This window comes from Phaethon aethereus, assembly GCF_964289735.1.
Source record: "Phaethon aethereus genome assembly, chromosome: 8".
NCBI classification, from domain to species: Eukaryota; Metazoa; Chordata; class Aves; order Phaethontiformes; family Phaethontidae; genus Phaethon; species Phaethon aethereus.
The window spans coordinates 7,023,517-7,094,220 of record NC_138584.1 but is presented as its reverse complement, the minus strand read 5'-3'; the positions used below and the strand labels follow the sequence as shown (position 1 = coordinate 7,094,220).

At 47.1% G+C, this 70,704-nt stretch overlaps 2 protein-coding genes across 3 annotated transcripts; both read left to right on the top strand.

Moving 5' to 3' along the window:
* Positions 1-9,935: 9,935 nt before the first annotated feature.
* Positions 9,936-16,384, top strand: SELE (selectin E; the record flags this gene model as incomplete). The annotated part of the gene is made up of 12 exons (XM_082002924.1): positions 9,936-9,972; positions 10,394-10,780; positions 11,548-11,655; positions 11,786-11,971; positions 12,634-12,819; positions 12,927-13,112; positions 13,666-13,851; positions 13,959-14,144; positions 14,427-14,612; positions 15,618-15,725; positions 16,195-16,216; positions 16,327-16,384. The coding sequence occupies 12 exons, from the start codon at positions 9,936-9,938 to the stop codon at positions 16,382-16,384; spliced, it is 1,836 nt and encodes a 611-aa protein (XP_081859050.1).
* Positions 16,385-29,662: 13,278 nt separating this feature from the next.
* RXRG (retinoid X receptor gamma) lies at positions 29,663-70,239 on the top strand (the record flags this gene model as incomplete). Of its 2 annotated transcripts, none has more annotated exons than XM_082002611.1 (10): positions 29,663-29,759; positions 58,304-58,563; positions 61,342-61,486; positions 62,201-62,380; positions 65,711-65,871; positions 66,565-66,694; positions 67,315-67,447; positions 68,738-68,829; positions 69,056-69,161; positions 70,008-70,239. In XM_082002611.1, the coding sequence occupies 10 exons, from the start codon at positions 29,663-29,665 to the stop codon at positions 70,153-70,155; spliced, it is 1,452 nt and encodes a 483-aa protein (XP_081858737.1). In that variant the 3' UTR covers positions 70,156-70,239. The 2 variants fall into 2 exon arrangements, with proteins under 2 accessions (XP_081858737.1, XP_081858738.1); XM_082002612.1 differs by lacking the exon at positions 29,663-29,759 and adding an exon at positions 48,442-48,490.
* Positions 70,240-70,704: the final 465 nt, after the last annotated feature.

Sequence of the window (70,704 nt, the reverse complement as noted above, 5' to 3'; positions counted from 1 at the left end):
TGTGAATGAGTTGTTTAACTGATCAGAGTTAATTTATGTGGGATATATGACATCCTGAATATAAGGGCCTTTCAGCTGCAGCTGCTGTTCTTCAAGATGCATTTACATTCATGGAGCAGAGATATGAGGGAACTGTGTGTCCCTTCTTAGTCACGGTGTTGGGAGTGCAGTTCCCTAGGTAAAAATCAGAATGAAAAAGAAAAGATAGATGGGGAATATAATTGTATGAAGTCTTGCAGAAATCTGGATATAGATTGAAGGAAAAAAGTATATTATTTTTATTTCTTATGGTAATCTACTAATATTTGTGTCTGTGGGCTGGTTTAGCTATAGCAATAATTCTGCCCTGGGAGAAGGACCATTGTATGCAGAGCAAAAGAATGAAGAGCTGCTTTCCCAAATGCTGGCATTCAGTGAGTGCCAAGGTCGGGGAGTACTGTTTGGTATACATAGGAAAGTATTCTTCTTACTCCATATTACTAAATTACATACCCTAGTAAGTGAGGGAAATGCCTTTAAAATGGCATGTACATAGTTTATTTCAGGGGAAAAAAAATTGAATCCTTCCTTAAAGCATAGAAGCAAACCCATCGAGTTGGTGGTTTAACTCTTATTTTGTTTATTTAGTAGCTAATTGCACAACCTGAATAAGAGATGACAAATTAAAATACTGTCAATTTTGTTCTGAATTCTTTTCCCATTGCTTTAAGCAAATCTAAGCAAATGTATTTGCTCTCTTTTTTTGTTAATACATAAAGAATGGATCTCCTTTGACTTAACCTTTAGATAAACTTTTGTCTGTCTTTGACTCTAGACGGTACAGAGCAACTGCACTTCGAACTTACTTATCTTCAAGTAGGCATAAATCTGGATCTTTCATTCTGCTTTGACAGTAGGGTGGCTTCTCCTCTGTAGTTTATGTACCCAATCTAACATCATGGGGATTTTGTTGCTTAGAAGAAGTAAAAATAAACTGAACTCTTAACTGCTTCAAATAAGAATGTTGCATGGTAGCCCAGTACTATTTTATAGATTATAAATGACAATCCTTTTACTTCCTGCTGATGCAATACCTATTACGAAAGTAATCCTAGATGACTATTACTTCTGTGGTCTAAATAACCAGACTCTGCTACTGATTGCAATTGTGTGTAACTACAAAAGATGAGTAAATGCCTATTGATAAATGAGAGGAAAAAACCCAGCTCGTATGCCCCAGGAAGGATAAATATAGAATCACAGAATCAATCATTTAGATTGGAAGAGACCCTTAAGATCACCAAGTCCAACTATAAACCAAACCAAACCATGTCCCTAAGTGCCATGTCTGCATATCTTTTAAATACCCCCAGAGATGGTGACTCTGCCACTTCCCTGGGCAGCCTGTCCCAGTGCTTGATAACCTTTTTGGTGAAGTATTATCAACGGGGGGGTGGTACAAGCTTAACATTTGGGAAAAATTACTTTTTTGATTGCTTTTTAGGCTCAAATATGAAAGTGCAGCAATTTCAGGGTAGGTGACAGACTCTCCTTTCCTGATGAGTCAAGAAATCTAGAAGTGGTGGAAGAGCAAAATCTTCACTGGAAAGTTAAAAGTATTGTTTTCAGGTCCAGCGGATAAGGAAAGTCCTAATGATCTTGACATCAGGTAACTGGAATTTTAAAAAGCCTTCTGGTGCTGTTTTTTGTCCAGGAGACGATAAAATTGAGCAATTTGATGCCATTGCTTTCAATGTTAATGATTAATTTCTTTGTTCTTGTATATGCATCAGTTGAAGTACTCTCCACTAATGATCTTATGTTAAACATGCCTATCCTAGAAAGCAATTTCTTATCCAGCTGATAGGAATAAACTTCTTTCTTGGAGTAATTAATGGATGTTATGGTTGTTGCAAACTCATGGTGGAGTGGCTAGAATATTCCTGAAAGAGTACTTCATTCAAGAGCTTCTGTTCTCTTATGGTTTACTGACTGAGAAGAGCCATGAGAAGTATGAATGATATGCTTTTGGCTGTTAGTGGATCAGGTTTTACTGCTCAGTGCTGTGCATTTGTTCCTTGTACTTTGGTTTTCTGCTTTGAAGATTGCAAGTACCAGGTGATGAGATCTCATTCCACAGAATGCCGGTAGCTTTGGTGATGAACCTTTCTGCTGCTTGGTTTTAGAAATGACATCAGACAGTGATGACAGTCTCTGGGGCTTGGCCTTAAATGCAGAGTTCAATATCACCCAAAGCACCTTTTAAATACAGGAAACAAAACTAATAGATCCTTCAAAAATGTGGTGCTCTAGTTTATGATCTGCTGCGGATAACACCTGGAGAGTTTGTGTACTGCTTGTTTCCCAGTAAAAAAAAAAAAAAAAGACTAAAATAGCTGTACTGGCCTTCTCTGAAACCTGCCTCGTGGACATTCCTTCCTAAAGCAGTATGGCTCCTGGTTTGGGCAATTTGGGCTGAAAACATGTGGAGAAACCTGAGAAATTACAATATTGAAGTTATAAGGTGCTGTATTTAATGATTAAAAATTTGTGGTTGAATATTGCTTGAGTTATGCACTCAAACACATTTAATACTGTGTCCATTGAGGTATAAAAATTATTTACCTTACACTGACTTAAGCACTGAAAAGAACAGACCTGAAGCTTGGAGTTCATAAACTAGTGGTGAGATCTACTAGTAAGGAAGTGAAGCTACTGCCCTCTTCATCCTTTTTTGTAGTCTCTCCCTCATAATACTGCAAATGGAGAATGGAAGGTCATGTCAGCACTCTAGTGCTACTGATAATTGACATGCTATCTGATAAGTCAAAACTGTTTTCTGGGAACAGAGATAGGCAGAAGCTATGCAAAGGATTTGCAAACAAAAAACCATTTCTCAGTGACCACTTTTGCAGAACAAACCATCTATTTGAACTCCCAGTCCTGAAACTTCCTCTCACTCTCATTTGCAAAAGCTGTAACTGTTCTCTTCCTCAGAAGAGCCAGCATCCCCATCTGTGTCACATCTGGGACATCTCACCTGCTGAGAGTATGTATGGGACTATGGAACAGACGTGGTCACTAAAATCAACACTGCTGGGTCTATACATGGGTGTTATAGTTATTCTTTCTTACATGTGCATGAAGGGTGGCAAGGCGCTAAGAGCTTCTCTGCCATAATTTTCCAACACTAGAATTGGAAATAATCAAGTTCTGCATGGGATCAGTTCCACCTGCAACTGCAGGCAACCAAGTATGCAATGTTAAGACCAGCCCTTTTTGTCTTAACTCAAGGTGTGAGTTGTTTCCTCTGCTGCTTTTTTCTGTTTCATGTTTCAATGCACTGAATCACACCTTGCCAGTGCAAGTGATCCCTGGCCTCAGGTTAGATTCTTGAATGTGTATTTTGGCCTGCTTGGAGGACATTGAGCAGTATGAGTCACATCAGAGTTCCCGAAATGAGAAGTAGAGATAAGATTTTCTGGCTCCTGGGATTTCGCTCCAGACAGAGTGGAGACTGTCTTAGGCAGCCTGAGAAATTCCAGTGTCTTTGTAGCAGTTGTATTGCCTACCTTATTCACACTTAATGAGAAAAAGAAGCTGAGTGATGAGTATGTTATTGGAAATTATCTTTTCTTCCCATCTAGACCTTGGGGGGGGGGGGTGGGACTTGAGCCTTAGACCTTTTGTCTCTGAATTTTTAAAGAATTAGTTTTTCAAGCTCGTCTCCAAACAGGAAACACCTTCACTACTGGCACCAGAACTCTTCTTCCCCTCAAGGCTAGCTAAAACTCTTCCTCTTCTACTGAGTGTTACTGTGGGTAAAGCTGGAATTTTTTCCATGACTTCAAAATTTGAAGTAGTTTTACAACTCTTTGCCATGGGATAAATATCTGTTATACAAACTATTTTGACATAAATACGTATGAAGTGTTTTAATTTAGGAATGACAAATACAGCTCCTAGAAGAGAAATGGAACTGGGGTACTCAGATTCTTCTATCTGTTCTTGTCGGTTGGTATAAAAGAATTGTTAAAATGTTTACAAAGGAATACTTAGAAATATGTAAATGCAGATGTAATCTTATAATGTAGGTAAAAAACCATTCTTTAAAAAAGACATGGAAAATGAATCTGTCTCTCTATACATATGTATGTTCTGGTTACCTAGGATCCCACCATATCCTGTATTTGTCTTATTTTTGTGATTTCAGCAAGTTCAACACAGATTTTTAGATAATCTAAAATAATTTCCCACCGCATCCCATTTTCATAAGCTACTGATAAAGATATTGACAAATGTTGCTCAAACCAAGACTTTTAAATCTCCAGCAGGAAGCTAGAATCTACAAAACTCCTGTTCTAGCATTTCATGGCCTCCTTATTTAGAAAAAAATCCTTTAAAACTTGGTCACTGCAAATCAATCCAACCACTACTTGTTATGCACCAAGTGGACATAAAGAATTGTTCATCACATGCCTCTTACGTATTCTAAAATACTTTTAGGTTTTAGAAGACTGAATAGATTTCTTTCCTCTGTTATCCTTTTCTACAGTGGGGTGGGAATAAAACAGTTAAATGTCTTGTGTGTTTGCACATATGCCATATTTTCTGAGCATGTGTTACTTGAACTGTGATCTATGGTGAGCTGATAGTTTGGAAGATTAGGTCACTTACAATCTCCTTGCAAGTCAGACAAGTGTTCATGTACGTTTTCAGGGAAGGAAACAAAATGAGGTTGTTCATAAGAAATAAAATCAGTAAATCTTAAAAATTTTGGTTTTGTTATGAAAATAGTGCAGGGTATGAAGATTGTATGAGATGGTCCTAGTTTCTTTTCCGAAAGAGAATAAAACTTTGATCTCATTCTAAATAATGTATTGACTGTGTTGCTCAGGATTTGATTGTCTTTTGTCAGCCTGTAGCTTTCTAAAAGTGTGATACTTAAGATTCGGTGCAGTACACCAGATGAGATTTGGCAATGGCAGACTGGATGGAGTAATTGCAAATTTTGTCTTAAATCAAACATTCCTTTTAATACATATCAGAACATCACCTCCTATTTTTAAAAATGACAAATCATGAACCCATATTGGATTTGTGATCTGCTATGACTCCTAGATCCTTTTCTACAGTGCTTCTGCCTAGCCAGCAGTTTCCCAGTTTGTTTCTGTGTTTTGTGGGTTTTTTTAGATGAAGACCATTGTGCTTGTTTCTATTGATTTGTCCTCATCTCTTTTTGAGCACATTTCTAACTTACTAAAATCTGAGAGTCCTACATTGGTCCTCTGGAATTCTTGCAATTGCTCAAAGCCTGGTGTCATTGCAAATTTTCTAAGCATTTTAGATGTAATTTGCCATCCAACTTACATTAGTTCAAGTTAGTTCAGGATAAGCCCTTGCAGGGCTCATTTGTATAGTCCTCTCAGACTGATGGAGATCTTTGAAAACCTGCCCTTTGAGTAGTGGTTATATCTCTTGCATGCTCATTTGATGGTGATTTCAGCTAAGTGCTATTTCACTTGTTTGCTTATAGGAATGTCTCATGCGACACTGTTAGAAGTCTTAATTATAGCAAACTATAGTGCACTATTGTTTCTTTGTTACTCACTTGGCCTTGAAGTACAAACTAGATTGATCTGCCAAGAACAAATCAATCATATCAATGTCAGCTGTTCTTGACAGCTTAGTAGCCTTCTGCTGATTTTTTCAATTGTTTTCTTTAAAAATTTTTCAGTATGGTTCTAGTATCTTTTCTAGGTGCTCATGTGGAAGGCCTGGCTTCTAATCACCTTGATCTTCCTTATTGAGGTACAGAGAGGCAATATTTCTTTTCATCAGCCTTCTGACACCTTTTCCCATACTCTCAAAGGTAATTACTGAGGGTTTGGATCCTTAAACAGTAACTTCATTGGCTGTAACTAACCAAAACAGTGTTCACTCCAGTCTTTCCATAGTCTGACCTGTCCTCTTTTCCCAATGCACAATGCTATTGCAGTGAGTATCTGTTAACTTCTCTGTGTATAGAAAGAAATTACATTTGACATGTCCTCAATTGCTGTCCTCCTTTAAATAGCAAACCTAACTGGTTTTTGGTATTCTGACTCCTAAAGAGTTTATATAGCCTTTTCTTACCTTTTGTGTCCCATACTGGGCTATCAAACCTTCTAACTGGAATAGTTTCTGTTAGCTAATCCTAAAGTGATCTGGAGTATTCGCATTCACTGGTAAAAAGCTGGGCTTTCACTTGTGGGAGTGAAGGTCTGGAGTGTGTAGGAACAAGAAGTGTTCAGCATTTCTCAAAATTGGACTCTATGTAGATTCAGTCTCCTGTTTTTCTGTCAGAGAATTGGATTAATTTTTAAGGAACTATGTCTATTCTTGTAGCACATGTTGCATTTATATTCATCTTCCATTATATTAATAAGAGATAAAAATATAATTGGTGGATGGCAGAATTCCCTGGGAAAAACCGAAGAGAGCCCCATGTCAGTGATGCATAAGGGAATGCTGCCAATAAAAAGAGGCAGTCTTTTTTTTTTTTTTTTTTAGGCTGGAGTTTTTAACAGGCATGTTGCTCTTAGGCTTTGGTGTTTTGGTTTTTTTGTGTGGTTTTTTTTTATCTGCTGCAGACAAGAGGTCTCAGACGGCCCTTGTGAAGGAAGACTATTGTAAACTGTGAAATGCTCTCTTCCTTCCTCCGGAGATTCCAGTGGCAAAGCGATTCTGATGAAGTTTCCCCCACAGCTTAAGAACTTCTGCCAGGAGAAGGATGAGCACTTACCAGTAGGAAGCTCATAAAACAACTTGAAAAAGTGAATCTCCAGGAAAAGGTGTAGGATTTTCTGCCTCCTGGCTCCAGAGAGGATACAAACTGTCCTGGAGTTGTCTCATTCTTCTGTGTATGCAATTATAACAGCTGATCAATGTTTTAAGGGGGGGAAAAAAAAGGCTGTCCTATCAATGCTCATTATTATTAGTTTGTATTAGGATAACATTTACAGAACCCTTGTGAAATTAGGCCCTGCTGCATGGTGTACTGTACAGGTGCATTAAAAATACCAGCCTTTGTAGGAGGGCTTACAATCTGAAGATGATGGACAGAGAAAGTTTGGCAGTCAGGAAATGTTTTCACTCCCAATTTACAGATGAGCAGCTGAGGCTAAAGAAATAGCAGTCCTGATCTGATGCTACCTGGAAGTCTCTGGGAGTCTGGTTGTTCTGAGCAACGCTGGCTCAGGCCTGGGCTTGCAAAAGGAGTCTGTGGCATAGCCAAGAGTTAACCTCAACTTTCCAGAGTTTCTTGACGGTTTGTGTTTCTATTTTTGCTAGTTCACACCTGCTAGAAAGCGTTCCCTCAACATATTCAGTATGTTGTTTTTAATCCTCACTCTATTCAGTAACTGACTTTGACTTGCTTCCTAGGACTTTGTTGCAATTTCTAGGAAACTCACAGAATCACTAAGGTTGGAAAGGACCTTCAAGATCATGAAGTCCAACCATTAATCCAGCACCACCGTGACCCCTAAACCATGTCCTGAAGCGCCACATCCACATGTTTTTTGAACACTTCCAGAGATGGTGACTCCACCACCTTCCTGGGCAGCCAGTTCCAATGCTTGACCACCCTCTCGGTGAAGAAATTTTTCCTAATATCCAATCTAAACCTTCCCTGGTGCAACTTGAGGCCATTTCCTCTTGTCCTATCACTAGTTAGTTGGGAGAAGAGACCCAACACCCTCGTCACCACAACCCCCTTTCAGGTAGTTGTAGAGAGCGATGAGGTCTCCCCTCAGCCTCCTTTTCTCCAGACTAAACAACCCCAGTTCCCTCAGCTGCTCCTCTCATAGTTTGATAGTAATTGTGGCTGTTTTAGAATATACTCTTTATTTTCTTTTCTGCGATGGATTCCTTTGATGGGTAGAGACTTACTAAGGTTCTTGACAAGTATTGTGAAAAAAATGGTAATTGATACCAGCCGAGATCTTAGCTTTGAGTTCAGGAGCCACTGATTTTTGTTCTATAAGGACAGGCTAAGGCTCTTAAAAATAAGATCTCCAACATGGACTGTATAGACTATAACTATGCTTTATAGGTATGAAGTAGATGCTACCCTATGTCCTCCTATCACTGAAAACCCTTGTTGACTCCTTTGAATGTCAAGCCTCGAAACCTCAGCCATAATGGTGAATCTTTGTCTGGAATATCAATTTGGCAACTGGACTGCCTGGTGGAGCCTCCATAGTAAGTGCCTGAGCGGACATGGAACAAGGGATGGGATGACACGGCTGATCAGGGCACAAGGGAATAATACCACTTTGTATGGAGCAGGGTTGGGAGTGCTGGGGAATGTGGACTTTGTAACAAACTTCTAGTGTCATGTCGTCGCACAGGGTTGAAAACTGAGCTAATGTGTCTATTACTCATGATGCCCATTCCCTACTTATAGCACTCAATAGTACTTGTGTACTGTTACTCCTGTAACAGAGGCTAGAAGGATACTTAAATGTGACTGTCCAAAACTACTTCTGTACATAGCGTGGCAAGTTACTCACTGAAGTGGCATATGTGTGAAGGTGTGCATGAGGATCATGGAGTGGAGTGGTGCAGCCAGATGACTGCTGTGTAAGGAGTCAGTGATCCTCATGTGTACTGCCTTCTTATGTACCCAGGTGCACTCTGAATAGCCTATGACTGCTTACCAACCCACCAGAGCAAAGAGGTTACTCAGGCGTGGGTCTCCATATGATGGACTCCATGTGACTGCTCTATGCAGTAGTATAATTTATCAGTGTATACACAATAAACATGCATGAATTCAGTACGAGAGTAGTGTATTGTCTTGTCCACCTGAAATATTATATGCACCTGTCCAAGAATTGTAACTCTGTTGAGGTAAGGATATTGGAGCATATTGTCCAAGGGAGTCTTCAAAGCCAAGTCCACGTTCCAAGCCTGACTGCTACGAGTGACTGATGAATCTGTATTGTGAGCAAGACTCTAGAAGAGTACTATCAATCCTGGGGCTGGCAAACCTTGTTGCAAATGAGAACTCTGCACAGTGCGCTGTGATCCACAAGGAAGGGCTTGTCCAGTGCTGCAGTTTCCATCTTTTACTCAAACTTAGTTAACCAGCTTTGAGTGTCGGTGCCTTTCTTACTGAGATCCCAAAAGAACCGGCACCTCCTTGATACAAAACATTATGCTAGGGCTAAGTTGGAATCTGCTTATTCATACAACTAACTCAAATTAACCGTCCTGCTCCTTCCTGATATCCTGGAATTGTGTGTTTCTGTCAGTAAAACTATGTAATGCAGCACTTGGCAGTTTGTCAGCACAGTGTGTCTTTGTGGGAGGGTTGATTTGGCAGGGGGAAGCATCAGGCTTAATGTGTGGGAGGGCCAGACCCTGGGATTTTCCTAGAAATTTTTTTCCACACGGAATTTCCCTTCTTGTGGAGGACAGGCCAGTTGAGAGAATAAAAGGGTGTAGTAAAGGCAGGGGATTACACAGTCCAGACACTTGGAGCTGAACTTAATCTTGAAGTCTGTATTCAGCAACTTAGCAACGGAAGGCAGTCACTGAGAAATATCACAGAGGATTTTTGCTGCCTGGCCGCCACAACTGCAACCCGTGAGTATAAATGGAGTGTGTTATTCTGTTTCATTGCTCAGCTAAAGGAAAACTGGACGGATGGAATTCTGTGTTGGTGTTCTTTAAAAGCTGTTTACATTTAAAACTATCTTGATATTAAGAACTGTTTTAAAATGAGTAATTTCCTAAAAATGGAAATCTTACTTAAGTCCGTAGAATAATTGTTAAAAAGTATGTATAAAAGATTGCATAGACAGTATTTTATATTGAATTGTAAAAAGTCAGTATTTGTTCTTTACAGATGTGTTCCTTTGATCTTTCATAGCCATCTGCTTACAAGATACAGAAGAACTCTCAAAAACATGATTTGCTTGTGGTTCCTATCTCTTCTTGCTTATGGTAAGTGTGTATGTCTCTGTGTAGAAAACTAGTTGCAGGCTAATACTAGTGTGGCTGTTCTGTTTGACCTCAGAATTAAACAGAATTTTTCAGGCTGGGTTCACATAGAAAAATCTCTAGCTGCAATGGCATGTTCCCCTGCTTGCCTATCAAATACATAATTGGATCCTATAGTTTGCTGTGAAGTCTGCAGAGCTTTCTGTGATCAAACATAATTTCACAGGCTGAAGTCCCTGTTCTTGATGCTGACATGCCTGTTTTGAAGCTTGCCAGTTAATTGTTTATAAAATAATTGCCGCCACTTTTAATGCAGTTTCAGATATTGATAATTTGCAATATTTATAGAGCTTTATATATTCTGTTCTAGAGAGAGGGGAGGGAAGAAGTGAGACACCGACTTTTTGACATCTTTTCATTCTAGGACTTACAATACTGCAGGGAGTGAATTGTTGGACATATCATTACTCAGACACAAACATGACCTACAGGGAAGCAGAGCTGTGGTGCAAAAAGAGGTATACTAACATGGTTGCCATTCAGAATAAGGAGGAAATAAACTATCTCAATAACTTCTTACCCTTCAATCCGGGTTACTACTGGATTGGAATCAGAAAAATTAATGAGGTATGGACCTGGATTGGAACTAACAAAGAACTGACAGAAGAGGCAAAAAACTGGGCTTCAGGTGAACCAAATGGCAAAGGAAACAACGAGGACTGTGTTGAAATCTACATCAAAAGAGGGAAGGATGATGGCAAATGGAACGACGAGCAGTGTGAGAAAAAGAAGGTTGCCTTGTGCTACACAGGTATGGTATGATAAAGGCCATTCTAGTGTGCCCCTGTGTAGATGAAATGTGGGTGGGATGATTTGTCTAACCTAGTCTTACATACTAACTTCCTGATCCTGTAAGCACTTGCACACTTACCCTTACACGGCTGAGGTTGTTCTTGTTCTGAGTGAGATTGATCTCACTTACCTTTTAGCTCCCAGAATATTATACATCTTTTACAAGCAAATCACCAGACCTTCTCTATAATCAGCAGAGAGAAACAGGCTCTTCCAGATGGTGACTTTCATCCTGCTCTCAAGTGGGTGTCTCAGCTAAATAAGAATGGCCCTTTTGGAGGCATCTGTCTGCTGACTATAGACCACTGGGTTAGGCTAGACACTTTGTGTAGAGGTAGCTAAGGCTAGGTCAAAAAAAAAAATCCAAGTCAAATACTGGCCAAATTAGAGCTGTGGTGAGTTAATGAAGAATGTACCTGTTGAAGATTTCTACCTACCCCAAACTATATTGTTCCTTTTGCATTTTAAATATTGGTAATATCTACCTGATAACAAGTAGTCATGGAATTTCCATCCAGTAGAATCCTTTCACTGTGAGCTAGTCTGCTGAAGGTGTTGACTTCTGAAATGCTTCTGTGAAATGTAATCTTATGTACCAGCCCCCTTGCTTTTCTTTTGCTATACAAAGTGCTTGTTTAGTGCCAGAAAGATAACGAAAGTCCCAGCCAGGTTTCATTAGTGGCCGTTGCTGTTTCTTTTATAATGTGCTATATTATTTTTTTTCAGCTTCTTGCAACCCATCACTCTGCAGTGGCCGTGGAGAATGCATAGAGACTATTAACAATCACACCTGCCATTGTAACCCTGGATTCTATGGGCCTGAATGCGAATTTGGTAAGATTACTCCATCCTGCTTTTCAACGAGGGCAATGTTCATGCTAGCTGGTGTTCAGTTTGTCTGGCTTGTTGATTTACCTGCTCAGACAATGAGACTGACTGTGTGCCTTCTTGTGTTTCTTTGAAGTTGAGAGTTGCGATCCACTAAAGCAACCTGATCATGGGAGCCTCGAGTGCAACCATCCACTGGAGAACTTTGGCTACAACTCGTCCTGCACAGTTCAGTGTGAGGAAGGCTATGAATGGACTGCATTGGAATCTGTATACTGCACCTCTTCTGGTGTCTGGTCTGCCCCCCTTGCAGCATGCAAAGGTGAGCTTCTCAAGCAGTGATAGATGAGCTTTCTGCATTGTGCAGAGCTCTGTAAACTTCAGTGATGCTCTGTTAGTAGGTACAAATTGAAGTTCTGGCTTATTCCTTTGTAATTATGTGGTGAAGGTGCTATTTTATTGCAGCACACAGGTCTCTGTTCCTGAAGAGATGAAATAAGGCAGGATGAATGTTGTGGCCCTGGTCTAGATTTTCTTATAGGGAAAGACTTTTCCACCTCTTAGTGGGGAACAGGGAATGGAGATGATCTAGCTGTGAGACTGCTCACAACAGGTCAGTCACTCCTGACTGTAGAAATTATTTTTTGAGGTGTTCAGCTCAGAATAAGCTACTGTTTGAAGCAAATAAAAGCATCAAACATCACCAAGCAGCAGTCAAAATGGGAAAATTTGTGATTGTAACTAGTTGCTGTCGTGAGCTGCAGATGAATTTACAGCATTGCCTTAAAGAGTCAGTCTTATATTTTAAGATCTTTCCACTCCACCACTATGCTTTCTGAAATGACAGCATAGTAGATCTCCTTTCTAAAGCTGCTTCCATTTAGTGTATATGTTGCTAAGTTTCAGGAAAGAAAAAAAAAAAACCCACCAACTTTTTATGGTTTGTTCCAAGCTAAGCTCTGTGCTGTCTCTTATGCTTTTCAGCTGTGACCTGTCCTGCCTTAGAAATTCCTGCTCATGGTGCTGTGAACTGCTCCCATCTCTCTCTGGAGCTCACCTGGGGTACCACCTGCGAGTTCACCTGTGAGGAAGGATTTGCCCTGGCAGGACCAGCCACACTGCAGTGTGGCTCTTCTGGGGCCTGGGACAGACAGCAGCCATCCTGTGCAGGTACCATTCCTGATCCCTGCTCACCTGAGCACTTGGGGTTGTCAGCATTGGCATGTTGAATTCCTGAGGCACCTGTGCTGATTGCTGTTGTGATCTGCGTGTTGCAGCTGTGAGGTGCGAGGCTGTAACCTGGCCAGAAGAAGGTTTTGTGACCTGTGACCAAGCTCCTGCAGATCTCGCCTATCGCTCGCATTGTGCTTTCAACTGCAGTGAGGGCTATGTTCTGGATGGCCCATCCAGCATTGAGTGCACGGCACAGGGACGGTGGTCAGAGCCAGTACCAAAATGCAAAGGTAAAACTTACTGGGTTGGAAATCGTTAATTAAAGCTAAAGTAGCTCAAATAGTCTGAAGAGACTTCCTCATTCAAGCGTAGTCAAGGAGTAACAGTCATCCCCAGCTGGTTTATAGCACTTTTATAAGCAGATCTCAAGATGGGGATCACTTAGCCTGTTGTACTAAAGAGGAAATAGCAGTGCAGGGTGACAAGCAACACTCAGGAACTGCATCCCCAACATGTATGATAACAGGCTTTTCAAGTGGAGTGTTCTGACAGGAACTCTTTATTCCCTACACTCAAAATAGCAGCCAGTGTCTGTTTACACAGTTCACTTGTGGAGTATAATATGGAGCCAGCCTCAGGGTAGCTTGCATGTTTAAGGGTTCTGGCTACGCTGTGCAACATGCTGAAATCTCCGTTTCCTGAGACACTGCTAGATCTGAAAGGAAGTACTGTAGCTCTGTAGGGGACACCTCCGGGCACTGTGTGTCTTCTTGTCAGCTAAAAGAGTATTTATCTTGACCTGCTCCAAGCTAAGATCTGTGCTGTGTCACTTATGCTTTTCAGCTGTGACCTGTCCTGCCTTAGAAATTCCTGCTCATGGTGCTGTGAACTGCTCCCATCTCTCTCTGGAGCTCACCTGGGGTACCACCTGCGAGTTCACCTGTGAGGAAGGATTTGCCCTGGCAGGACCAGCCACACTGCAGTGTGGCTCTTCTGGGGCCTGGGACAGACAGCAGCCATCCTGTGCAGGTACCATTCCTGATCCCTGCTCACCTGAGCACTTGGGGTTGTCAGCATTGGCATGTTGAATTCCTGAGGCACCTGTGCTGATTGCTGTTGTGATCTGCGTGTTGCAGCTGTGAGGTGCGAGGCTGTAACCTGGCCAGAAGAAGGTTTTGTGACCTGTGACCAAGCTCCTGCAGATCTCGCCTATCGCTCGCATTGTGCTTTCAACTGCAGTGAGGGCTATGTTCTGGATGGCCCATCCAGCATTGAGTGCACGGCACAGGGACGGTGGTCAGAGCCAGTACCAAAATGCAAAGGTAAAACTTACTGGGTTGGCAAATACAGTTTTCCTGTCACTGGCCAACACACTGAAATCCATATTCGTATAGGGTTCTGGCTCCAAACTAAACTCTGTGCTGTCTGATGTTTTCAGCTGTGACATGCCCTGCTTTAGAAATGCCTGCTCATGGCCCTGTGAACTGCTCCCATCCCAAAGTCAAATTAATTTGAAAATACAGTGTACATCTACTAGTGCAAAAAATAGGGCTAAAGACAGGAAAGTCCTTAATGACTCTTAACTATTTCTTTCTGTATTTCAGTTGTACAGTGTGAAGCACTGAGCTCTCCTGAGAAAGGCTCTATGGATTGCTCACATGGTGCTGGGAACTTCACGTACAACACAGCCTGCCACTTCAGCTGTCTGGAAGGATGGAGGCTCAGTGGTTCTCATGTTCTTGAGTGCAGTAATTCAGGAAACTGGAGTTCCAGTCTGCCCACATGTGAAGGTATTTTACCTGTGACTAGCCACAGAGAGATGGCACGGTGTTTCTAGTCAAGTGAGGTATGGAAGGGTGGAGGAGGTAACAACAACCAGTGAGCTAGAACTTCTAGTGAAGTCCATGAATTAAAAAGTCCAACAAAATCTCTTGGCATGTTTTTTGAAAATAGAAGAGGGGAAAATTCCTAAAAAGTCTTGATGAAAAATGCTGATTTCTTATCCAAAAACAAAAGCTGCAACCTGATTTCAGATTGTTTTATTTATTTTTAATTAAAATATTTCTCATGTTGAGCTTTTTCCATATGAATAAAGAAAAAAGCTTTTCTAGAGAAACAGAACCTTGTGGGGAAATCTGCATTCATAAGCCTGTTTCTCAGTGGAAAAGTTTATAGATTTGTTAATTTGGCGTGGTAGTTTTAGGTGAACTCCTCAGCCAAAAGACCTCACAGATGTTTTCTGTCAAAGGCTGTAATTTTACAGGACAGAAGTCTCAGCCTTGCCTTTCCATTCAAGGCTGTAAGAGCTCTATCGCTGTCCTCAGTGGGAGCACACTTGGCCTGCCTGAAATGCTTTTGCTTGAGGCCCTAAAAGCTCCTCCACTTTATTTGAGGAGAATTTAGATCCTTCTAGAATTATCTAGAATTTAGATAATTTAATTGATCTCAAAGGGATTGCTCAAAGAGGAATACAGCACAGTGGGAATTAAAATATGAATTGAAACACGAAAAATAAAAGATGAGCACAAATTGTCACATGAGGCTGGAGGTTAGGCAGACCCTGGTATAGCTATCTTGTTGCCTTGCCATTGCTTTGGCAATGGGTGGTATAATTTTTATTATGCAGCTTTTTACCTTGTGTACAGGATGTGTCCTGTCTCAGCAAGAGAAAACTTATGGGTTACAAACTGAAATTCTGGTTACTCTTAAAGAGCACAAGGAAAAGGAAGAAATAGAGAGGGCTTCAGAAGCCTCACATGCGTCTTGATCTCACTGAAACTTTGTCATTCTTTCAGCTTCTGAACAAGTCAGCTATGTGTCTGTGGGCATAGCAGCCACAAGTGCCTCTCTGTTGTCCACAGCATCATTCCTCCTTTGGCTTGCAAGACATTTCCGAAGAAAAGGTGAGCAATTGGACTGGATCCACTGGTTTTATTTACCTTACTGAAAACTTTTCAGTGGAGAATCCCTCCTGCCCCCCAAGCCCCAATACCTTGCTTTTTGAAGAAGTAAAAATCCCCACACTGAAACAAATGCCAAAATTATTTTCAAGAAGCCTGCACACATGCCATGGTTGGATTTTGAATGAACATTTAAAAATAAAAAATAGAAAAACCTCAAATGTTTAGAAAACAAGAATTGAAGAAAAAAAGCAGCATTTTATTTACCAGTAATTACTGCCAGGGATGGTGAATGGGAATTTGAGATGGGGCTAATGACAACACAGTAATAACTGTCTGAAAGATTTGTTGCTAGATATAATGGCTTTTTATCAGATACTCAGAAATGAGAGGGGTTTTTAGTAGAAGCAAAAGTTTGCGTGAAGGGGCTTTCATCTTGAAACGCTAATACCTTTTCTTATTCTTCTTGCAGCAAAGAAATTTACTCCTTCCAGGTAAGTTGTGTCTCAGACTGGCATGAAAAACACTGCAATAATTTTGCTAAAATCCATTTGATATAAACCAGTTGTCATTAAAGTACTTTTTCATTTCTGTTTTTTTATAGTAGCTGCCAGAGCCTAACCATCAAAGGTAGTTTCCAAAGTGCCATCCAGAATGTCTAACTCCGGGTGTTTCAGGTAAGCACATGAGATAGCTGCATTCACAAACTCTCTTACTTTTAATCACTTGAGCAATCAGAGCTGTTAATTGCTATACAATTGCTGAAACAGCAATATATACTTTGGGGTACCTAGTATGCACCTTGGCAGTGCATGAAAGTTCCTAACAAGGCTGATGGATTTATTGCTTTAGAAATGGTTATTCAGTGCTTAGCATTCTGTCCAGCCGCATATGGTATTAGGAAAGCTTTTGTGCATTTTTGCTACCTGCTGCATACAAAATTCCTCTGAAATGAGAGCAAACACAAATCTATGCCAATTTTCCAATTTATAGAGGAATTTTGTTCTCTCTGCAGGAATTGAAGCCATCTTTACTTTGTCTCAGATTTCCGGAGAATGAAACTGCATGCAAATCAGCAGCTGTCCAGATGTTTTTACCTCTTGCTGACAAGATGATTGACCTTGTGTATTGCTCAGAAATTTTGAACTCAAGCTGTCTGGTATTTCCATTGAAGACAAGCAGAGAGTAAAACTCTGGCCTTCTGGCAAAATACTGTCTACATTCAGTCATGTAGTTATCATAACTGGGAGCTTGCCATCTCTTGTCCAGATGGTGAGCAAATAGTAAGCTGCTGCCTAAAGAGGAGGCTGGTTTCTCCTCTGGTCTACTCAAAGGTACCTAGGTGAGGTGAAGACACGCATTATTTCACATGACTTACTACGCTGCTGGAGATGTCTTCTCTGGAGACATATGGGTTATACTTGCAGAAACGGAGTAATTGGGATGAAAAAAAATATTCATTGTACCTGGAGGGGGCCTACGAGAAAGCTGGACTTTTTACAAGAGCTTGTAGCAATAGGACAAGTGGTAATGGCTTTAAACTGAAAGAGGGTACATTTAGATTGGATATAAAGAAGATATTGTTCACTATGAGGGTAATGAGGCATGGAACGCGTTGCCCAGAGAAGTTGTGGATGCCCCATCCCTGGAAGGGTTCAAGGCCAGGTTGGATGGGTCTTTGAGCAACCTGGTCTAGTGGAAGGTGTCCCTGCCTATGGCAGGAGGCTGGAACTAGATGATCTTTAAGGTTCCTTCCAACCCAAACCACTCTATGATTCTGTGGTCTATGATTCTGATTCATTGAATAGCTTTGAAACCATTGATCTGGTTTATTGGTGAAGTCAGTTTATTTCAAGAGTATGTCCCACTCTATATATATGCCTATAGTGATATGGGCAATTACTCAGGTTTCTGCTGCATGTTCCAGAAAGCTTAGGGACTTTTAAACTTTTTCTTTTTTGGTAATAGCACTAGGAATTGTAGTGCTTATACTAGGTATTCTGGTTTCTGAATGCAGCAAGTAGATCTGAAATGATCTCATCCCTGTGGGATTATGCACTGTAATACAGGTGTATACATAAATATTTAATTGTGCGATTTCTACTGTGGGTATTTCTGTGCTGTTAGCTGTAAATGTATTGTAAAATACCTGTTCCTGAGTAGGTCTGTGGCCATTGATATGGGCCCAGGTAATTTAAAAATACTTCAGAGGTGTTTGTATGGATTTCATGCCTGCACATTATTTACAAATAAAATGGAAGCCTGAGATTTATGTATATATATTGCAAGTATGATTAATTAAGCTGTTAAAGGACTTGAAGTGAGAAAGTCTTTATGCATAAGTTATGTTTAAGTTATAATCATAAATTAAGAATCTCTGACTTAAAATCTGATATGTATTGTCCTATTTGTAACAGTATTTAATAAAATGTTTTAAATGTAATGCTCCCTTTTTGGAAACGTACATTACTTAAATGATTTAGGTCAGCCCTGTGGATATGGCTTCAGCAACAGGATGCGAGGGGCTGGGAAAGACTGGCTAAATAGCAAGGCTGTCCCTTATTTAGCTTTCCATGTTTTCATAGCAGTGAAGGAAAGAGCAGCCGGCAGATGGCACTGACTGCCTCGGAGTTAGCACAGCCAGAGCTGGACCCCAAACCAGCATCCCCAGTCCTGAAAGGAAGGAGGAAGGCTCAGCAAAGTGTCCCATAAAGCAGGTGCCTGGACCAGCAGTGAGCTTCGCAAGAGCCATGCTCGGGAGGGAGAGGAGAGCAGAAAGAGAAGCAAGTGGGTTATCTTGGCACACAGTTAACAGCACAAACCCTTCAGCCCATGCAGGTCTTTTGCAGCACTTTCTGCTGGGAAGTTAGTTGAGTGCTGGGAGACTGGTCTAACAGGTAAAAGCACAGCTCTGGGGATTAGTGGTGACTCCTGTCTAGGAAACTCCACTCCTACCCTGGCTTGGGCTGTAGCCAAAGACTCTGCCATGGGCTAGTGCTGGCCAGGTGCCAGTGATGGCTAGGCACTCCTGTGGCCACCCTTCCCCAACCCCTGACATAGCCAAGGAAACTGCACTGTGGCCTCCATAGCTGCTGCCAGGAGCCAGCCCTTGATGATAAACCAATGATGCATTTCTGCCCTAGGCAAGGCTCAAAAGAAGCTGTCAGGCCTGTGAGCGAGACAGTCAATTAAGAGGTGCCACAGTGGACAGGGCCCATTGCTGTTTATCCCAAACCGATTATAGAACTGAGAGCGGCTGTCAGCACTTCCCCCGCCTTGACAAGGTGGGGCCCAACCGTGTGAGCAGATGTAGAGCAGTAATCCTTCAGGTTCCCTGAGGGGGCATAGAGATTAGCCCGAAACGCCCTGCTCTGAATCCCTGCAGGAGCTGTTTAGAGAGCTAAACCACCACATGGGTCCCCCAGCCTGTCCTTGTTGTTGTCCTCTACATGCATGGCCCTGTAGCATCCTCTGGGGAGAGCTGTTCAGGCCAGCAGAGCTCCCACCCTGCTGCAGTCAGGGTAGCCCAGCTTCTCCTTTCCCAGGAGCTGACCAGAGCTGGTGCTTCTAGCAGCTTTCCCTGGGATCTTACAGGGACTTTATTGCCAAAAACAGACTATAAAATTACTCCCTCTCTTTCTCCTAAGCCTTCATCCCATTCCAGAGGCAGCAGGAGTGAGACCACATTTGAGTGGGATTAGTCCTCTATCTCTCCCATATATTCCCTAGGCCGGAGTAAGACTCCCTGAAGGGAGTCACCCTTCCAGTGACTTACAGGTTACATCTGTCCTCATAGTTAACATTAGTCCAGTTGACAGGCAAAACCCTATCCTGTGCTTGTCCGGGTCGCTTGATTATTGATCCTCTCCTGGCACTGTTTTTTCCTGCTTCAGGATATGAATTACCAGCTATGATGGCATGGTGTGTCCAGGCCTTCAGGATCTTCAGAAAGTCATTTTAGTTGCAGTGGATGTGTCTCTGTTGCAGTGACTGTGGACACAGCACTTCTGTTGTTTGCTCTCTATATAGTTCCTGTGCTGGCAAGAGTGGCCATGGGAACACTTGCTGCCAGGTGGTCATTTAATAACTCCATAGTATCACTCTTCTATATGGTGCAGTGTTGTGCAACCACCAAAGGGCCACAGGGTCTTTGCTGGAGGGACTTTCCTTATTCCCTGTTGTCCCATTTCCCTTAAATTCCTCAGCTCTCCCTAGGCCTGTGGCATTGTTCAGAACTGTTTTGCCTGGCATCTTATTTTGGAGTGGATGTCTGCTTGTGCTGTGACCTATTGAAGCTGTGAAGGTGACATTAACTGGGAGGCACGCATGTCCTTTCACAGCTCTGCGTGTCTGCTGCATGGCAAGGGGATGGTTTTTGTGGTGTAACTTAACACATTCCTGATGAACTGGGCTACGCAGGTGGCTTTAGTTTTTCACATCTGCAGTCTGACAGAAGAGGACTTAGAAACAAAATTTCACTTAAAGTCTCAAACAGACAGGTAGTGTTTGATTTGGGGTAAGTGTCTCTGTGGCCCTTGGTGATATAGACAGTATAAGCCCTGCCCAGATTGGGTTTGTGCCTTCTGTTTTCATAAGCAATTAGCCATCAAACAAGCAGTCATTTACCAGAGCCTAGCTGAAGTTGCTTTTCAGAGCTCCAGTTTTCAAGGGTTGGACTGGACCCACCATTTGGCCAGCAGTTCTTCACTCACGAAGATAGGTCACTGTTACAGGCTCTGGAGAGTGGAGGTCTTTGCAGCTCCTTGCGTGCTTTGCTGAGGACTGGCAGCAGGGACTTTGAAGCAGCAGCAGCTCCCGCAGGAGTTGGTGTCGTGCTCAAATCACTAACCTGCTCAGCTCCTGCTCTGGGAGCTGTCAGAGGGTATTAGGGCCAGGAGGCCCGACCGCAACACACAATGTGCAATGCAACACAGGCAAGCCTCTGAGTCTGGTTTCTGTCCTGAGTCTTGTTCCCATTTGAATTCCTCTGGTTCTTGCAGGGGGCTCGCTCCCTCCTCCTGGCTTAAGCATGCTGCTAATGTGCAGCTGGTAGTGGGTGGTTGGTGAGGGTCTTCAGCCCATAGTCCTGGAGGAGAAAGTTGCCATGGTGAGCTCTTGGTCAGGGACAGAGAGGACCATAAGATAGCTGTTCCCTGGGAGCTGTAACTCTCATCAAATGTGACATGCAGCATGGGCTAGCCCATGGACAGGCAGGCAATCCTCCTGTTGGTAGTGGGCAGCAGAAGCTTGGTGGAGGGCAGAAAAGCAGTCATCAGAGTGCAACCTGTCATAGCATTTGCACAGTTGTACTATAGAGCTTCCTAGCCTGGTTTACAGCCTCTCTCATGCATGCCTTTATGGTGAAACAAGCAAAATTCCAGGTTAGATTTGGCTAGTGGAGTCAAAACTTGCTGGATGGTTATCGCTACTCACCTGGCACTACTAAATCTCACCTAGAAGAGACATGGACTTGGCCAACACAGTTCATCTGTGGCTCCAGTGGTGAAGAAAGTGTTTCCACAGACAGTGATGGCCAATGCTTTTTCCAGCTTGGGAAAACTGCTGCCAAGAACAGGACAGCATGCAAAAAGCATAAATGCCTCCTCAGAAAGGCAGCAGATGCCCCCAGGCAGCTGCCAGCAGGTTTTCTACCTGCCTTCCCACTTCAGGGAAGGACATTCCCTGAAAAGCCCAACAGTTGCTTTGACTTTCAGCCTGGGCCAAGTGGGACCTTCAACTTCTCGCCTCACCAGCTGCCATGAAAGCAGCGATGGCAGGTGTGAAATTGCAGGTGACTTGCTTGCTTCTGGCACTCCAGTGCTGTCATTTTGGGCTTTTGACAGCCTCTGAGTGGGCAGGAAGAGGGAATCACACTGAATCCATGCCTTCTGGAGCAGGCCTTGGGTCAATAGAGCGCTTGAGTGGAAGAAAAAGGGTTAAAGGGGAGACAGGAAACAGGGCTTTACTCCACAGGATGATTTCTGGGAAAGGACGGGCTGCAATCAAGCAGGATGTGTTCACTTTGGTATCTTGGGAAATCAAGCCCAGCCTGGCCTAAACCAAGAGGAAAATATAGCACAGCCCACACTGCACAAAACAGCAATGTCCCGGCTTCACCTTATCTCATGTCAGCACAAACAATCCAGATAACATAAAAATCAGACATGGTGAAATGCTGGCTTCACATGAACAACCAAGATATCCCATGAGGAAATGATATGGTTTGAGCAGAAAAACAGTGGAGGTAGTCCTAGAAAGCCTTATCCTGAGATAGAGAGAAAGGGCTCGCTCCAGTCCTCACTGTATTTCCTCCTCCTTTCTTGCCTCAGTTAGTCCCAGAGACCCCAGGTTGGTCCCTGGGTGGAGAGCAGGGGATGCTGTCTATGTCACAGGGCTGTTCCCAGACTGGAGTCTGATCTGGATGGCCCTCGAAGGCAGCAGAGGAAAGCTCTGCAGATGAGTTAGGAACTGCCAGGTCATTGTCAGAGAATGGAGTAGATCTTTTCTACCTTACAGCAAATCACTTTTGACCAACACAATCCCTGCAAACAACCACATGTAGCAAAGGTTCTTCTACTCTGTCAAGGGCACTTGTGGAGAAAAACTCACCTGTGTCAGTAATCTCTTGCAACTAAAGGCAGAGGATTTGGCTGAAGCACTTGAGGGTGATGAAGTAGTCATCATGGAGCCATGCAGGAGGGAGCCCATGTTCTCTACTGCTCTTCCTCGTTTCCTGGAGGGAAGAACAGCTCCGTCTCTGTTTTGCAAGACCCTTCTCGCCTGCCCTTCTGTGCTCTTCTTTGTGCCCTTTTGTGCTCTTCTCCCTGGCTTTTTTGGTGGGGACAGGGCTTGGGGTAGAGGTGAGAGACCCTCGCCACATGCCCTTGGAGGAAGCAGAGGCAGTTTGCATTGTGTGGGCAATTGGTAAAGCCACACTGAATTTTGCATGCACTACTCAGACATGCAGAGTTTGCTCAGGCTGGTGGTTTATTTGCACTAGAGACAGGCCAGCCATTCACCTGAATGCATTTGTCACTCTGCTCTTTTGAACTGGGGCAACTGGATATTACTGCTGAGGTCTGTACAGATTGATCTGCTTCATTTTCTTTTCCCTCTATTAGCTCTTTCTTCAGGAATATTCAGTGCCCTGTTTAATTTGCCCTGCCTGAGTAGAGGGTTTAGCTTCTGCTCAGAGTGCTGTAAAATCCCAGCTGGCATGCCAGGAGGATAGCTCTCAAGGCATTAAAAAATCCATGCCTTTCCTAACATTGAGTTTAAAATCCGCATTTTAAAAACATACTGGATATAAAAAGTTTCTTGTAACTGTAGTTACTTACAAACAAGCATCTTTAGTCACTTACAAGCATTCAGCATGTAAGTGCTGAAAAGAAGTCAGACACAGATCACCCTTTTCTCCAGGCTGCAATTCATTCAGTCTGGCTGCATTGAATTCAGAAGCAGTTCCTTTAGGTGCCGACGCAAGTGTTTCAAATGCTGCCAGACGAAGCTAATAACATGCACACACACACGCCCACACACATGTGCACAATGGGTCAGTCAATGCTTTTGTTTTGTCACTTTTGCTTCCTGTTTCCTTGCACACACACAGAGCAGATTTTGTTTCTCAGCCCATTAAATGGTGAATGACCCTTCGCAACATCCTTCCCTGTCTGCTAAGTGGAAGCAAGTGCTGCAGGTCAGCCATTAGTGACAGAAATTGTTGATGGAGACTCCGTAGACTTTTAAAGTGCTTTATTCATGTTCCAGCATAAGCTGGGGAAATGGAGATGACTGCGAACAGCAGACACTCTTTGCTTTCATGTTGGCCTTGAAGTGAAGCTCCAGAAAGTGATTCTGCATCAGAGAAATGCAGTGTGCAAGGGTGAACTATCTGTCTTGGAGGAGCTTTGGGAACATGGACTCCTCTGGACTTTGTAATAAGCAAATCTAACTCTGAAGAGCAGGCTTCCCCCAAGCTTGCACCTGAGGAAAGAACTTGTCAGAGGATCATAGGAAATAGGATTTGAGGAGCCCTGAGAAGTCACCTACTTGAAACCCCTGTCCCAAGCTGTGAGTGATACTGCAGGTGGAAGTTGTGCTGTGTACGCTGTGCAAAAAATAGGGGCTCTCTGAGAGGCACCTGAGTGGCTCTCAGTACTGTGGCACCTCACGTCTGCAGGGATGCTGCAAGCAACCCCAGGGATTTGAGTGCATAGGTCCCAGACAGTGGGGGTGATTTGGTGTCTGAATCGGTTTGGACATTTCAGAAATCACAAGCTGGGGCTATTAGCTCTTTTAACACTGAGGTTGTGGCCTGGAAAAATGAGCACTAGGTTTAGTTTCCCAGCACTGCTGACACTTAAGCCTGAGAAATTAAAGCCTCTGCCTTGTGTCTAAAACAGAATGATACTGAACTCCTTAGAGAAGAGCTTTGGGACCTTCCCAGGAAGAGCTGAGCACTTGTACCAGGGGAATGATGCCATGTCCCGTTCTTATCCTCCTGCCCTCTCTATATGCTGCTGGATACAAGGCCAAACAGGCCTTTGCTCTGATCTGGGACAGCTGTCCTTCTGTCCCCGTGTTTGGAGCAGGGAAAATGTAAGTCTTCAGGGTGTTTGAATGTTGTGGGAACAGGTGCAATAGGGGACCTAAAAAACAACAGATCAGAAAACATATGGGACTGCCCCAGCTTTTAATTGACCTAATTGCTGTAGCTTCCACAAAGGTCTGCATGTTTGCCTAGTGTGTTGTTTCCGGTGCAGGCAAGCACCGGTCCCTGTGACAGAGTGCAGACACAGTAATGCTATCAGCAGCCCCTTCCTTCCCAGAAGGGGCCCAGGAGGCCAGACCACCTCCGTAAAATCCAGCAGGTGGGCCCAGGGTGCAGGTCCTCATGCCTAGACATACAGCCTACCTCTCCAAAGAGGTGCTATAGGCTTCTCTGGAGAGATAGTTGGCGTGAGGAATGGGTTTTGAAAGCTAACAAGGGTTATTACATCCCAGTGGTTTGACTTGTCTGCCTGTCCTCCACCAGAGGATGTTACTTGCTGATTGCTGCTGCAGGGGCCATGAGTCATTCAGGCTGCAGGTGGTCGTCTGATGAATGTATTGAGCCAGCTCACCTGCATGTTTGATGGCACAGTAAAACCACTAGGTATTTATGGAAAGAAATTGCATTCTGACTGGTGGAAAGAGAACACTCTAAATGCTCTTTGGTTAATGAGCACAACTGGGCTGTAGTCCTTTTTTCAAGACTTCAGACCAAGAGAAAGGGTAGTCAAGGACCTTTACTAACCTCTTTTAATACTCAGACAACAGTAAATTATTTTTACTTCAGAGTCACTCTTCCTCACTGAAAGTATTTGGAGAACAAAGTCATTCCCAGTTTAGTTAAACATTTGTCTTTTCATGGCACTGAATTGTAAATAAAGCTGTTGTCCTAAAAATACTACAGCTACCTCAAAGTTTCCTGAGGTTCAAAGATGTCCTCTAACAACAATCCTTGTGTTGTGCTGCAAACTGAAATTTGCAATCAGTTTTCCAGATGTCTGGTATAGAGTAGCCCAGCTGGCCAGCCTACTCTTTGTACGGGAGCAGCTATTCCCACATACGTGTTTCACTCCAGCAGAGCCTGGATCCTCCCTGAAGCTCATGAGCTGGGGACTTGAAGCATGGCAGAAGGAGTTGCCTTGAGAGGTGCAGAGATGATAGTAAGCGAGGAGGGAGAGTGCACTATCTGATGTGGGCACATCTTGTCTGGCCATCCAAGCCAAATGTTTATCACCTTTGGATTCACCATGCCGTCCAGAAAGCAAAACAGACGTGTAGTAGTGTTGGCAATCTCTGTAGGAACCTCCTGTCTGCCAGATTCTCTCTTCCTGCCCTCCCAGCAGGTGCCAGCTGGGTTTTTGCTTTCTTTCATCCTATGATCATGTTTCATCAAAACAAGCGCAGTCAGGGGATGCAGAGCCCAAAGGCTTACTAAAATTAGGTCTGATCTTTGGTCCTGTTTGTAAGTCATTTCTAGGCATGATGACGTCTGATATGCAAACTGGCTAAAATCAGGGTTTGCAAGTCCTAAGTGCAGCTATGTTTGTATTATTGTTTGCAAAGCCCTTTGGAGCAGCTGTGTGCCTGTTAGAAGAAAACGGCAGCACACAGGCTCAGATCAAAGAGCCCCCATGAAATAGATTTCAACAGACAAGCAGCCTACCTTAGCAAGCTAGCTGAAAAAGCAGGATCACCGGAGAGGCACTGTGGCTGTAAGTTTGACACAATCTAACCAGGTTCCATGCCCATGACTCAGTACTGGAGTCACAGGTTCACTGTGGAGATCTCTGGGTCTTCTGCAAAAACAACGAATGAACAAGATGTTAAGTCCCAATTAAGTTAATGGGGCTTAAACAAATCTTTCAAGTTGAATGTAGTGGTCTGTGTTTTAGTGGATCTGGATCTTGCTAAAGCTTCCCTTCCCCCTTCTTCCCATCAGAGCTACTTAAATAACAGTGGTTAATAAGGAAGATTTATGTACAGCAGTTCAAACCCCAAGGTGTGACCGGAATAGGTGTTTGGAATGGCTATACAAAATACCTTCAAAGAGATGATGAATAAGCAGCAGAAGCAAGAAGGGAGAGCAAAAATTGTGGTTTGTGCCTGTTTTGTAAACTTAGATCATGTAGGTTTTTGAGTGAAGAGGAAGTGTTGATGTTGGGTCTCTGGTTTGTCTGATTGCCTAAAATGCCATGGAAATCAGTGCCCATTGGTAGTGCTGTCCTCATACCTGGGCCAGAAGAGCATTCATTCAGTGCTGGATCTGAAATAACAAATCATCCCAACTCTGGTCCGCACTTTGGGCAATAAATTTGGTCTAGTTCAGGTCTTCCTGAAGACCTGGATGGCCAGCAGTGCTCCACCACACCTATGCTCAACATGCCTGTTGCAAAATGGGCTTCTAAATGGCATGAACCAAGGTGAAGCTGATCTTATTTTGCAGCAGCCTGGGTGTACCATGATACACCTCTGGTACAGAGTTCTCTGTTTTCCCTGCTACACGGTGTCCCCATATGCTGCTTGTGAGAAAGAAGAGGGTGTATGGGGTGCATCATGCTCAGGATGGGGATGGAGCTCTGGTCTAGCATATCTTTGTGAGAGCTGAAAGGGTGCAAGTTCAAAATAAATAAAAGGAGGCAATTCTCCACTCTTCATTCACTTGTCCTGGAGCTTGCCCTTCCAGCAGCTCCCTCTCTGCCCCAGGGAACACAGGGGAAATCCTGGTGGCAGCTCTGGCTTGGGGTAAGGGGCAGCTTCTGAAATGGGCTGCTTCCAGACTGTTAGGAGCTTTATAGGGCAAACCCAACATCTTAGACTTCACCTGAAAACAAATTGGGAATCAGGCCTAATGAACACGTTCCCAGGAAGCTTTGCAAAGCATGCTTTTATTGTGACTTTGACTATAAAGGTCTACAGCCTCTCATTTGATGATCAGACAACAGCATTTTTTTTTCCTCCTAACAAGGTTTCCTTAGAAATGGATCCACTGCTGAATCCCGAGTCTGCCTGGCATATTCCGGGGGACATCTGGCGTAAATTCTTCATTATTAGATTACATTAGTTGCAGCAATAATCATTCACATGGGATTATTACATCCAAGCTTGTCTCACTGCCTTTATCCTTTCACACATTGTCTTTCCTGGTTCCCCTTCAAAGGGCTGTTGTGAGTCTGTGTTGGAGCAAGAATTAACTCGTTAGTAATTTATGCATCATTTCCTCCAGCCACATGTATTTAGGGCAAGTTCAATAAAATATAATAAGGAAGCGAGTGGGTATTGTTACTGTGGGGCTGAAATAATTCCTTTGGTATCACTGTAAATCCTTCCCTCACATATGAAAACCTGCAGTACTGTCCATCATTAGCTTATTTTGCTAGGCTGTATCAACAGGACATTGATTTGGCTGTTTTGTGTGCTTGCAGAGTTCATGTCCTGCTACTTCTGCGTGCAGCCGTGCAAACTGCTCTGATTTTGAAAGAGCAGTGTTTCACAGCCTTTCTTCTGGCTCCTGTCATGTAATTAAAGCTGTGCCACGTAACACCGCAGATTCGTTTCTGGAGTGGCTCCCTGCTCTGGCATCTGCTCTGATATGTTAGGTCTGAGAAAGAAAAAGGGATAGCAAGAGGAATCCAAGCACTGCAGCTCAGGGCACAGAAATCTTGCTGTCTGTGGGAACTGGGGAGGCAAACCTGAGTGGATCCGAGAGGTCAGTGGCAGGTTCGAGAAGATCTGGAGTCCCTGACTAGGGACTGCTGGGCAGCCCTTCTGGGGTAAAAAAACCAGGAAGTTTGGATCCATCTCACCCACAGCAGTGTAAGGATGTTAACAGACGCAATACTTGTGGGGAGAAGAGACAGCAGAGCACGCTGGATTTCTGTGGCTCCTAAAGAGGTCCCTGAGCTGATGCCACAGCGTATCTTATGTTTCTTTTCTCACCTCCTGGCTCCAATCCAGACTACCCTGGAGGGTTTCAGCTCCATGAGAACTTGAGTTTGAGGAGTTTGTTGGAATTTCAGATGAAGAATTTCCTGAAAGTGCAAGCAAAAGCAAACCAGCAATTCAAAAATTCAAACCCTTGCTACCTCTGCCTGCCTGGACTCCCTGCGGCTGTTTCTCCTGCAGATGTCCCTGCAGTTGGCACTGATGTGGAAGGAAGGGGCTGTGTGGCCCACCTTGGCTTTAGCAATGCTCTGTCTCAGGGTATTAAAGCAATGCAGAGGCTCTGGTTGCTTAAAGTCTCTGAAAGGTTCTCCTTTCTCCAGAGTGATGTCTTGACATCATTCTGGGACCTACATGTTTTATTGTTGTAAATGTGGAGAAATCTAGGAGAGGATGGTGGTTAAAAATCCCGAGCAGGTCTGACTCACATCACAGAGGAATATTCTTTGTGCGGTTGTGCTGGGCTGGGCAGCACACAGTGTATGGGATGGGACACCGAAGTCAGAGCAATCCTGCCCTCCACAACCCCGGCGATGTTGACACAGCCTGAAGGGGAGTGCAGAAGAGATGATATCCTGAGATTATCAGTGCAGACAGGGGAGAGGAATGTTGTTTGCTTGTAGCTCTTCTCCATCAGGACTGGCAAAATCCAAACACGGAGGGAAGATGCAGGCAGACGCCCACACACGGTTTGAGAGTGTAACAGAGATAAGCAGGCACAGGGACAAAGCCAGCGGCTCTAACTTCAGCGCAAGAAAAAGTGGTCACAGCACTGGCCGGTTGGCTTCCGAAAGCCTTCCACATACAAGGGACTGTCCAGGTCACCTGCAAGCAGCTAGTGACGCTGCCCAGGACTGCGTACAGGACATTGCTCCTTTGTCACCTGCCCCCACAGTCCTCAGACAGCTTAGGTGAGGCAAAAGCCAGCTTTTTTGCCTGGTCTTACGCCTGGTCTCCACTGGAGTCCAGTGGCTAATACTGCCACCTTCTCAATGGCACGTTTTGTTATCAGATAGATTGTGTATGCTTGCAGATGACAGAAAAAAGACCAACTGGCAGGCAGCAGGAAAGCAGAACTGGGATGCATGCTCAGATGGGATGGCAGTTGTTTGCTTGGTTTTGTTCCATCAGGAGCCAGGGTTAGAAAAGAAATCACTTCCAGGAGATACTTTCTCAGCAGAGCCACTTTGGACCAACTCGTTTGCATTGCACAGCCTTTCCCAAGGAGCCTGTGCAGCTAGCCCTCCCCCCAGCATTGCAACACCTCCCGCTTTCCAAAGAGACAGGAGCCCAAAGAGCAAACACAGGAAACCCCAGCCCCGGTCAAGGTCTGGGAGGTAAATTTGTAACTTAGAACAGGTCGTGAGGATGCTGCTCTGTAATGTGTAAACACGCCTTTCTTTCTCCAACAGCCCAGCACAGCTGAGAGAGCTGATCCCAAACCTCCCTTCATGGTTGAGTCCACTGAAGAGACAGGACGCAGGTTGGAAATGCAGCCGGGCACACAGGCTCCTTATTCCCTGGAGACGGGCTCCTTCCCACACTTCTGTAAGTCCTTGCCCTGACGCCATGCGGATCGGCTGTGCCAAGCAGCACTGCGAGCTCAGCTGTGGATTGGGCAGCTGCACAGAGGGATGGCAGGACACCTCTGTGGCCATCGCCAAGAGCAGTGGGGGCTTGCCCAGCCTCCTGGGCATGCTACTCCTGTAGCAATAGGCACCGAATGAACGGAGCCTTCATGGGAGTTTAATTCAGGCACAGGTTTTGGAAAGAAACCCTCGTAGCACTGTGCTACACTCTCCATTGCAGGAGGGAAGGCTCAGTTTAGACACAGGGAAAAGCCATTTAACAGGGGTGGTAGAGATGTGATGGGACAGCTGGGCTGGGGAAGGAGGTGGCAGCTCTGCTCCTGAAGGTTTCTGGTCTGATTTGGGACAGGAAGCTGTATGAGATGAGGTTGCCAGGTCCCTTCCAGATCTGTTTTCTCTGAGCCTGTGCTTTCCTTCTGCAACAGAGGGAAATAAGAATAAGAATGTCCAGGTCATGGAAGGGGATACTGTATTTACAGATGAGGACTGCAATGGCTTATACCGAAGGAGTTCTGGGGATCAGCTCATAAAGGTTAACAAAGGACGGATGGAAGTTATATGTAAAGCTAGTCAGGAATTTTCCATGAGAATAATACTTTTAATACAGTGATGTTTCTCCAAAAACTGAAGCTCTCTCTGGAAAATACCGATTTTGTCAAATATATTAAATATGTGTGTGTGTATGTACAGAAAGAGAGAATTCCACTGGGAAAATGCATAATGGTCTAATTAATTTCAGATCCCTTTCAACCTAGTTTGTGTTTTGAACTGACCCAATGTATTTCACTACCTCTGCTGCTTATGAGCTCTTTCTTTGCAATATATATAACAATATCCTGACCAAAATGAATATATTTACTTGTGTTTATATATTTCCAAGTCACATACAATCTAAAACAACTTCTCTTGCTGCTTTTGTCGTAAATATGTCACATATTCTTATCAAGTTTAATGAGCATCAGCAGATAGACTGATTCCTGTATATCAGGTAAACCAGTGGTACAACACTCGTATTGATCCAGTCATGCAGAGTCACCTTTGCACCAGGGTCGAACCCTGGGAATTGAAACCCACCTGTTTTGGGCAGAGAGGGCAGGGATTGTTCCCAAAAGGCCAGGAAAGTTAACTGAGTGCAAACAGGCAGGCAGCAAGCTGAAATGACACGGCATCAGGCAGTGGGTAGGCATTTGCTGGCTCTGGCTTGAGCTTGCAGTGAAGTTGCTTTCCCCTCCTCTTTGACTCCATTCCCTTGGCGGCTGTGCATGGCTGTCCTTGGTGGGTATTGGCAGCCTGTGGGGGCACAGCAGGGCCCCTGCCATTGCTGATGTCTGCCCCAAAGGCATACTTGCTGGTGTCCAGGACTCACCCAGCTGGTAGCAGCTCTGAGTGTGGCAAGGGGCTGCCAAATCCCTCCTGTAGTCTGGAGTCAAACCACCTGTGAGGCACACAAAGAGCCTGTGGGTTCAAATCCTTCCTCTGAGCCAGGCTAAGGGGAAGCGGACTTTGGGAAAAGGCAGGACAGAGCTAGGCAGGAACTTGAAAGCATTTTGGAAAAGACACCTAGGCTTGTGCCTGCTGGTAGTGCTGGCATACAGATCCCTGCATGAAGCTGTGGGGAGCTGGTGCCATTCTGGTGAGATTTCTGTAGTGCCACACAAATGGGAAGGTGATGCATGGCTCTAAGACATCTTTGGTACATTTCTGTGTTGGCAGAACCCATGTTATAACCACCTGGGGCATTGAGGAATCATTGTAATTTTTAAAAATTCTATTTATTTATTTTTACAAGTACTCCAAACCCTCAAGATATCTGGAGTCTAAATTGCTCCAAGGGTGAGGGGAGTTCGGGTCAAATTCCGTCAGTTTTGGAAGATTCCCTGGCTTTTTACTGGGGTGATTCACTTTATCGATGAGAAACTGCCAGCAAATGCCTGGATGCTGACAGCTCTATTTCCTGCAGAAACCTGGACAAATAGGTACGCATGTAAGCGAAGGACAGAAAGAAAATTATGTTCTAGTCTCAAGAGATCTAAAAAGCTCATCTGGGTCACGAGGGCCAGAAAGGCATCCATCCCACTAGGCTGCTCTCATCCCACAGGATGAAGGAGGGCTGCACAAGAGCTCTGCCTGGTGCTTAGCCCCAGTCTCAGTTTCAGGCTTACACCCCAGACGCTGTTTTCTGGAAGCAATCTTCAAAGGATTTGTCAACAGCTACAGCCAACAGAGGCCAGAGTTGAAGTCTAGCGTGTGCTGCCAAAACCCGCTTGCAGGTACTCACAGGTTAGCCCCTTCACTCTGCATCTGTCAATAAACTGAGCACCCTTCCCACCCTGACTTTTCCCAGCTGACCTTTTTAAGCACGGTTGCAGGTTCTGCCCGATCTTTCCTTTTGACAGCTCTGAAGATTCATTCCGAACTTTGCGGAGGCAATTGGTTTACAGGAGGGATCGGCAACCTTTCATGGGTGCAGGGCTAGCCTGCCTTTGTCTTCCTCAAAGACAAGCTCACGCATGCCTGAAAACACTGGCAGGGAGCTGGGAGATGCTGCCTTTACAATGGACAAGATGGTCCCCTTCAGACAGTGGGCTTGGAGATGGCCTTTGCACGAGAAAGAAATTTCTGTTTTGAAGTCAGGGAGCTGGGACTTTCATATAACTCCAGTGACCTTCTAGGGAGAAGACTTTTAATTGCTGGACCAACTCTTTGCAGCAGACAGGAGACACTAAAAGCCTGATTATCTGATGAGAAGGAGGTTTCTCCTAGGCTAGACCTAGAGTGTTGTAGCAGGCATTATGGCAGTGACAGCAGCAGGGAAAAGGGTGGGTGGGTGTTTGTTGCAGGTGTTTTGAGTCTTCTCTTGATCTATTTCATCTGAAAGCTCAAGGGCTTTTTTACCCAGAGGATGAGGCTGGAGAGTGGTTTGGAGTTAGATTTCTCATCTCTTGCTGTGATCCTGCCTGCTTTCTCTGTTACTCCTGCTGCAGTAGGTTGTTGGGGTGATTCCGAAGTTGAGCTGAATAGTCCTCACCATGTGCCTTGTGTGATGTCTGGCTCTGCTCTTCCTGTAAGTCCCTTGCTTGTGCTAGCAATATCCTACTGCCAAGCAGCTGCTGCCTCCCTGGGGAGGGGTGCTGGGCTGCCCTTGGGAATGGGAGAGGATGGGGCAGCAGGGTGCTCTCTCAAGGCTCATCCTTGTGTGTGACAATGAGGGCAGAGAGGAAATCTCTGGGAAAATGCAATAAATGAGAGTAAAACTAAATATGCCAGGATGGGGAGGCACAGTGTGGTGTAGTGGTGCATTGCTGTGCTCTGCAAGTAATGATGTGTAAGGTCTTCTCTATCTGGGTGATATGAGCTGTCTGGAGTTAGTTTCCTCTGTGCTTTCTCTTGTGGAGGAGCATCGCATAGGCATGAGCCTGAAAAAGCCAAGCAGTGAAGTGATGGCTCTGATGTGCTAGGGTGCGAATGCCTGCCCTGTCCTTGTTGTCGGTGGCTGCTGAGCATGGCTCTTGCCTCAGATGGGCCCTGCTGCCCTGTGGGTTTTCTGCAAGGCTCTTGTTTGCGTTCCTGTTACGGCTTTTTAACAGGAAGCCTTTGACATGGTTCTGTCAGAAATCACTCTCACCTTGGCCTGCCTTTTCCAAGCTTTTTCCAGAAATGTTGTTAGATCTTGAATGAGACATTTTGGGGCCAGGTCTTGGATGGCCCATTACTTGCGAGGGATGTCAGAGGTGGTGGCTGTGGTGTGGGGAGGCCAGGCTGCTTCCACACCCACCTGGCAGAAGTCCTATGCTGTCTGGAGTCTTGCAAGGGCTTCATCTGTACTTTTTGGCATAGCTTATATTACTGTGGTTATATATATATATTTGTTACTAGAGTAAAGCCTCTGTTTTCAGTGCTTTGAGAAAAAGAGGTATTACACTGAAAATCTAGTTGGAGAAGCTGCGTTCAGAGACCAAGAGAGACTTGGGGGTGGATTCTCCTCTTGTTGGCACCAACCCTGCTGGGCTTGAGGGCACAAAGTCGAAGTGCACAAGGAATCTTAGTCTCCTAAAAAACAAACAAGATCTGAGTTTGCAGTCCCCTGGTACCCTAGGGATTATGTGGTACGTCTGCTGCAAACCCAGAGCAGATGAAATGGGGAGTTTGGCTGTTGCGAGGTGCCCGCTCACTTCTTCCCCTTGGGTCTGTCTCCTTGGGATGCCCAGCCGAAAGGAGGGCATCAGAGCAAAGATGCCTCAGGCTGGGTGCTGGGTGCCATGCTTGCTGGTCCTTGGCATAGGAGCTAGCGAGGTTACAGGAGGATACAGCAGTGTTTTGGGAGGAAGGCTGCCTTGGTGTCTGGCTGGCCCTTGGGGCAGCAAAGGGGTTAAAGCCCAGCCATTCTGCCCAATCAGTCTGGCTTGCCTGTAATAACCAATTAACAGAGTGTAATTGTGCAAATCCATATGTGGCAGTAATTACCAGGGAGATTAATGGATTCCTTCCTTTCTGAGTGGACCCCCCCCCCAGCTTGCCAGCGTCCCCCCGCTACCCGAAAGGACTCGGTGAGGGGGTGGGGGGAAAGCAGGACCTGCTCTTCCCTGGATACTCTGTGATGAAGCTGAGGGGACAGGGAGGCCCCATGGGGACTGCCCGGTGCTTGTTTAAATAACCCTTTTCATCACCCTGCATTTCCTTACATACAGCTCGCTGCTCCCTGGCTCAGACCCGGCCTCCCGAGGACAGTTCGTGCCCAAGCTTGCTGGTGCCCCGGCTGCCGTGTCCCTGCCCTCCCTATTGTCCATTCATTCCCTGCTCCCCTTTCCCCTGTTTAGCCCTAATTGCCGCAGAATATCGCGTTTGTTTGCCCTCTTCTTTTGTAGCTTTGTTATTTTAGTTGCAACGGGTAATCCAGCAAACTGTTAAAGGCATACATGAGGCGAGGAGGAGACAGCAGGGTGCTTGGGGCAGGTTTTCAAGCCAGGCAATGCGGTTGCATTTGGGGGATGGTAGCTTGCAGGCAGGCTGGGCCTGCCACATCCTGTGGGACGAATTTTCTTAGGGATATATGGCCACAGAAGCAAAACATGACCCTGGAACAGGTAAATACCATCCCCTCCAAATACACTGGGTGGGGAAACAGGGCACTGAGTCCTGCCGAGGGAGAAAAGGGTGCATTTGGGGACCTGTCCCCTGGCAGGTCTCCACCTGGGCAGCATGGGTTCCTCCACAGTTTCACCAGCACCTTGGGCATGCGAGATACAAAATTGCCTGTCCCACTCGGCAGCCCTGTCCAGCCTGCCTCTGCATGACACACAGGTCTGAGCCCTGCTGACCCATGGCACAGAGGGAGCTGGGAAGAGCTCGGCCCTGTTTCTGTGCTGGGCCATGATCCCTGTCCCTGACAGATAGCTCATGTGGAGAGTCAGCCCACAGGGAGGGCTGATGTGCTGGCTGGGGAGCCGTCCATCTCCGGCCGCACGCACAGGGCTGCAGGTGCCTGGGGGCGGCTGTGCTTGCTCAGCTGGGGATGGGGCAGGTGGCTGGGGAGCCAAGTGCCCTTTAGAGCCTGGGATGGCAGGGAGCGATCACATCACATCTCACATCAAGCATCCTCGCTGCCTTCCTCATCAGGCCAAAAAAGTGATGCTGGGGTTTGAACCTGGCCCTATGTGTTTTTTTTAATATATATATATATATTTTTTTTTTTTTTTTACCCCCTGTGTGTACACTGGGACTTGGACTTGAAGCAGGCCAGAGCTGTGTGGGCTGGGTCAGAGCATTCTGTGGTGTAAAAAGCAGCCCCATGGAGCCAGGCCAAAGGTACCTCTTGCAAATGGTGGATAGGTTTTGGGAGACTTTTGCCTAGAGGTGGTGGGAATGTACAGAAAGGTGCATCTTCCTAGAGGACCAGGAGAGGTGAAGAGCCCTGACAGTGGTACTGCTTTTGGCTCTCCTTGCTTGGGGTCCTGGGAGCCAGCCTGTACTGATAGCTCAGTTTCCGTCTAGAAGGAGGCACTGGGGCAGCTCTGGGTCTTGCAGATGGGATGGTTTTGTTTGTCAGAGAGCTGTGTCCATTGGTGTCAGCTGAGGTCCTTTACTGTTTTAGCTCTTCGTTTCACCTGACCAAGGGTTCATCAATACTCATCTTCCCTTGTCGCTGTGTCATCCTAGGTTAGAAGTTATGTGTGCAAAGCACAGCATTTAAATGTGTCTCCTGGGCCTGGTCTGCTTGCAGGAGCTTGAAGTAGCTTGTGTCTTGGGGGAGCAGCCTTCTTAGAAAGCTTCTCACCTGGCACAGGGGGATTCAGGGAAGTATTTGGGGCACTGAGGGATGTGTCTTGCACAATTTCTGGCATGCTTGAATTGTTGGGTCTTTGCTGCTGTGGACTTTAGGTCCCATGGCTGCAGGATTTAGTGGGTAGGTATGATTTAAAAGCCTTGTTAATGACATGAGCCAGGGGAGACTGATTTGTGTGCATATGGCTTGGCTCTTACCTGTCCAAAGTTCCCTGTGCAACAGCCCTTGGTGTGTGTTGACTCTCAAACTGTGCTTGGGAACTATCTGATGGCAAGTGCCAGGGACCGTGTTTACAACCAGCAGGATAGACCCTAGGCCCACGTCCTGGTGCTGGTAAATTTACTGGTATAGATTAACCTTTGGGACTGTGCTACTAGTCTAGAAAACTTAAGACCTGAAAAGGGACTAGGCTCCAGATTTTTTTTAAGAGTAGTATGTCTGGCTAGCACAGGAGACAGCTCTGTGTTGAAGAAGCTGCTCTGGGATCTTCAGGTCTTGCTTTAATGTGTAATGTGCAGGTTTCTTAAAAAGTCAGCACACGTCAGGGCACTGCCAGTACTGCATTGCTGTGCCTACATTATCCCAGGCTCTTTCTCTGCTTCTGCTGTGCAGAAGCTGCTCCTTCCACTCAGAGGCTTGAAAGGACAGGGCCAAAACATGTGGCTGTGGGCAGGTGCTCACTTCTTTCTCTACTGGGAAGAGCTTGGGGGGCAGAGACCAGATATTTAACAGTGCCAGCAAATGTCATTCCACATACCTGCAAACTCTTCATGTGTTTGCTCCTTGCTGCTGTGCTGTCTTGGCTCTGTGTGGTGTAGTCTATGCCTGTCTTGATACAGGGCTGTTCCTTTCTGTGCGGTACAGGGAATTTTATCATGCTTACATGGCTTTAAATACTGGTGGAGTTTCCATTTGGTGCAGGGAAACATGGCTTTTGGGAGGAGAATATGTTTGAAACGCAGTGGAGGTCATTGATAAGGAAAGGAATGCTCCCTGTAGCTGCCTCCCTACCTGCCCTTTGGCTGCGCAGGTGAGTGAAGGGTTTTAAACAGCTTCTACAGGTAAACATTGAGAGGAACCAATCTCATGGGAGATTGTTTTGGCTGAGTTTCATGTTCTGTTTGTCTCCCTTTGGCTGCCACTGAAAGGTGAGTCCCAGGGGAAGGATGGCCACTGGAACAGGGTAAGGGATGTGTGTGTCTGTCAGGGCAAGGCAAAGAGATGGCTCAGCCCCATGAATGTCAGATAGACCAGGCTGGCAGAGTCTTGAACTGATGTTGTTGGTTGGATTGATAGAGAGATGTGGTGGGTTGACCTTGGCTGGATGCCAGGTGCCCACCAAGCAGCTCTATCACTCCCCTCCTCAGCAGGACAGGGGGGAGAAAATACAATGAAAGGCTTCTGGGTTGAGATAAGGACAGCGAGAGATCATTCACTAATTAGTCATGGGCAAAGCAGACTCAACCTGGGGAAATTAGTTTAATTTATTACCAATTGAATAGGAGTAGGATAATGAGAAAGAAGCACAAATCTTAAAACACCTCCCTCTCACCTCTCCCTTCTTCTTGGGCTCAGCTTCACTCCCGATTTCTCTACCTCCTCCCCCTGAGTGGCACAGGGGGATAGGGAGTGAGGGTTGCCATCAGTTCATCACGTTACCTCTGCTGCTCCTTCCTCTTCAAAGTGAGGATTCCTCATGCTCTTCCCCAGCTCCAGCCTGGGGTCCCTCTCACAGGAGACAGTCGTCCAGGAACTTCTCCAATGCGAGTCCTTCCCACAGGCTGCAGGTTTTTTAATGAACTGGTCCAGCCTGGGTGCCTTCCATGGGGTGTCATCCTTCAGCAACAGACTGCTCCAGCATGGGTTCCCCATGGGGTCAGAAGTCTTGCCAGCAAACCTGTTGTAGTGTGGGCTCCTCTACCCATGGGTCCACAGGTCCTATCAGGAGCCTGCTCCAGTGTGGACTTCCCATGAGGTCACAGCCACCTTTGGGAAATCCCCCGCTCTGGTGTGGGGTCCTCCCCAGTCTGCAGGTGGAGATCTGCTCCAGTATGGAGCTCCATGGGCTGGAGGGCACAGCCTTCCTCACCATGAGCTTCACCACAGGCTGCAGGGGAATCTGCTCCGGTACCAGAAGCCCCTCCTCCCCCTCCTCCTTTGCAGACCTTGGTGTCTGCAGAGATTTTGCTCTCACATTCTCACTCCTCTTTCCTGCTGCAGTTGCTGTTGCACAGCAACTTTTCCCCTTTTTAAATGTGTTCTCCCAGAGACGCTACCACCATCGCTGATGCTCAGCCTTGGCCAACTGCAGGCCTGTCCTGGAGCCAGCTGGCATTGGCCCTATGGGACACAGGGGAAGCTTCTAGCAGCTTCTCACAGAAGCCACCCCTGCAGTCACCCTGCTACCAAAACCTTCCCACGCAAACCCCGTACAAGAGATGATCGCAAAATGAACCTGTTGGTTTTCCGTGAAGTGGAAAACCACGTGGCTTAGGGGACAGACCCAGGCTATCAAGAGTGGAGTTTGTCTGAGCTACCAGTGGAGGCAGAGGCAGTGAGGGGTAAGGCAAGGTCTTTGTACCCCACCCCTTCTCCTGTCGTCTTACTGTTGTTTAATGAAAGGTATCTTTGGGTTCCAGCTCATCTTAAATGCATTTTATGCCTGACGTGCTTGGGCTGTGAGACTTGGTTGTGTTTCATTTTTTCCAATTGTCACACCTAGTCTGTGTCTCTGGATCCAGTATTTGTGGAGAGGCTACACAGGCATGTCTCTGCAGCATAGCATCGAACAGGGTGTGTCTCTGGGCAAAGTTGTGGTCTGGTTTATTGTTTTGAGGGGGGTGTGTGTTTTGTTTTGCTTTGTGTCCCCCCGTCCCTGATGACTCAGAGGCATTATTGGTGTGAACTGGGGGCTTACAGTGTGCAGGGTTGCTGGATCAGAGTATTTGGAGCAATGGAAACTTGTTCCAAAACTTGCTTGAAACTCAGTGGAGCTCAGGAGAGCCGTCCCCAGGAAGCTCATGTCATTACAGAATGAGACCTTTGTGCATTAGAGGAGACAAAAGTGTTGGGAAACCTGCCTCTCGCTCTTTAATGCAGACACACTTGAGTTCTGGCTGTATTCAGTTTCCTTACCTGCTTGCAGGGGACCCAGTGGACAGGCTGAAATCTACTGGCAAAGGGTTAATGGAGCCAGTGGCATCTAAAGAATTGGAGCAGAGGTGGGATCAAGGTGAGCTTCCTGGCTCCTGAGGAGCTGTGAGCATCCTATGCAAGGGGCAGCAGCCCCACCATCCCACCATGGCTTATAGAAAATGCCATAGAATGCTTATAGAAATGGCGCTCAGTCCAGATCAAAAATATCTGTGGCCATGTGATGCAAAGTGCTAATCTGGTGTACATGCCTTCTTCAGATCTTTTTAAATGGTAGTAATGTGCCAACTTGATAAGGCAGACTTCACCCTGGATCAGATACCCTGGGCCAGAGAGCAGATTGTATTGTAGACATAAAAGTACAGGAGAAACAGGACTGATTCAGTGAAAGCCGGAGTGCTCGCTATTGCATTGGTGTGACAGCGTGCAGTCAGATGCTTGTACCTGATCCAGGCAGGGCTCAGTGGAGAAACCCAGTGTGAGCAAGCTTGAAGCTGTTGTCTTGCTTGCTTGGAGAGAGCATGGGTTAGAAATCCAAAGGTACATGCTGATCTCCCCTCTCCTGTGGCAGGATACAGGGGGCCTGGGATGAGGTGTCGTATGATAGATATCAACTTTGTGGACTTTCAGGGCCTGGCTGCTGTGGCTGGGACCTTGGGGACCAGGCTGTGGCTGGTGATGGCTACTCTGCTCTCAGTCATGAAAGTGTTGGTGCTAGCCCCTGATGTGAAGATGTTCCTCTTGGATGCTTCCAAGACTTTCTCCCCTGAGAAAGGAGCTACTCAGAGCAGAAATAACCCCTGTTACCTTGAACTCCAAGATATCCACATTTGCCTGTCTGGTATAAATAGACCATCTGAGGCAGCTAGATGTGATGGAGATTGACAGGTTGTCTCTAGAGTTTTGCACTGCTGAAGCAGGATGAAATGTAAAAGCACAAACATGGGGACGCACAGTGAGAGTAGCAAGCAAAGCCCCCAGCTGCACAGCAGGCTGTGGCATCTGCCATGGGGGATGCAGCTGGGAGCCCTTTGTGGCCTTGTGCAGGGCAGTGTTGTGGCAAGACCTTCCCCACCCTGTGCTGAGCTCTGGTGGCCATCAACACATGCAAGGCCCAGCAAACACCTTGTATAGCTGGATAGCTGGGCTGTCCCCTGTCACCTGTGTACCACTCAGTTCAGGCCCTTGCCAAGGAGTCTGCTCACAGAAACCCAGGTTTCCCAGCAAAAGAGAATGAAGAACTGGAGCAGGATCCAGGAAAAAAAAAAAGACTTTAAAAAAGTTTTCCAGGAGTTCTGCAGAGAGAGGTGGGGGGGACCGAGTTTGTTTCTGGGTAGTCAGAAAAGCCCTGAAATCCCTAGTTTTCTGTTACTGAGGGGCTGTTTTTTAAGAATCCCTCTCCCTACAAGTAATAATGCAGGGTCAACCTGGTCAGGGAACCATACTCTGGAGTACTGCATCCAGCTCGGGAGCCCTTAGCACAGGAAAGACATGGACCTGTTGGAGCGGGTCCAGAGGAGGCCACAAAATTGATCAGAGGGGTGGAACACCTCTCCTATTAAGAAAGGCTGAGTGAGTTGGGGTTGTTCAGCCTGGAGAAGAGAAGGCTCTGGGGAGACCTTATTGAAGCCTTCCAGTACTTAAAGGAGGCTTACAAGAAAGATGGGGACAGACTTTTTAGCAGGGCCTGTGATGATGGGTAATGGTTTTAAACTAAAAGAGGGCAGATTTAGACTAGATCCAATGAAGAAATTTTTCACAATGAGGGTGGTAAAACACTGGAACAGGTTACCTAGAGAGATGGTAGATGCCCATACCTGGAAACATTCAAGGTCAGGTTGGATGAGGCTCTGAGCAACCTGATCTATTTGAAGATGTGACTAGATGGCCTTTAAAGATCCTTTCCAATCAAAAGTGTTGAAATATTTCATTTCCTCTGAGAAATGGTGGTTGTGGGAAAATGGCAAAATTGCAGGCAGTGACATGGGCTGTGTCTTCTAAGTTTTCTGAGAACTTTTTTCAGGAGATGAGGAACTCTTGGTCGTCAGGGTATAGTTTTCTTTGAAGGAAGGTAACCTAGCTGTTTTCAGGCATTTTGCAGAAATCTCAACTTCACATTGGGTGTACAGCAGGGTTAAAGAGGGGCTTGCATTTAAATGACAACCCTGTAGGTCCTCTGGCACTCTGATTGGGAAGTTTACTTGCAGGCTGGTATCAAAGAGGTATCAAGTGAACCTGTTCTTTACCTGGCCTTTGAAAGCCCCTTGCTGAACACCAAATGAAATGTCAAAGTAGACTTAGTTGAAGAGCTGAGTATTCATTTCCCTCCAAAATCTCCTCTGGACATGAGGGCCTTTTGGTCAGAGACCTGCCTTGGGATCTGAGTGACTTTAGCACTTACCAGTGGAACTCCTGGCTTCATTCAGTCCTCATCCAACCTGGAATCTTGGTTTTATAGCCCAGTTTGCTGCCTTGCACCACTGACAAGAGAAGTGAAGTGCTTACCTTGTAGTGCAGAGGGATGTGTGACCCTCCCAGTTGCAGTATTGTGGTTCCTTTTTTGTCTCTGATCTTTATTCCAGCAAAGCTATAAAAGGTGGAGTGACTTGTCTGAAAGGAGGCAGGGAGCTAGGAACTCCCAAACCCTGAGCAAGCACTCTATTGACTCATCCATTGCTTCTTGACACAATGCGTGCCCAAACTTCTCTCTGGTGTAGCATAAATCTCATGTATTATGGGCTTGCTTATTCCCTTGTGAACCCAACCCAAAGCAATGGATGCTTTTGACAAAAAAAAAATTTTAGAGTGTCCAAATGGATTTTTTTTTTTGATCCACCTTCCCAGGAATACTTTGCTGCATGCTTTTCCATGATGCTACCGCTGCTGACCTTTCTGCTCTGGCAAGGGGCAGTCGCTGGGAAGCACATAGGCAGTGATTCTTCACGGTTACAAAGGCTGGGATTGTTGGCAGCTTGACGCCCCAGAAAGTGTCTAATTGACTTGACTCTCTCTAGCTGGGCTCCGAATGGCTTTTCTGCCTCAGGATATCTCAGCATTATAGTGGACCTGTTGTTTTTGCTTCTCGCATGATATTAAAAAGTGCATTGTTGGAGCAGAAAGCGTGAGTCAGAACGGATGTGTGGAGGGAGCTGCCTGTTGCCCCGTGAATGAGTGCCAGTGCAGAGGAGCAAAGCGAGACGGGGTCACCTGCCATCCGCAGTTAGGGGCTGAAAAGTTTCTTGGAGTATCCCAGAGAATGAGCTTGGTTCGATGGTATAGATGACACTTCATATTCAGAAACGGACAGATGTAAACCTGCCCTCTGCATCTCAGATAGGCAGCATTAGCATTAAAATATCTCCTGGAGTTATTTTTGCAATGTTTGTCCATTCCAATGCATCTCCAGTGTGGACTTGGTCTCAGGTGCCCTCTGGGCTGGACAGAGCCCTTGCTCAGGTATCTCTGTCACCCTGTCATCTGGCACCAGTGCCTGGGAGCATCTCACCCTGCATCTGTGTCAAAATGTGCTTGTGCTTCTGCTGGTGCCTGCCTGGGGAGGTAATTCCCTGGAAGGAGTGGGCAGCTGGGCCCTGCAACCAGCAAAGCTGCTGGAGGTGCTTAGGCAGGCATAAGAGGATTTGGTGACACCGCTGATTAGTGTCGAGGGTCTCATTACGGTGCTGGTAATTGAAGGTCTCCCAAGGTTTAAACAGGCTGGGAATTATCTGCCCTCAGAGCCTGCTCTTGGCTGCATGGGACAGTGCTTTCTGCAAGGTAGGCAGTGCCCTCCCTGGAGCAGGCTGGGACTGGGGATGGTGCCCAGTGCCCTCCAGATCCTGGGGAGGGGACCCATATTGTGTGGCAGCCATGGGGCTCAGGGGGAGATGGGAAAGGCCTGGGGAGAAGGAGAGGGTGGGCTCTGTTACTGCAGGTGTCTTTGTGGTGATGCTGTTTGAATACGCTGCTGCTGGTAATTGCATTAGCCTGGTGGGGCTCTGGGGCTAATTTTATTAGCTTGGTGTCTGTGGTTATTGCTTTACAAGAGACAGTGGTGAGAAAGGACAGGGCTGGGTGGGGAAGGGCTGATGCAGTAACTGCCTTCCTCTCCATCTCCAGGGAATCATAGGGGGCACCTTGCTTTTGGTGACAAGTCTTGCCTGTCCCAGGCCAATGCCAACCAGTACAGCAGATAGATGAGGCTGGTTCAGTCTATCAGTTAGCCTGGAGAAACCCAGCTGCCAGTCCCTGCTCTGCCACTGACTTCCTGTTTGGCCCTGAGCATGCCACCCGGTGTCCATGTGTCCTCCCTCGGAGGCAAGCAGGGAGGGCAATGGGCATTTTGGCTCCTGGGGCACTCAGCCTGGTAGTCCCTGTTGTACCTCACTAGCCATGTGAAGGGAGCCCTGGCTCTAATGCCAGCACCCCATGGGCAGAGGGTTTTCTCTGGGACTTTGTAGCTCTGAAGCAGCTGTCAGGAGGAAGATGCATGTGCAGCTATAAGGTTATGAGGACTGCAGCCTTTTTGTTTGCCTATGCTGTTGCCACATGTATGACCATAGGGTGCCTCTGCCTTTAAATAGAGATGGGATAGGGAACTGATGGGTTTCTTGGTCATGTTTGGTGTTTTCCTTGTTCAATCCAACGTGCAAGGAAAAGGGACTGTATTTAATCTCTAGCTTTCCTGGCTCTGGGGCAGGGTGGGAGAAGATGATTCCACTTTGGGCCTTCACATGTTTAAGATCTGTCTCCAGAGACCAGCATCTCTAAAGGCTTGGTGGAGTAGTACTGGGAGGTCTTTGAGATGCTATTCCAACACACTGCTGAAACATTGGCTGCGCTACAGTGGCCTTGTAGTGAGGGGGAGGTGAGCGAGTCAGGGTCCCCAACACAACGTTAGCATCTCAGTTGGCTTGAATTAGTACTGCTTTGTCGGGAGTCCGGCTCTGACCGATGCCCCCCAAGGTGTGGCTGCTGGATGGCAGTGGCAGCACTAAGTCCCGTCTGGGTGCGGCATGGCAATGGTTTTCCTTACTAAAATAACAGTGGCAGTCATAATGTCTTCTCCTTTTACATAACAAGGCAGGGGGGAATAAAAAGCATTCATCATTTGAAGCATGACTTGTGCTATTTCTAGTAGAAATTGAGGGGCTGCTTCTGTGTGGTCCTGCAGTACTTAAGAGACACTGGGCTGGTTCCTGGAGTCTGTCACAGACTGATTTGGGTACAGGGGCTCGAGCCTCTCCACACCCCAAAACCCATGGTGGTCCCCTAAATTAATTGCCCAACACTTCCTTTGCCTGAGGAAAAGGCCTGGAGGGGTTTCCTCAGAGTTGCTCAGTGTGTGCATGTCATCTGCAGCACTAAGCACTCACTAACCCAGATCTGCTAAAAATCAATAAAGTAATCCACTTACTGCTTGGGACTGCCAACCTTTTTAAGGAGCTCAGAGCTGTTTTGTTGTCTTTCCTCTTCCCTTCCTTCTGAGCTGGAAGAAAGAAAAGAGGGATGAGGAAGGGAGTGTTGGGAGACCTGGACTAAAATCAGGCTCTTTGCTCTGGGCAGATCAATAAAAATAATTCCCCACTAAAACTTCATTAGCATGGAATTAAAGCTGCTGAGATCCTGTGTGGTTGGTAAGAATTAATACTACTACTAAACCTTGGCACGGCTGGTGCTTAAAATGCAAAGCTGCTTTGTTGCTCACACGTCCCTGTCCCAACACTGCTGGGGCTGAACTGGCCATGCAGATGACTGTGCTCCTGCTCTGCCCCATGGCTGCTCAGTGAGGGCACAGCCGTCTTGTCCAGCCTGAGGTCAAAGGACAAACCAGGCTGGGATGGTGGCGAGGTGCAACTCAAGCAGGTAGAAGCAAAACCGTTGTGCAAGGGTGGATTTGTCTCTCAAAACAGTAGCTCAGTTCTGAATGCTGGTGTGGACTGGGGGTAGATGGCCCCAGTGTGTCTCTGTGGGGTGATGGACAGATGATGGGAAAGGTCTCTGGGTGGGTGCTGGACAGGCAGGCTTCCCATCATGCCAGAGCTTTCCCTGACCCTGGTTCGGAGAAACATCCCTCTGGCAGGCTGCGAGTGGGACTGCACAAAATACTTCTCTTCTGTGGAAGCCTTGGATCTTACGGAGGGGGTGTGTGTGAAAATTGCTTCTTTTGAAAGCAGATTGTTTGTTGGGGTTCTTGATTGAAAAATGTTTCTTTCAGTCTTGTCAAGGAGCGAAAAAACTTGCCCTGCTGAGAAATCCAATTTTCTATCCAAAGATTGAAACAAGGCACCTTGCAGCCAGCTCCTCTGCAGCGCTCTGGGTCTCTGCCTGCAGGGTCTTGGGGCATCCCTGCCCCATGTCTGGGTCTTGCCTCCTGCCCTTAACAAGAATCCCCACTGTGGCTGTTAAAGGACAGCACCAGAGGCAAAGCCAGCATTATCCTGAATTAGCAAACTTTGCATACAGGTTAGAAATCCCTGTGGTTGCCAGTGACCTGATGTCACTTAGCGCAGGGTGGAGAGGGTTTTGGAGGGACCCATAGGCACATGAGAGAGTGGCCAGGTAGGTGAGTGTGGGGCAGCATCCACAGAAAGAGAAGCTGTGCATACAGCTCCCGAACCTGTAAGCCCTTGGAGGAGGGATGGCCCTTGCTGAGTGTGTTCACTGGGGATGTCCTCGTGTGTTGGGGTGGTGGCAGGGGAGGACACAAGCTGGGCTGAACAGGGAGCGGGACAGGTTGTAGCACCACACAGTTAGATGCTGCTGTGTTATGTGCTGGTTATCAAGCCTTCTGGTCTAGCTTCCCTGGAGCTCATAGCTTGTGGCCTGCGTGCGGGGCATGTAAGCATGCTGCTCGGCTGCCTCTCCTCCTGTGAAACAGTTCTGCAGTGCCACTTATGTTTGTGCAATAAAACAAATGAGATGTGAAAGGTGGCCAGATAGAAAAAACAAGAGCGATCTCTTCTGTTTGTATTCCCCCTGCAAGACTGCAGTTACTTGCTTTTTTTCTCAGTAGAACCTATGCTGAATACTGATTTATTTTTTTTTTAACTGTGAGGAAAAAACAGTGCATATATACATGCGCCGCAGCTAATGGGCTGTGCAGAATACTGATACTATTACCTGCAAACCTCTCTGCTCCTCACACCAATCTGGTTATCCATTCATTCTTCTACGTGGAGATGCCCTGCCAAGTGTTAGGCTCCCATGACCAGATGAACTCTAAATCTTGGAGCTGCTCTGGTGTACTTGCTGCTGTACTTACAGGCATAAAGAGCTGTATGTCTGTGTCATGGTATCCTGATATTGCACGTTACCAGGTGTGCACACACAGATGCAGAGCGGAAGTGGGAGGAAGCCAAATCACCTTTTAAAAATAATTTAAAAATTATTAATATGAAGGAGGAGGGGAGAAAACAAACACCCTTCCCTTACGCTTTCTGGCTTGAGAGAAGTGGGTACAGCAATGTCGGAAAGTGAAGGAAGAAACAGAGCTAACAAGAGTAACCTTTCCTTCTCCTGCACACACAATACCCCAGGGCTGACAGCACCTCAGTCAGCATCTACCTGGGCTGCAGCTGGATGCCGTGAACAGCATGCCTTGCTCTTGTACCGTGCTTGGTGCCAAAGGGCAGCATGGGCCCTCAGGTGACCTGGAGGGGGCCAAGAGCCAGTAGGTCCTTGAAGGATGCCAGGCATCCTAATATGCTGTTCTTCCCTCTTTGTCTCACTGCTTGCATGACATGTTCCTCATCCTGTATGTAGGAGTGGTTCGTGGTTTCCCTGGGGAAGGCAGAGCCCCCTCGCTAGCCCCGTGCCCCCTTTCTCTGCCATGCGGCTGGTGCCAACAGCAGGGCTGCAGCCCTCCTCCTCCAGCACGCATGTAAGGCAGTGCAGACCTTGGTCTCTGCTTGCTTTACAACCTTGGGCAAAATTCCTCCCTCCTCCATTCCTTCGAGGTGACTTCATCTGAGGTCACCCAGATCAGAAACCAGAAACACTGGGCTGTGCTATTCCCTGCCTCTCCCCAAAACTGCAGCAGTTGGGTAGGGGGGCTTGCTGGGCAGGGAACCGGGACTGCTCCCCCTCCAGCGTACCAGCCACTGGAGGAGGCCGTGCTGGAGCCTGCATGCAGCTTTGCCCTGATCTGGCAACTGGCTGTTTGTTTTTGCTTATTTCTACCTATTTCCTGCAGTACTTCACTGCTAGGGTGGGTCGGCATTAAATTGAAGTTGTGGATGTACATATGGGACTGTCTGTGAAGCCTACTGCATTCTGCTGCCATGTCTGTGAGCGTTTTACTGACTATGTGGCACGGGTCCCACATCCTCACCCCTTCTCACCCTATACAGCTTTAGCAAGTAGCTAATGATGCTTTTTTGGGGGTGGTTCCAGTGTTTTTTGGACCCCTTTGGATGGGGTTGGGGAGGGGAGTTGAGCTTCCAGCTCCACCAGCACCAGGCAGGTCCCGGTCTTCCTCAGCTCTGGCTGCGTTTCCTAGGGCTGATGGCAATCCATCACTGCAGGGGCCACAACTTGATGCCGGGAGCACAAGTGCTTGATGTGGCTTGGTGTGGGATGGGAGCGTGGAGCTCTCTGCCCTGTGCAGCCCTAACCCAAAAGCGCTGCGATGGTTGTTGCACATGTGCTTCAGCCTGGTTTGTCAGCCAGCCCATCCTCAGGGCACCAGCCCCTCCAGGCGAGGGTTGGCCCTTCATGTGTCTGGAAAACACCTCCACATGGTTGGGGCTAGTATAACTAATAAACTGCATCAAGTCTTCACTGGTGGAAAAGCAAAGCATCCCCCTCCTTCCCCACGATGCTCCTCCCCTAAACAACTTAACCTCCCCCCCTCCTCCCAATTTCTGATCTATACCGGAGCCGTCATGCATTGATCGGTGTCTTATCCGGGCGATTATGCTACCAGGACAGTCTGCCGTGAATTTGCAGGGAGCAGAGACAGCTGAGCGCGGGAGCCAGCCCTGAGCAGCGGAGAACAAGAGCATGTCTCATCCCAGCGAGCAGCTGCTGCCGGCGTGAAGCGAGGATGAGGCCACGGGAGGAGGCAGCTGCCCCGGCACCCTCCGAGAGCCCCTGCTCCTGCAGAGCTATGTCCCGACCCCAGTGGGCTGCGCCACACTCTGGGCAGCTTTGAAGTTAGAGGCGGCAGTTGTGCTTAAAAAGGCAAGAGATGAACTGAAGATTAAACATGTATGGGAATTATCCTCACTTCATTAAGTTTCCTGCGGGCTTTGGCAGTAAGTATTTCACTTGCGTTTGCAATCTGTGCCTTCTGGGCTAGGTGGAGGAACTGATCCCACAGGAGGAGTATGGGGGGTGTAAAGGAAATTTAAAAACATGTTTAACCTAGCTCATATGTGGCTGTAACCTGTGGTGCCTTGCACTTATGATTGAAGCTGTCCTGTGTTTACATGTGCTGTGAACTTCAGCACAGCCAAACTAAGCTGCCTGAAGCTATGCAGGCTTGAGTCAAACCATGGCTCTTTGCTCTGAAGTTTAGTACATGGCATTTGAGATGCATGTATATGTTTGTGTGCGATGGACTGAATCTATGCATTGAAAGAATAGGATCAAACCAAATAAGTTTTTTCCAATTGCATTTTTATTAAGTTGTTGGAGGAAAAAAATACTTTTAAAACATAAAACAGACCTCAAGGGAATCTAAAGAGGGCTCTTTCTTTGCCCAGTGGCTGTCTCCTGCCCTTCTGACACAGATACCACCATAATCATGTGAAGCTGTGTCAGATTAGCCAAATGAGGCTGCACAGTGAGACCGTGGTCTGTGAAGAGCTGCGTCTGCGTGGCTGCGAGCTGCAATGTCCCTGTGCACGCCAGCCGTGAGCGAGCCCCAGTTGCAGAAACCAGAACTGCTCTTGGGAAATGGGCTTTGCAATTGCTGGGGCTCACTCATTATTTTTATCTGAAGTTATTCCTCTTGCCCTAACATGGGGGATGATGTGTGAGGGGAATGAGTAGAGGAGCTGTAGGGTGCTCCCCAGCCTCAGCAGGGAGCGGACAGGTTGGAGTCCTGGGCTGCAAGGAGCTGGGAGCACCCATATGTTGGCTGCTGGCAAAGTACTGATGCTGCTCCAGGGAAGCTAAAGTGCATTGTTGCTTGTGGATGTGCAAAGGCTTAATATCTCTGGAAAACTCCTCAAGTTGTTCCAGGCCTTTCAGGGTGGGTAAATGGTTCCAAGACTTGCTCTGGAGGCCCCCAGGCTGTATACATCAATCTGTCATTTCTCTGCTAAAGAAGAGGTTTGTGCAGACATTGGATTGTACATGGAATGTTCCTGCTATGTGTATATTTTTTTTTCCTCCCTCTTGTACCAGATGCTCACCTCTGGTAATTCTCCAGCTCCAGAAAATCATTGGTATTGCATCAAGTAATTGCCAAGTTTCACAAGCGCTTGACTCCAAAATACCTTTTTTAGGCAGTTTCTGCAGAAAAGAGACGACTTGTTGGAAGAATCTATTGCTCACTGGTGTTTTTAAGGAACAAGCAAAGACAAGCCAAACTCTCTCCTATTGCTGCAATAGGAATGAAACAATGGAAGTGTTATTTGTGTTTAATTTGAGTATTACAAATTTACAAGGAAGCGAAAGAAAAGTGACATTCAAACTGATCTTCATAGGAACCAGGCACAGATCCCTGTAGAGACAGGGGTCACAGCTCTCCGCAGAGCCTTTGGGAGATTTCTAGGAGAGGAAATTAGTAGTAGGAGCAGAGGTATTTCTGTTCCACCAATGAAGGCAAAGGCACTATTCTTCAGCCCACTGACAGTTCAATACATTGGGACTTTAACTTCCATTTAAAAGGATATTTACCTGGTGTTTTTTAACCTGCTTCTCACTTGGTTTAGAAAAACAGAGGAGTTTTCTGTAGGTGAACCTCTGACAGAGATGCAAAAGCATTGGCCAAGTTTTGTTTTGGCTGATTTAAAACAGTCACTCTGGCCTGTCCTGTGCTCCCTGAACGCTATAGAACTACAGGTCACTGCTCGCATCTACACTCCCCTCAAAGCTGGAGGGCTTCCATGCTCCTCAGGCAGCTTGAGGTGTCTGGGGGACTGCCTCTCCCTGCGTTGTTGGGTCTGCAGAGAGGGATTTGTGCCTGTTTGAGAAGGCAATTGCTGCTCTGGCCAGACAACTTTAGGGCCCATGGGCTGTGTGAGAGGATACTTGGGCTTTGAGAGGGATGAAGCAGGATGGATCATGGTGACCATTGGTGGGGATGTGTGTGGCAGCTTCCCACTGCCCTGGGATTCTCACCACAAAGCCTGTACAGGCAACCTGCATCTCTGGCAGGCCTGCAGTATGTTCATTGTCTCTGCTGTTCCCCCTTCCTTTAAAAATAGCTATGAAACCATTCCTTGTCCTGCCTGTGCTGTCACCATGAAGTGGGACATCAGGATGGTGGAAAAGGGCAGTGTCCACACTAGACTGTCAGCTTGTTGCATTCATTGTTCTTGCACTGTGTTGCTGGAGGGAAGAGTTAAGGTGATGTGGCTACTCCTGTTTGGTAATTGTATTCAGATTTCCTTTAGCTCTGAAACTGGGCTTCATTTTGAGCATAACAGCAAAAAAAGCGCATGTATTTGCTTTCTTTTTTGCATTCAAGTAACTGTTACTTGGGCTTTAACTTAATTTTATCTGCATTCAGGTTGGAAGTAAGGTGCATGTTTTTGATGGTGCATATAACTGTCACTTTGATCTTAAATGTCTGAATAACACCATCGAATTTGTCTGAGAATGTACATACACAAATTGGTAATAAACATATCATTTGCAATGAGAAAAGGACAGACTCTGAAGTGTTACAGATGAGCTTGTAGAGTAGCAGGGAAAGTGTTTGGGTGAGTCACCCTTATGCATCTAAAGCAGGAGACCTGCACTAAGGCAGATGGATTTGCCTTCACAGCCTGGGCTGTAGAAGCAAGAAAAGGGCTTCAGAATGTGTTTTTATTCTTCATAAGGATGCATTTCATCTGGAGCCCAGCTCCCAGGGCAAGGAAAGATGCTGTGCTGGCTGTCCTCTCTGAGCACTCTCTGGCACAGTTGGTTGGGGACAAGAACTAACTTGGCTCCTCCACAAAGTCTCTTTTATTAGTACTCATGTAACTTGGCCTGTGGCCACACCACCTCCGGCTGCAATCCTGTCAGCTCTCCCAGGCAAAGCAGGGTTAGGCCAGGTCGTTTGGGGGATAGGCAGAGTTGCAGAGGAAAAGCCAGGCTGTGCCTGGAGTGGGTTTGCTGCCCAGCTGTTTGATACCTTCTTGCTGGTGATGCTCCCAGGTTTGTGACCTGTAGGATGTTTTTTCCCTGGGTGTCACATCTTGCCATGTCCATACCTGTAACTGCATATATGAAGATGGAAGAGGGCTCTTTGACCCAGTAAAGGTGTGAGAAAATTCAGTGACTGAACAACTCCTGCAGCTAGGGAAATGCAGACTATTTTAAATTTTTTTGTTTTGTTTTGCTTTTTTAAAACAGGAGACACTAGCCTTCAATTGCCTAGGGCAGCCACAGACCCTGCAGCTGGTGGGATCCTTTCTGATGGGGACCTGTAGCCTCTCCAGGAGTTTAAAGACCACTGTGGGAAATTGTGCATGTGTTTTCCTGGTGGATGCTGTGCTGGAGATCCCACTGGCCAGGTGGGAAATCTGATCACACAATCCTGATAAATCCTTCAGGCCTCAAATTCAACAACTTTTATTTCTTTGGGGATGAGAAACTTTATCCAACTCTTAGGTATTACTGTGGTCACCAGAGGTGTGTGATACCTTGTTAGGGTAAATTTGGCTTGCAGTCCTAATTTGAATTAACTGACAAGCAGTTGTTAAAGGCATCTTTGGTTGGCAAGATCACCGTAGCCGTAGAGTTACCCTGTAATGCATGGTTCCTGTCAAAGTAATGGTAAAGCCTGTGTAGCTTCTGTGGATTTTGCTCCTTCCTTCCTTCTTAGCTTGGCTTCCTGGAGAGGAGAATATGTGGTTACACTGCAGGTGTGTCTTGTCCAATGTCCTTGGACGTATTAAGCTATTGACCCACTGTCGAATTTCAGTCAAGTCAGACCAAGACTTCAAAATAGCATCTGATGCTGAACCTGCACCAGGGCAGGTGAAAGTTTCGTGTGCTTCCAGCCCGCTGCTTCCTGTGGGCCATGTTTTGGGTGGCCCGTGTTTGCAAGGGCAACACAGGAGCATTACCTGAGAGAAGAGGGAGCAGCTCTTCCTACCATCCAGAGAGCTGAGGGAAACTTTCTCCTGCTTGTTTGTCTCCTGCCCTGTGCAGATCCCTGTTGCAAAAGCCCCTGCTCGAATACGTGCCAGCACATCTCCAAATTTTTTTGCTCCTCTGTAATGTTAGCTGTCAGGGGAAGGCTGCATTATTTATTGACTCAGTGTTGAGCGGAAAGATGGAAGCACAAAGGTTAGTGGACCTTAAAGGTTATTGGTTTTGCCTTGCTTTTCTGTAGGATATTAGCATGGCAATCTGTATGGCCTGTGGAAATCTGCTTGGACCATTAAAAATATCACCGGAAAGGGAATAGTTTTTCAGTTTAGCTTCAATGTATTAAATAAACTACTTCTGCAGTCATAGCAGCAAAACTTTGTTTGATTCCAGTTAACATGGGTTCCCTGCTACATGACTGCATCCAATTTCAGGAGTGTTTCTCACAGGTATTTCCCCTTGAAGGTCGTCCCCAAGGACGAGCTGCCTGCCAAGCTGTACCTCCCACGCACGCCTGTGCTCCTCTGCTTATATCAGACCTTCTCTGCATGTCTCTTCCCACTTCTCGGTGCTCTCTGATCTGCGGAGGATGGAGTATCTGCAAAGTTTTGCTAGTCATGTGTCAGGCAGGGCAACTTGCACCTTCAATTGTTCACGCGAATGAAATGAACCCTTCCCATGCATATGTGAGGCCGCAGAAGCACAAGCATGTTTTCCATTATTTGATGAGTTTGATTCTCTCTGACATTAAAAAAGAGCACTGTGAAGGTTGAAAGTATCATCATCTCTAGGTCTCCCAGGGATCTGCACGTTTCACGAGGTAGGATTGCTTTGGGTCTTAGTTGAAGAAAGACCCCAGTGTTTAACACTAATACCTTTCCTCTCAAGGCTTTGCTAGGTGTTAGAGCTGAAGAGGCATTAAACAGAACAAACTTGCAACCCATGTTGGTTAAATAGACAGTGTATGTAGGGCTTGAATGTTTCTGGTCTCTGCATTCTCAGTCCACTTTCTGCTCAAGTGTAACTGCTGAGACTGGTGTTTCCTGCCGTTATTTGGGTGAAAATCAATACAGCTTTATTGGTTGCAGCCTGGATGCTTCTCTTCCTACTGCCTTTGCCAAGGCTTTCGCAGTCACTTGTGTATTCTTGTGGGTAGTATTTGCTTCCATGCCTGTCCGAGCTTTACCTGTGGAGGGCTCACAGCACAGATGTATCTAAGCTGGTTTTATTGAGCTAGTGTTGGTCCTGGACCAGTTTAGCTGTGTTAGCACAGACCTCGCTGTTTAGTGTTGGTATGATGGACCTGAAGCTTTGTGCTCTGCAGGTGCATCTGTCAGGCACCTGTGTATCTGCTGTGATGTAGACGGTGTTAATCTATCCCTGGTTTTATGAGACTATTCATGCAAGTTTCCCATCCCTGGACTAGGATTTTGCTAAGGTGAAGGTGAAACACAGGTGGAAGTGGAGTATCAAAGCTTTGTGTCCTTGCTCGGCTTCAGTGGCTGGTGGCTGAATGTAATGCTGTTGCTTATGTCCTCAAGGGCACTGTTTTCACAATGCAGAGATCCAAGTGGTTCTTCAGATCTTCCCTCATTATGTTTTCTAATGTCAGCAGAGTTGTCTATGCTGATGTTGGATATGATCCTTATTCTGAATGCTAAGGCAACAGGATGGGTTGGTCCAACCCACAGGCTGTTCCCTGCAGTAAGTGATGTGGTACATTTGCAGAGAGGCAGTCTGAAACAGCAAAGCACCCAGAAGCGAAGTTTCTTCTTTTTAAACCTTGCTTCCTACAAAGAGAAGGCTGGAGCGTGTGCGTTTCTGTGCAAGAGAGCTTGTGAAGGGTTGATTGAAGCACTGGGTTCTCTGGGTGCTGCATGTTTGCAGTGGAGACATCAGAGAATACACATAAGGCAGTTCCCTCCTGTCCTCTCTTCCCCTGCTCCTCCAGGAGAGATATAAATACAATATCAGGCTTCCCTGAACCTCTCTTCAGGAAACTACCTATGCAAGCATTAATGTGGAGGAGGGAGACAGGAGAGAAAGCCATAAAAAGCCCTACTTGTAGATCAGAAATAAGCCGGTCATGAATCTGGAGTTGGTAGTTAAAAGCAGTAGCAAGCCCTGATGCAGGGTCTCAGCCAGTCTTCCCCAGCAGACGCGAGGGACCTGGCCGGTCTGGGAGCTGCATTCGGTGCTCGCGGGCAGCGGCTGTGCCAGCCGCAGAACCCTCGCCTCCCAACGCAGGGCTGCCCTCTGCTCCGTGGGGCCCCACCGCAGCTGGCTGAATCCCCGGCATCGCTTGTCACCTCACATTACCTGACGGACAGATTCCAGGCCCGCTTTGTCCTGTGTAAATGTCACCTGTGTCGAATGCCGCTGGAGAGGCGGAGGCGGCCGGCTGTGGCTGGCACGCAGGACTGAGTTCCATCTCCCCAGTCCCCTCTGCTCTGTCCCAGAGCTGCTTCCCAACCGCAGAGCGGCTCCTTGCTGGTCCTGCTCTGCTGCCATGCTGATGTTTCTGTTCGTCCCCCAAATGATGGGAGAAAATACCTTGAGGAAAGCCATGCCATCCCTGCGAGACCATGGCCTTTCTCTTTGCTTTCTGTTGGGAGGTGCGTGACACTGTTTTCAACCAAAATGAATCGGACTTGCAGTCTCTGCTGTTTCCTCTGTCCAAGCCAGCCTGGCTCCTTTGGACTGAAATGACTCAGCTTTGGGAATAAGTAACCCCAGTGTCAAGGATGCTTTGGCATGGCTTTTCCTGCACACCTTCTGCCAGCTGTGCGAATTATTCCACGCACAAGCTGATAACTGGTAGCATTCACATCTTGTATCCCTCTTGGAGCATTCCAGCCTGAAAATGAGAAGCTGAGAGGAGGTGTGCATTTCCCAGGTGCGGGAGGATGCATTTCTGTTCCCTCAGGGATTGACTTGGCAAACTTATCCCAGGGAAGGACTGGAAGTCAAAGTTAGGACCACCTTGCAGGAGTGCTTTGCTTTTTATTTTTGTTTGTTTGTTTCTGCTTTTCTAAATGGGGTTTGTATTACAGCTTATAATAAGTGGCTAAAATTGTTCATTGGTAAATGGAAAGCTAACACTGGTTTTGACCAACGGGTCTGTCACAGCCTTGGCAGGACAGCGTAGCCCAGGCACTGTGGAAACAAGCTTGTTAACTTTGGATTGTGTTGTCAAGCCCTGGCAGAGCCTGGCCTTACACCTGTGTGCTCACCAGTAGATATTTTCATTTATCCATCCATCTCCACCAGCCAACACACCTTCATGCATTCATGCTTTCTCTTTGGTGTCTCATTGCTGGGGTGAGAGAGGTAGGCACAAGTCCTCCAGGCTTCTTGGCTTCAACCCTTGATACCATCTTGGGGGGCTAGGAGATTCCCCTGGCCATATCCCTTGAACAGTTGCCTGTTGGCATGGACACAAAAACACCATGGGACTTCCCCTGGCAAGCAGTCTCCTTGGGTGAAAGCCTTTCTCTGGGTCCTTATGAAAGTTGGAGCCTTTCTAATGGAGAAACTTAGTGGTGACGGTGTTTCTGTAAGGTCTGCTGTAAATGCAGACAGTAAAATAACTCTCCTGGGAGTCGTCTTATTGGTTTAAATCTTCTGCATGATACTTTCAAAATATGCCCTTTTCTGTGTTAATGGAAAAGGATGAAGAATCATTCTTCTCCTTAGCTGTCCTTAGATGTGATAGATTTCTACCCAGTCTCCCCTTCAGTGGCTTATTTTCCAAGAATCCTCAAAGGCAATGTTGTTTATCTAGTTGTTTAAAGAGGCATAAAACCAATTTCTTTATAAGCCTGTGCTACAGATGCTGGGGAGGGCTGCATGCTATGGTACTAGGCTACTCACAGGTGATGAAAAATGCATTTGCTTTTCTCTGAAGCTGGTAATGGCACAAGTCAGGATGCTTCTCTTAAGTCCCAGGAAACAATTGAGGTTCCTCTGTGAGCTGAGTGTTTAGGTAAGGGGGGGGTCAGGCAAACAGCACATTTTCTGACCCCTGCTAAGGGCTTTCCTGGCAGCTGTCTTTGGGGTGGAAGGCTTTTGTACTTGGAAGCCATTACAAGGTCAGGATTTTGCTGTCTACTAAGAGAAAACAGGCTGCGTGTCTCCACGGTGGTGGCAGGGGGATGTGAGGTGAGTCTCTCCAGCAGCAGGCAGGAGCCCTGGCTCTGCCTTCAGACCGCCTCGCTGCCTCCAAGGCTTCTGCAGTTGTCATTGAGCCGGCTTCCTCTTGCTGCACATCACTTTCCCACTGGGAGAATTGATCCAAAAAGCCAAAGCAAGAATTGACAAAGACCTTTTCTCCCCCTCCTTCTGCAGAATTAAGTCTGAAGTGGGTTGATAACGGCAGATCGAGTCCTCCTTGACTCTGACAAATGTCTTTAATGTTATTCAGCAAGCTGACCTTTTCCCGTCTTTATTGTGCATCTTCCCTTTGAATCAGATTTGATTGTTACTTCAGGTAAAATAACAAACACTGTCACGTAAATAACTTTGCAATAATGTTAAAAGGAGGAAAAAAAACCAACCAAACAAAACACCAAAGTGCTGCCTTACTTGCAAATGCAACAGGAGCAAGCATCCTCTGTGCCAGCAACGGAAAACCAACTGTGTGACCTTCCCAGACATCTTTGCCTTGCTACTCCAGGGAATGGTCTCCTGTGTTGAAAAACCAACAGAGAAACAATGATTCATTGAAATGTTAATGACAGGTAATGCTAACTGGGGTTTCTAAATTCTAGGGGAGGGAGAAAAGGTCATATAAATCCCTAAAATACAGCTAGATACATAGCCCATCAGGACTGGTGGGCATTTGATGCCCAGATACCCTATGAATATTTGAGATTGGTCTTGCAGAAGACAACGTTTAGGCCTTGGGAGAGGTGTTCAGCCTGGGAGATTGCCCTGAAGTGGCAATGATCAAGGTTATATTGCTTTTCTATGCCACCTCTTCCCCAGCAGGGTTCAGGCGTAGATTGATCTCATGGGGCTACTGCGTGTCTCAGTTTGGCAATGTGCACTGGAGCTCTTTTCCTTGTGGCTGTGAGACTGTCGGTCCAGGCACGTCTGTGTGGTCACAGTCTCTGCTCCATCTTGTACTAAGTAAGGAAAAGTAATGGACAAAATATTTTGTGGGTGCCTTGTCGTGTCATCTGTGTTGCTAGCATGTCATGGGCAGTCTGTGTCCCATGTTCCTCTAGCTACTCCTGAAGATGCTGGCATCGACTTTCAAGAGCTGGAGGAGTGTGTGAAATAGCACAGTGGAGAGGTAAGTGGGTGGGAAGGGGAAGAGCTGAGCCATGTGAAGAGGGGGAGAGGAAGAGGAACCTGCTGAACGTGATGCCTGGACCATTGCAAGGAGCAAGGGTGCTTCGTAAGGCATGGAGACCGTTTGGGGCTCCCAGCCTGGCTGGTGGGCTTTTCATGGTTTTCGATGTGTGCTGTCTCTAGAGTGAGCTTGGACAACAGAAATGGGACCTCAAGGAACAGTTCAGAGAAAACTAGCCTGAGGCAGGCAGGCACTGGTGCCTTCTTCCAAGTCAGCTGAGGGACCAAAGCAGCAAAGGAAGATTTGATTATTAAGTATTACCTTCATAATATGTTTTGTTGGTGTAGCAACTCTATTTCCTGTACCATAACCAATGTTTTGCTCTTTCCCTTTATAGAATAAGGCACGTTTGGTGGCTGGCATTGAGCCTTGGCCAGTATCTAAGTTGACCAAGGCTGGGCAGCTGATCACTGTACAGCCAGGCTTGCTTGTAGTGTAATCTTTCTGTGTCTCCCTGTAGATTCCCCTGTTCACGCCAGCTCCACATCTGTGAGCCCGTCGTCAAGCCTTTCCACAGGAAATTCAGTGGACGGGCACCACAACTACCTCGAGGCCCCTGCAAACGCCTCCCGGGCACTGCCGTCCCCCATGAACATGATCGGATCTCCGGTGAATGCACTGGGCTCTCCATACAGGGTCATCGCGTCCTCCATCAGCTCACACCCTGTCACTTTGTCCTCAGCCCCAGGCATGAATTTTGTGACACATGCCAGTCCACAGGTAGGTTAATGTGCATGCTTGCTTTGCTACAATTCGTGGTGTTCAGACTGGGGTACAGCCCAAAAACTTGAGGGAGTGGGTTGGCTGGTAGAATCTGTGTTGCATATAAACTTTGCCTGGAGAAAAACAAAGCTCCCATCGTTAACTGCCTGAGCTCACTCAGATGCTGAGGTTTCCCCTCCAGACAGAGGGGAGACCCAGGGGTTGGGGTCTGTGCCTTCCCAGAGCCATGGATGGGCTGGGAACCTCCCAGGGTAGCTGTTTGGAGCAGGACCTGCTGCCTCAAAAGCCCACCGCTACCTCTGACATGGCTGGAACCAAGGTGGCACAGTGGGATTTTGTTTGTGTGATGAAATGCTCTGGGAGTGCAGATCCAAGTGGAAATTCTGCCTTTTATTAACAAGACTTTGCATTTTATTAGTGGGACCTGAAGGCAGGGAGTACTCGGGAGCCTCATGGCTTCTGCTGAAGCAGCAGTGAGGACATGATTGCTGAGGCCTCTCCGCCCCAGACCCTGCTGCCCAGTCTCCACGGTCTGTCTGAAGCCCTTCCTAGTGCCTGCCACTGAGGCTGGGAGAGGATGGTGTGGGGAGGCCCCTGAGAGAGTGTAAGGGTGATTTGGCTTACCTTTCACCAGCGACCTCAACTCCTGCTTGGGTCTAGGCTGTCTGCAGTGGGTGTGCTGGGCATCTTTCCTCCCCTCGCACCACTTGTCAAGTTGATGGTGAACAGCCATATTTGTACTTGTGGCATCCAGAGCAGGTATTTCGTGGTGATGGAGGTGGTAGCAGCATTTAGCTGCATGGAAACTGTTCCTTTGGGTCTGCGGATGCTCTGGGAAGCGGTTTCCCCAGCCCAGGCACAGCGCCAAGTTCCCAGCTCCAAGGAGTGGGTTTCATGTGTGTTGCCTCTAATGCAAGGAGACAGCTGGGCCTTGGGGATTCGGCAGGGTGGCAGCTAATGGATTTGGGTTCAAGCAGTTGTCCCAGATATCATACATGATTGCACTTAACCTTCAGGAGTCAAGCTCCGAGGACACTGATGGCTAAAACTGCCCTGTTTTTCCCCCAGCTTAGACCCTCTCTCCCTGTTATTGTCTCAAAGCACATCCAGAGAGAAAGAAAAGGTGGTACCTGAGCTCTGAGTAACATTTTAAACCATAAAAAGTTCTTCCTGGCTCAGCATCTTGTCAAGAAGTTGTTTCCAGGGTGAAAAAAGGTGCCTGGATACTTGTGGGGAAGATGGAGTTGATTTCTCCTTTCCTTGGGCCCAGTTCAGATGTTGAAGCATGAAGATTTACCTTTGCCCAGTGCCTGGGCTGTGTCTCTGCTAGGGAGAGCGAACCTCTGGGTAATTTTTTTTCCTCTGCACTTTCATTTTCCAGTGCAGCAAAGCAAGCTGGCTCCTAACGTGGCAATTATTGCTGGATAATTTGTATTTTCAATGTCATCAGACCATTGAAGCTTTGAAATTGAAGGGACAGGGATGAGAGAAGATAAAAACAGGCTTCATCTTTTTTGTTTTTGTAATGACAGCTCCAAAAATTCCAATAGGATGAACGCTTCTTGTTCTTTGCTGAAATTCCCTGTGGAAATTATTATACTTTTTCATGGGAAATGGGCAGTTTCTTGGAGCAAATGGAGAACTTGTAACAGCATGCATGAAATCTAGTGGTTTTAGATATTATGGAGACTGTAAGGAAGGCTGTTGTTGGATTTTCATCCAAAGCCTTGTTTTCTGTCCCTACTTCTTCCCTCTTGCTGGGAAGATGAAATTTAGCTGATAAATTGGGGCAGCTGTTAAAAACAAGCTCAATGATGAAGAAACCATCCCCAGCCCTCAAAGCATGGCAATGGGAAAGATGATTTATGGTCATTTTGGGGAGACGTTGCTCTGCCCAGACAGCTTTTGACAAGACGTGCTCAATGGCCCTTAATCCTCACTGCTTTGCCGGCAACAGCTCGAAAGCAAATAGCAATAAAACGAAGCCCTGGGCAACATCAGGCTTTCGTCTCTAATCGATGTCGGTTTGTAACCTTTAACTTGCAGCAGCCGTGAGCAGCTCCTGGGGATCTCAGCTGGGGGCTCCGGGCTGCTCGCCTGCATCTCACTGCAGCTGATTTTTTTTTCACTTTTTTTTTTTAAATCTGGCAACCCCAAATCTGTTCCCTTCTCCAGCCTGTGATAGTGTTTAGGAACCTGAGCCCCAGGGAATGACCAAGATGGCCATGTTTTAATGCATTTATGCAGATTTGCATATCATGAGGCAGGGAAGCTAACCCACTTAACACTTTTTAAAAAAAAGTCATTACAGCTTCGTCAGCCATGCAGCAGTGCAGGTTTAATTGCAACAAATTGCCTGGCTGCAAAGCTCTTCCTTGCTAAGCTGTTAGTGCTTGAGGCCACAGGCAGCCATTGATCAGCATTCGCTAATGAAGCAGGCAGGATCCCACCAGCCCCACCACTTGGAGGCTGTAACTGAGTAGCTGAGGGTTGCTGCCTGCCCTTTTCCAGCTCTGCTTAGTCCCGGCTTTAGTTACAGCATCAGGGCAAGGTGAGAAGCAATATCTGCTACCAGGCATCTGCTTAAACCCCTCCAGCTGGATTCATGGGAGGATGTCTGTTCTGCCCATGGCAGCCCCATGGAGTTGCTGGGGATAAGCTTGTGGGACGAGCCCAGCAGGGGCAACAGGGGAGGGGTCAGCTCAATTTGGGGGTGGTTTCATTGAGGTATGAGTCTTGACCCTCTAACTTGTCTTGTGGCTTGGGCTTCTGCAGCTCAATGTCCTGAACAATGTCAGCAGCTCGGAGGATGTCAAGCCCTTGCCGGGTCTCCCAGGGATTGGGAACATGAATTATCCATCTACAAGCCCAGGATCCTTAGCCAAACACATCTGTGCCATCTGTGGGGACAGGTCCTCAGGTAGGAGGTTTTCTTTCTCGGGGAAGGCTTTATGTAACGAAAACTCCCCTGATGCTCTGAAGCGTGGCTCCTGGAGGAGTGAACACTGGAGGCTTGCTGGGGCCAGACCGGCATTGCAGGATTTCGTAGCTGGCTCTGGCTTACCCAAGGGCAGGCTGTCTGTTTTGCAGATTAGTTGTGCTGTGCCCAAAAGAGAGCAAACCTATAAGCCACACTCTTCTCTCTTATGTGTATAGTCTCATTTTACATTTTGTCCCTGTTTATCAAAGGTAAATGTATAAAAATCACTGTGTTCTTATTTACCTGTGCTTTGTGTTAGCTGGGCTTTGGCTGTGCCTGGGTTTTCTCTCCTCCACTAGAGACCTGGAATCTGGTCATGTTTTGCAGATCTCCTCCATATCAGTGCACCCCATTTGCTACCTATGCCTTTGCTGCACTTGCAGTGCAGCCAAGGTATGGCTCCACATCCTTCCCCGGGTATGCAGTCCCTCCTTATCACAGGAAAGTGGTGGTCCTATAGTTTGCCTGCTGCTGGTCACTATTCCTGCTAAGAGCCACTAAAGCCAAGGCAGGCCTGCTAAGGTGATACCCTGCAACCAGTTGGTTTTTTTTTTTTTTTTTTTCTTCACCTTTGGGGTTGGTTCAAACTTCTCTGTGCTGGAGGGAAGGGCAGATGCCTGCCTGCTCACTGATGGTCTTCCCTTGCCCCCGCAGGGAAGCACTATGGGGTGTACAGCTGTGAGGGCTGCAAGGGCTTCTTTAAGAGGACGATCCGCAAGGATCTGATCTACACCTGCCGTGACAACAAGGACTGCCTCATAGACAAGCGTCAACGCAACCGCTGCCAGTACTGCCGCTATCAAAAGTGCCTCGCAATGGGGATGAAAAGGGAAGGTATGTGTGGGCTGGTGGAAGGAATGGGCTTGTGGAAATTTTCCTCACATTCGTTAGGGTAAATCTGGCTCTTGGTGGCCCCTATGAGGCTGGATCATTCCAAAAACCCACACTGACAGCTTCAGGGCATTTTTGACCTCGTTTTGTAAAGGAAATGAGGCTGATGGGGAAGCTATTACACTGCATTTTTCTTCCTATCCCACCTAAACACACATATTGGTGACTGTTGAACCTATTAATTGATTTTGGCCCAAGCTTGCCTTTAGTTAGTGGCCCTTAATGGCCTGGACCCCTTGGACCCCTGTAATGCTCTGCTGTGGACAGCACCTGGCAGGGAGGAGTCCTGCAGTCTGCTTGTCTCCTGTGTGAAGGGCAACCTTCTCTTTCATTTTCAGCTTGCTGGCTTCGTTTGTCACCACCTAATTCTTGCACTGGAAGATAAGGGTGAATGATTTATTTCTATCTTTTATTTTATAGTTCTCTGTCATTTCTACTCTTAACCTCACTTTTGGGGATGAGCTCTGGTACAGCTGTGGTGTTTCTGTGCTGCAGGAGAGAGCTGTATGGAAGCAGTTCACACAGCCTCTTCCATACTGCACATGCGCTCATTGCACCCCCCAAAGGGCTGCGTTTCTGGCCCAAACCACGTTAAGGTGTTGATCTGGAGCAAGAATCTGACCTGAGGCAACTGGAATTAGAGGGATTTTGCACTGATTTGGAGGAAGCCTCTGAGAGCTGCTGAGGGTGACACATGTCCCTGGTGGGTCCTGCAGCCCTGCCTTCTCCCGCGCAGCTCTGGAGAGTGCAAAGTTCTTTGTAAAAGCCACCACCGAGTGAGTCTCTGCTGCAGGGAAAAGCAAGCCCAGTGGCGTGGGTGTTTATCTGTCCACCTCTGCCCCCTGCAGCTGGCTGCTTCCTCCTTGGTGGAGCAAGGACCACTGAGCTGGATTGTTTCCCAAATTAAACTGACAGATGCAAGGTCAGGTAGTGACAATTAGCACAGCTTTTAAGCTGCTTTTTTCCAAGATAAAATAATTGTGCTGCCTCCAGGGTTGAATGCAAGCGGGCAGTGTAGCCCTCCCTTTTGGAGGCCACAGTGTCCGCCTGCGGAGCACACAAGCCGCTCCCGTGCTGGGGCTCAGACTGTGCAGGGAAGAGCCTGGGGAAGTAGCTGTAACACTGGGCACAGGCTGAGCCTCGTCTTGTTCTCTGTATAGCATCATCAATGCTGTGCTGCGTCAACCACATAGGGCAGCGCAAGACTGCGAAATGCCAAGCTTGAATCAAAAAAACTAATCCTGGGAACAGCTCTCCCTTCCAGCTGGGTGCAAAGTGGTTCAGAGGACCAGGGTGTCAATGCAACTTCCTTTTGCAGAGCATGAAAATTTGAACCCCAGGATCTTGGTGGATTCTGTGGGGGTTTGGCTGCAATAGTCACAGGAGTTTTCTGGGAGATGCAGAAACTGGGGACAGATTGCAGCTTGAACAAGGACTCCTGAATGAATTTGGGGACTGAGTGATGGGACTAGTATTTCCTTGGCATGCTCTTTCTTCCAGTAAGATTTTGATTACTTTAGAAACACTTCTCTAGCTTCTTCCTGTCCATTACCCTAAAGGGGACAAATGCTTCCCCCAGCTGGCTGGCACATATGTGCGTCCTGTGTTGCCCTCCCTTGCCAGTGCCAGACTGGATGCCCCACTGAGCCATCTCCTTGGGTACTGCCAGTTCCCCAGCAGCTGGGCAGTGCTGGGAAGCACATCCTCCCAGCTGGAAGAAACATAGGGAAGCGCTGAGCATTGCAAAGTGGTCATGAGTCTCAGTGCTGAGGAACCTCCCATGGTTTGGCTCTTCCTGTGAAAGCACCGTAACATAAGCCAGGGTAAGGCAAGGTTGATGCAAGGTCTTATTTCCTGACACCACTGCAAACAGCAGAGCTATAAAGACAAACGGGGAAAAAAATCTGATCCAAGTATCTGACCTAAACGCTTGTCACCTCCTTCTTTCAGCAGCATTTTAGCTAACTGAGAAAATGGAGATCAAATTCTCCTGCAGGCTTGTGAGCTGTGGCCTTGGTGAGCTGGTCCCTTCCTTGGTGTCCCCTGGTGCCTCTGTAGGTCCCCTCTCCTCTTAAAGAACTTATCCCTTGGCCTTGGTGATTTTCCCACTCTCTGGATACTGACTGCCTGGTGCTTAGCTAACAGGTGGGGAAGCCATTAAGATGTTGAACAGCAAAGCACCAATGTCTGCATGGCAAGGGCCAGCTTTGCAGCCCACTTCTCCCTCACTGAACCTTTCATTTCAGGTGTATAAATGCCTACAGCTCAGTACAGGTTGTTCTTTGAGACCAGGCCAGCTGCCTACCTGTCCCTTAGGGGTTACGGGGCACTTTGGGCCCCTGCCCATGCTCCTACAGGGGAGTGATGCCAGCAGGGCTGGTGTCTTGGGGCATTTCTCCTTAGCAATGAGCTAAACTGATGACATCTGCTGGTCACTTGTCTTTTTTTTTTTTTTTTCTTTAGCAGAATTTCCTTATTTTCCTTTGGGATTTCTCAAACAAAACTGTGCACCCAGGACTTCTGTTGAGCACAAGTCTTAGTGTTCCATGTACGCATGTCCTACACTGGCCTGTCTCCCACACACCTAGTGGCCCTGGGAGTTAATAGCTGAGATCTGGAGAGAATTTCAGTGACTCTGTTCCTCCAGCCAGTAGATATTTTGGAAAATGTACCGAGATGGGAGAAGAGACCGAAGGCATTTGGGCATTCAGAGGTGCTGGGAACTGCTTTCTAGCAGGATGGCTTGGGAGGACTGGTGGTGGAGGGAGAGGTGACACCAGGGCTGGGCCAGGCTTGGTAATCTTTTGCTGAGGAATGAGATAGGCAGCATGTGTAGATTCAGCTGGGAGTGAGGGACCATCCAGCCCTGCTGCTGGATGCTCTGGCTGCTGTGGGACTGTTCGAAGCACACGGGAAGTGCAGCAAACCTCAGTGTCTGCGTGCTGCGTCCTTCCTGCCTTCTCCAGCATCTAGTGACAGCTGAGCCCAGGCTGCCACCTGGAGGTATCAACTCCTCTTTCCTCTATTCTGGAGCTTCATACCTTGGAAATCACAACTTTTTGTCAAATTGAGGCCGCTGGTCTACAGCAACCCCAAAGTTATTGGGAGGTGGTGGGGGCAGCTATTTTAATGGATGTACATCTGAAATACCATTTATTTTCTGTTCTCCCCCTCCTGAGGAGATTTCTCATCCCTTCTCCCAGTGGAAATGGGACCTACTGTGAGCAGGTAAGTGTTGCTGTGGGTGTAAAGAGCCGTGTTTCTGTCCCACAGCTGTGCAGGAGGAGAGGCAGAGGAGCAGGGAGCGGAGTGACAATGAAGCTGAGTCCACAAGCAGTGGCAGCGAGGACATGCCTGTGGAGAGGATCCTGGAAGCTGAGCTGGCAGTCGAACCCAAGACAGAGGCATACAGTGACATGAACACAGAGAGCTCAGTAAGGGGCACCAAAATCACTTGCAGCTTGAGATGAGAGCCTTCGAGGTGCCGTTTGAAAAGACAAACCCCACTAGCATTTTGCAAAGGGGTGTTTTTGCTTTGCACTGCCTAAAAATCACCAACAGTTTTTCTTTTGAAGCTATTCTGAATGACAACTAGAAAGCTGCCTATACGTTATTTTCATAGCATTTTTTTCCAATTCCCTTTTGTTTCAATGAATAGATAGGGCAATAGCTGGATGCTGGAGAGTCCGAGTCCTGTGCTGGCTTCCACAGTTGCACAGCCCTGGGCACTGCTTGTCTGCCCCAGTGAGCAAGACTAGAACGGAGCTGGACACAGCAGGTTTACTGCTGTTGTTTTACTGTTCATGCCTGTTCAGAGGCTGCTTGATGGCTTTTAGATGTGCCTTGGGGAGCAGGACTTGCTTTGCAAAGAACAGCAAGCAAACAGAAATGTCTATCAACCAGCTGATTTGGCTGGTTGTAGAGGGGACAGTAGTAATAAATATCCTCTCTTCCCAGCAGTGCACAGCTGAGATTATTGGCAATTTGGTCATTTTACTTGTGGCTCTGATTATCGTTAACTTGATCCAATACTGTGTGCAGTGCAGACAGTGATTATCAAAGATTTTGCATTGACAAATTCTTCTCTTTTCCTCTGCTCTTTTCCTTTCGATGTTGTTCTTAATTAGACAAATGACCCTGTCACCAACATATGCCATGCAGCTGACAAGCAGCTCTTCACACTTGTCGAGTGGGCCAAGCGAATCCCCCACTTCTCTGACCTGACACTGGAGGACCAAGTCATTCTCCTCCGGGCAGGTAATGTCCCCCTCCTGTGGCCTCTGGGGTTATTCCTGGAATGCACATGCCTTCTCTGGGCTGCATGCCATGCCAGCCAGGCTGGATGGTGAATGGGAGATCCTGAGCTGATCCATCCCTGCTGTCACAGGGCGAGCAACCCATCCTGAGCTGTGATGAGCAGTTGGCAGAGGCTGTGGATGGGGCAGTGGAATCTGCTGTCTGTTTCCCTCTTCATGCAGACGTGTAGGAGGGCTGGGGGAGAGTGAATAAATGTGTCTTGTTAATGCAATTCCTATAACTGCAGAACTTACTATGTGTGGGGCACATTAGTGTGTAACGTGCAAAATGATGTAAAGGGGTTGCTGATGCAAGGAATGTGGGTTTTTTCCAGAGGAAAAACCAGCATATTTCCCCCCCTCCTTTGAGTCTTTTTCTGCACCTTCCTTGCTGCTGGTTAGGGTTTGGCACCCCTTGCAGTGTTGGCAAGGGTGCAGTTGGTACCTGGGGTCCCATCTCTCCTGTGAGCTGAGTGTGAAGCCAGCAGGGAGAAACAAGATCTCCTGCTCCAGGTGGGACTGATTTTTTTTTTTTTTTTTTCCGCCCCCCCTGAACTACCTCTTGCACACCTCCTCTTGCAGGCTGGAATGAGCTGCTCATTGCCTCTTTCTCCCATCGCTCTGTGTCGGTGCAAGATGGCATCCTTCTGGCCACAGGCTTGCACGTGCACCGTAGCAGTGCTCACAGTGCTGGTGTGGGCTCCATCTTTGACAGGTATGTGGCCTGTTCCTGTCATCCCTTAGCAGCAGTGGCCAGGCTGGCTCTGTCTTTCCCTTTTGGGAAACACGTCCTTAGTGAAAACTAAAGCAAACACATGGTGATTTGGGGCAGAACTAGCTTAGAATGAGGAGGAGATGCTTGACTGGCTTAAAAACCAAGAATAGGGTGAAAGCATCTTGGAAAGAGATTTGCAGCTGCAGAAGCAGATCTTTGTGTGTGCAGGGGGAGGAATGCTTCTCTGCCTTCTCTCAAGAATACTGTGAATACTCAAGAATGCACCTCGAATACTGGGTTCAGTTTTGGGCCTCTCACTACAAGAAGGATGTTGAGGTGCTGGAGCGTGTCGAAAGAAGGGCAACGAAGCTGGTGAAGAGTCTGGAGAACAAGTCTTACAAGGAGCAGCTGAGGGAACTGGGGTTGTTCAGTCTGGAGAAGAGGAGGCTCAGGGGAGACCTTATCGCTCTCTACAACTACCTGAAAGGGGGTTGTGGTGAGGTGGGTGTTGGTCTCTTCTCCCAAGTAACCAGCGATAGGACAAGAGGAAATGGCCTCAAGTTGCACCAGGGGAGGTTTAGATTGGATATTAGGAAAAACTTCTTCACCGAGAGAGTGGTCAAGCATTGGAACAGGCTGCCCAGGGAGGTGGTGGAGTCACCATCCCTGGAAGTGTTCAAAGTATGTGTAGATGTGGCACTTCAGGATATGGTTTAGTGAGCTTGGTGGTGTTGGGTTGATGGTTGGACTTGATGATCTTAAAGGTCTTTTCCAACCTTAATGATTCTGTGAAGAGTTTGCCATAACTGGATCTAGAGCTAATACTGATCAGCAAGAGCTTTAGCTGGCAAAGTCTTAAATCCCAACTTGCTCATATGACTGCACACATACTGTCTATGCCATGCCTGCAGCCTGCTCTCTGCATGGCAGGACACTGCATTACCACTCTTACACAGCTGGCCTGTGTAATGGCAGTGCCCATGTTTTGCACAGTGAAATGTGGAGGAAAAACCCATGTAGTTTTCCTTAAGTGAGTGCAAATTGTTCTCCGTAGTCCAAACAGAGCACAGAGCGAAGTGAGAATGGGAATGAATTTGTGCATCAGCAACATCCAGGGACCAGAGCATCATGTAGAAGAGCAGTATGTGGCATGGCTGTCCCTCAAACCTGCCTCTTTCTGCAGGGAGGAGTTGGGGGTACCCAGTGCCTGTCCCAGATGCTTTTCAGCCACCAGCCTCGCTGTCTGTACCTATTTCTGATTGTCTGCCCACCCATGTCTCCCACGTGCAGGGTTTTGACAGAGCTGGTGTCCAAAATGAAAGACATGCAGATGGATAAGTCGGAGCTGGGGTGCCTGCGAGCCATTGTCCTGTTTAACCCAGGTAAGTCTGAGGCCCCGGGGCAGTCCCTCTGGGCCACAGCAGGTCACAGGCAGGACGACTGTGGCAGCGAGCAGCAGGACTGCAGACAGATTTGTCCCAGTCCCTGGGTGTATGATTAAAGAGAGCCCAAGTCCTCTCCTGCCCATGCGTGCAGTCACTCTCCTGGTAGCGAAAAGGTCCTCTCTGTAGTGATTTCTTCCCTACCTGTATATTCTCCCTCGTCCAGATGCCAAGGGTTTGTCCAGCCCCTCAGAAGTGGAATTGCTGAGGGAGAAGGTCTATGCCACGCTAGAAGCCTACACGAAGCAGAAGTACCCCGAGCAGCCAGGGCGGTGAGTGTCCCCAAGCAAGGCAGGCACCTGAGGGCAGCACAATTCCCACCCTGGAAAGGGGAGACTGAGGCAGGGGTATCTGTGCTAGCTCTGCCTGAGCCACCCTGGGCTGGAGCCCCTGGAGCAAAGCAAGGGCAGGACACCAGCCAAAACTGCCTGAGCAGCACAGCTGCCGCAGGCTGGCGTGTCCTCTGGGAGCCCTAATCCTGGGCCAGAGCCCTTAGAGTGCTGGTGAGGTGCAGTTTTCTTGCTTTTCAATCCAATCCTACCCTCTACTGGCCAAGATCTCGAAACGCGGGCAGCCAGATCCTCAGCACCGCCAGCCAAGTGATGCGCCCACAGCATCTTCTGCTATTTTTGGCTCTGGATGTGACCGCAGAGCGCTGCAAGTGGGACGTGGGGAGGGGAGGCAGTCTGCCTGCTGCCCCCCCTCGCAGCTGCGCCTCGAAACACGAGGCAGTGCCTGGCAGAGGCACTGCTGAGGGGCTGTGCACCCTCTCTGGGGGCCAGGGATTTTTGAAGGCTGTTTGAAGAATTTAAATGGCACTGTGGAGATGTAAGTCACCAGTCCAAGTCTTGGAGAGAAAAATCTGGATGTATCTTTTTTTCTTTTTAAGTTTTAAAAATGCTGAATTCTGTTTTGAAAAGAGACATATTCCCTCCACACATGTGAAGAGAAATGCTTATTTTGAAAGCACAGAGGAATCTCACTGAGAAAATGCTTCCCCAAGGCATTTTTGGGGAGGATTTGGGCTCTGCTCTCCTGAGCCCCTGGTGCAGGCTTGGAAACACATGGGAGCGGGTGGCCGGTGCCTCCTGCATGCCTCTCACTCTGCTCTCTTCCAGGTTTGCCAAACTCCTCCTGCGCCTGCCAGCGCTGCGGTCCATCGGGCTGAAGTGCCTGGAGCACCTCTTCTTCTTCAAGCTGATTGGGGACACTCCCATCGACACCTTCCTTATGGAGATGCTGGAGACACCTCTGCAGGGCACTTGAGGGTCTGGCTCCACTCTGGCCACACCCTGGCCCCCCGTGCTCCTGCACAGCTTCCCACCCCTCTGCTCTGGGCCTACAGGAGCTCAAGAGATGACCTCCACCCTCCGCTCCTCCTCGGTGGGATCCTTGTGTTTTTGTACAGCTTGTAAATCACCCCCTCTAACCCTCCCTGGCCTGGCCATGGTGGGTCACAGATCCTCTGACCAGCTAACCCCCTGTACAGATAATTGCTTTAAATTATTTTTTCACTCTCAATAAAAGCCAACAAAACAAATAAAATAATGAGGCAGGCACTGATTTCAGCTGGCAGAGCAGTGTTGTCTTTTGCTGCGGTCACAGTTCTGGCTTGTTGTGGGGCTGAGGGACCTTCCCAAGACTCTTGGGCAGCCCAAATCAGAGCAGGAATATAACTCTGGGGATAGTTGTGTGTTCTGATGGGCACAGTCAGAGGACTGTGAGAAGAGGCCAAGTGAGAACAGGTTACTGTTGCCCCTTGCTCCTGCTAAGGAAAGACCTGGAGAAACTTGCTGCTTTGAACCAGAACATTTC